The sequence below is a fragment of the Callithrix jacchus genome, chromosome 18, assembly GCF_049354715.1.
Source record: "Callithrix jacchus isolate 240 chromosome 18, calJac240_pri, whole genome shotgun sequence".
Classification (NCBI taxonomy): Eukaryota; Metazoa; Chordata; class Mammalia; order Primates; family Cebidae; genus Callithrix; species Callithrix jacchus.
The window spans coordinates 1,762,732-1,834,820 of NC_133519.1; the positions used below are offsets into that span (position 1 = coordinate 1,762,732).

General features: G+C 40.9%; 2 long non-coding RNA genes across 2 annotated transcripts; both read right to left on the minus strand.

Annotated features, from left to right (window-relative positions):
- Positions 1-18,290: 18,290 nt before the first annotated feature.
- LOC128931139 (uncharacterized) lies at positions 18,291-29,657 on the minus strand. Its single transcript, XR_013529129.1, has 3 exons — positions 29,310-29,657; positions 28,025-28,127; positions 18,291-18,403 (listed from the first exon to the last, which is right to left on the minus strand). It is a non-coding gene; the product is annotated as an uncharacterized LOC128931139 (long non-coding RNA).
- A 781-nt stretch (positions 29,658-30,438) lies between these two features.
- LOC128931138 (uncharacterized) lies at positions 30,439-36,652 on the minus strand. Its single transcript, XR_008479278.2, has 3 exons — positions 36,460-36,652; positions 33,889-33,985; positions 30,439-30,861 (listed from the first exon to the last, which is right to left on the minus strand). It is a non-coding gene; the product is annotated as an uncharacterized LOC128931138 (long non-coding RNA).
- Positions 36,653-72,089: the final 35,437 nt, after the last annotated feature.

Consider the following 72,089-nt stretch of genomic DNA (forward strand, 5'->3'; position numbering starts at 1 on the left):
AGATAGGTAGAAACTAGGCTGATAAAATAATAATCTGGAAGTTTGTGGTAAAATTGACTTTAGCTCTCCAAAATACAGCATTCTGAACAAATGTCATGGCCCTTTCATGAGCTTTGTGTTCAGTATGTCTCTCACTTTAACTAAAACTAGTCTAATGTTCTGTTATTACTGACCTAACTTAGCACTGTGCTGATATGTTGCAGATTTGGAAAATTGTAATGACACAAATTTTAAAACTTCCAAACATGCTATTATTCATTGCCTAAGGTAAGAACATCTGAAAGCAACAGCAGCATAGTGCAATGGTAACAAACTGTCACTGGAGCTAGACTTCCTGAGATTAATGCCTGCCTCTTCTATTATGACTATAGAATAACAGGTAAATTCTGCACCTTATTTCCCTCAGGCCCCAAAAAGAAATAAAAATATTTTTATCTTATCTCATAGGTTGGATATAAGTATGATGTGGTTTAATAATTACAACACTGTTTGGCACAAATTAGAATATATGTGTATTAAATACTTTTTAAAATTAATAATCTAGAAAGATTCCTGTATTCCAAGACCTTTTGTGATCTGTAAACCAAATTTATGTTCCTTGTTATGTATCAACAGGATATTAATTCTCTATTTCCCCCTTTATGACTTTTTAAAATTCTTATAGATTTTTATTGTTTATTCCTCAGTAGGGTGTGAACACCAGGATGGCAGTGATATTGCTTATTTTGATACCTATTGATTATCTTATGACTAACAAACAGTGCATAATACGTATTAACTGATAACTGAATATTTGTTAAATGAATGATTGAAAAAATGACTTATTCAAATGATCTCTGATATGTACAAGTGATTACAACAAGAGGTAGTCAGCACTCCATATTTGTGGCATTGAATCGAATAATCTCTACTCTTGATTACTCAGTCAAAATATCAGAAAACTGCAAATGCTATCATGTGGACTATAAAATATATTAGTTCTAATTGTAAATGTAATGAAAGCAATGTACAAAGCTGCAAGAAAACAAAGCTTGGGAGTTAATATAAAATGAAAATTACACCATGCCTGTTTCCTTCTTTTGCCACCTCAAAACTGCTAACAAGTAGTCACTGATTTTGGAATACGAACATCAGAAGAATAATTCTAGTAAAGTTTCTAGGTCATGGTAACTCTATGTTTGTAGAGTTCACCATTCTTCAGATTAAAACTAATATTCTGTGTGTGTAATTTTGGACTTTGTAGACAAATAGATAATCTATATATTTACATGGATTTTATGGTAAAATATACTTCCAAAATGTTATACAATATTTTAAAGAATAACATACAGTTTACTTGACTATTTTTGGTGTAAAGTTCTGTACATTTAACATACATATAAATTCACATAACCTCCACCACAATCGGTATACAGACTAATGTCATCACTACAAAGTATTCCTTCATGCTATCCATGTGTAGTCAAACCTCGCTCCATGTTTTCTGACACCACTGATGTGTAATGGTTTTGTTTTTGTGAGAATTTCATGGAAATGGAATCATACAATGTGTATCCTTTTGAGTCTGGTTTCTTTCACTTAACATGGTGCTTCTGTGATTCATAAAAGCTGTTTTATATATCAATAGTTCATTCATTCTTTGTCTCCAAAAGTATTGCATTGTATGAATTTGCCACTATTTACTTATTCTCCCATTAAAGAAAATTTGAGTTGTTTCCAGTTTTGAGTGATTATGAACAAAATTTTATAGAGCCTACTATGTACCATGTATTCTTTTAGGTGGATGAACATAGTGATGGCCAAGGTAAGGAAAAGTTCCAATTCTTATTATGCTTATTGTTTTTTGAGAAGTTAGCTATGGTTTAAAAAATTTTTTAAAAGTAATATGGTTAAATCTGTGCCTTACTGATTACTTCAGTTGTCTATGATTTTATTCCAATAAGTGAATTAATAGTACTGGGTCATTAATATTTTTCAGTCTGCATAATGATGATATCATTCTAAAGCATACAGTAGAAGTTGTATTTTAGAATCATGGATTGAGGTTGGTTGGTTGTTTGCTTTTAAGCTATTGAACATAATTCATCAGGGCTTTAAAGCAAGCCCAGAAAACATGTGTTTTGTTTAAGCCATAATAGGTGATTCTGATGAATATTTCAGGTAAACATTGACTCCTTTATGTTTTTGAAATAGAAACCTAGAGCAACACTTATTAGTATGTCACTTTAAAAAGGATGGTATAAAGTAGTGTGTGTTAACACCATTTTTTAAAAATGACATATTGATAAGTGTTGGATAACAAAGATATTATCTAATCTAACCAGAAAGTGAATAACTGGTTAACTTTGAAGAATTCACTTCAGATTCAAGTATTGACAAACTATTTTCTTGATGTCATCATTTTTATTCACTACCAAACAAGTTATTAATAATTATATTCATTATCAAGAGCATATTAAAGTTGACACCAGAAACTGTCTTCTGTTGAAATACATATAGCTGTGAATCCACATTGCCCCCATTGTAAAACAGATGGCAATGTTTTGGGGTTTTCTGTAAATGTCAAAGGAGAGAAAATAGATCAATGTGAGCACTCTTCCAATATTGCTAATTTACAATGGTCAAATATGTTTTAATGTTTAGTCTTCTATCTGAGAATTCCTTTCCCACACAATTCTGATCTTTATATCCAATTGGCTGAGAAATTGTATTTTGTACATAATCCCATGTTTTTCAATGATTTTTGGTCAAATGTGTCTCTACTGTGAATTTTTTCCTTGACTTATTGAAACAAAAAGGTATATGTACATCTCCTATTGCAGTTAAAAATTTATTGGGAAATATTATATTGGCCTATTTTCTGTTTTATAAGGTTTTATGAGTTGTGAAATTTAAATTCCATATGTTTCACAAGAAATAAGATAAGTACAGGTTTAGACTAACATACCTAACCTATCTGGTAAAGGAGCCACTGGAAAGAGGTGACAGCGTTAACCTGAGCTATTAGAATCAATTCAGAAGAGAAATAAGATAACTTGAGTTGTACATTATTTAAAGCACTGCTTCTCCCCAAAATAACAATATTTTTCTCAAATAGGACTATGGTTGAGGGATAGATGGGCATAAAATTTGTAGTTATAAAATGGTACTATTTTCATTGAGCAATATTGGTACAAAAACTATAAATATGATAAAAAACAATAAAAGACAAAACAAAGCATTTATATTGCTTTATATAAAAAACTATTTCAATTTATAAACACTTTCTTGTTGACCTGAAGTGGTTAATTCAATTAATGAGAAAAATATCTTTTTGAAATGTATGGAGTTAAGAATAATATCACAGGTTTCTCAGAAAAAAATAGCTTAATGTGTGTTCCCCTCATGTGTGCAAGTATGAATAAGTTAGCTATAATACTCTCATATTTTTAAAACCCTGAAATTTGAAGTTTAAGGATGACTTTCCATGTTTCTTGGAAAATTGGTGACATAGTTGCATATTTCTTTTTTTATTTTTTTGTGGACTGCTATGGCATGCTGGTAAAATTTCTTTTTTGAGACAGAGCTTTGCTCTGTCACCCAGCTCTGTCATCTAGGATGAGTGACCCATAGAGAGATCTCAGCTCACCACAACCTTTGTCTCCTGGGTTAAAGTGATTCTCCTGCCTCAGCCTCCCAAGTAGCTGGTATTACAGGCATGCACCACCACACCTGGCTAATTTTGTAGTTTTAGTACAGACAGGGTTTCACCATTTTAGTCAGACTGGTCTCAATGCCTGCCTTGGCTTCCCAAAATGCTGAGATTACAGGTGTGAGCCACTGCACCCAGCCTAGACTGGTAAATTCTTAATGATGATTGTGTTAACAAAAGAAACGTGTCAATTTTCTGTTGTCAAGATTAAGTGAATTTCTTTATTTCAATTCATAAGCTTCTTATATAAGCTGTTGATTCAAATTTTCTTACAAAAGATTATCTGAGCTACTGGGAATATCTGATAAAAGACTTACTTAAGCACTTTAAAAAAACCGATCATCTTTCTTGTTTATAATACAATAAAGCTTTCTTTATACCTTCTTTGTTTTCATAAATGCCAACCAGGTTAAAATAACATTTAAAAATCCCACTTGTTAATGACATTCACTATCATTTATATTTAAATTAGTGTTGGGCTCTCATAACATAACTAGTTATTTCCTTTGAACATTAACATTTCACAATGCTTTAATAAATGTCCCATTCCAACATTCAAATTTTGTTTTAAAAATTACAATGCAAATGAAGTTATGCTTTTAAAATTTTACTTTAATAAACATAACCATGAATCCCACTTTAAATGTCAAAAAGAAATGGGATAATACATGATCTTTCCATTTCATTGTAACATAATGAAACAAAAACCCTGAGGATGTGTTCCAAAATAACTTTTACAATCCTCTATCAACAAACAATTTTGATGTTTGTTCCTTCCTTCCTCATAACTATGTAGGCATCAGCCTCAGTGAGGCAGGTGTAACAACTGAGCTTCCCTGTGAGCACTACACAAGCATGACAAAGACGATTATTTTTTCTTACCATCGCTGGGACAAACTGGATGTCTAAATAAACAACCAACAAAACAAGCAAGCATCGTTGCTAGATATTCTATTTTGTATTATTATATAGTCTTTATCATATATCCTATGCAAAGTTACATAATTCCTTTTATATTTGATATTATAAAAACTAATTTTGAAAATATTTTTTATCAACTATTATAGGTAAACTTATATGAGCTAAATCAATACCAATGGCCTCTTGATTATTACTAAACGCTTATGTGTCACAAACTGTGACAGACAAACAGATACGCTTTCACAAAAGGGAAGACATACCATAATAAAACTATGACAATAAAACGAGGTGATTATCGGACACTACATTATGTTTATCTTGTTCTAGGCACTACTAACTCATTTAGTACAGTAGAGTGTGAGTGTGACTGATCTGTTTTGAGCTACCCATAGTTGAAACAATATCTTTTTTTTTTTGAGACGGAGTTTCGCTCGTTACCCAGGCTGGAGTGCAATGGCGTGATCTCGGCTCTCCGCAACCTCCACCTCCTGGGTTCAGGCAATTCTCCTGCCTCAGCCTCCTGAGTAGCTGGGATTACAGGCACGTGCCACCGTGACCAGCTAATTTTTTGTATTTTTAGTAGAGACAGGGTTTCACCATGTTGACCATCATGGTATCGATCGCTTGACCTTGTAATCTATCCTGCTCAGCCTCCCAAAGTGCTGGAATTACAGGCGTGAGCCACCACGCCCAACGCTGAAACAATATCTTATTCATCCTTTAATTCCAAGTTCCTCAAAAAGGTTATTGACTACTATATAAGCCTCAATAAATAAGTATTTTGGAAACATAAATTTAATTGTCCCAAATAAGCAGTGTACTTGATTTTTTTGCATTGGTAACTGAATATCAATGACACTCATACATTTATTAAAATTGTTATAGTTGTCTTTGGCAATTAATTTTTATCCCTGATATTTAATGCAACATATTTTTGAAATGGTGACATAGACTAAAGAATTCTATAATATTGTTACATACCCAGTATATGTTTGTGGCTTTATAAATCATTACATAAGATTATTGATCTGTATGATCTGTATGTTCAGTTAACACATAGCTAAATTATAAATGTAAAGATTGAAAGTAAATATGTCTCTTTAAAATTGCTGTAGTTTTGCCCCTATTCATGAGTGCTTTATTATGTACTTTATAAGCATGAAAATGTTACCATCTTTATTTTAAGTTTGAAGATCAATTTCTGTATTCAATTATGAGCTTGGAAATTGTGTTTAGATGTTTGAACACATAATTGATTATGCTACATTTGTTTGAGCATGGTTGAAATGTAATTTTACTGCTTGGTTGGTGATACTATTTTGGAAAGTATTAAATGGATTTGCTGCTTAGGAGTGAATCACTTTTTTTTTTTTAATTTTTTATTGGATTATAGGTTTTGGGGTACATGAGCAGAGCATGCAAGACAGTTGCGTAGGTACACACATGGCAGCGTGCTTTGCTTTTCTTCTCCCCTTCACCCACATTTGGCATTTCTCCCCAGGCTATCCCTCCCCACCTCCCCCTCCCACTGGCCCTCCCCTTTTCCCCCAATAGACCCCAGTGTTTAGTACTCCCCTTTCTGTGTCCATGTGTTCTCATTTTTTATCACCCACCTATGAGTGAGAATATGCGGTGTTTCATTTTCTGTTGTTGTGTCAGTTTGCTGAGGATGATGTTTTCCAGATTCATCCATGTCCCTACAAACGACACGAACTCATCATTTCTGATTGCTGCATAATATTCCATGGTGTATATGTGCCACATTTTTCCAATCCAGTCTATTATCAATGGGCATTTGGGTTGATTCCAGGTCTTTGCTATTGTAAACAGTGCTGCAATGAACATTCATGTACATGTGTCCTTATAGTAGAACGATTTATAGTCTTTTGGATATATACCCAGTAATGGGATTGCTGGGTCAAATGGAATTTCTATTTCTAAGGCCTTGAGGAATCGCCACACTGTCTTCCACAATGGTTGAACTAATTTACACTCCCACCAACAGTGTAAAAGTGTTCCTTTTTCTCCACATTCTCTCCAGCATCTGTTGTCTCCAGATTTTTTAATGATCGCCATTCTAACTGGCGTGAGATGGTATCTCAATGTGGTTTTGATTTGCATCTCTCTGATGACCAGTGACGATGAGCATTTTTTCATATGATTGTTGGCCTCATATATGTCTTCTTTCGTAAAGTATCTGTTCATATCCTTTGCCCACTTTTGAATGGGCTTGTTTGTTTTTTTCCTGTAAATCTGCTTGAGTTGTTTGTAAATTCTGGATATCAGCCCTTTGTCAGATGGGTAGACTGCGAACATTTTTTCCCATTCTGTTGGTTGCCGATCCACTCTAGTGACTGTTTCTTTTGCCGTGCAGAAGCTGTGGAGTTTCATTAGGTCCCATTTGTCTATTTTGGCTTTTGTTGCCAATGCTCTTGGTGTTTTGTTCATGAAGTCCTTGCCTACTCCTATGTCCTGGATAGTTTTGCCTAGATTTCCTTCTAGGGTTTTTATGGTGCCAGGTCTTATGTTTAAGTCTTTAATCCATCTGGAGTTAATTTTAGTGTAAGGTGTCAGGAAGGGGTTTAGTTTCTGCTTTCTGCACATGGCTAGCCAGTTTTCCCAACACCATTTGTTAAACATGGAATCCTTTCCCCATTGCTTGTTTTTGTCAGGTTTATCAAAGACTGTATAGTTGTATGTATGTTGTGTTGCCTCCGGTGCCTCTGTTTTGTTCCATTGGTCTATATCTCTGTTTTGGTACCAGTACCATGCTGTTTTGATTACTGTAGCCTTGTAGTATAGTTTGAAATCCGGTAGTGTGATGCCCCCCGCTGTGTTCTTTTTGCTTAGAATTGACTTGGCTATGCGGGCTCTCTTTTGGTTCCATATGAAGTTCATGGTGGTTTTTTCCAGTTCTGTGAAGAAAGTCAATGGTAGCTTGATGGGGATAGCGTTGATTCTGTAAATAACTTTGGGCAGTATAGCCATTTTCACGATATTAATTCTTCCTAACCATGAACATGGAATGTTTCTCCATCTGTTTGTGTCCTCTCTGATTTCGTTGAGCAGTGGTTTGTAGTTCTCCTTGAAGAGGTCCCTTACGTTCCTTGTGAGTTGTATTCCAAGGTATTTTACTCTTTTTGTAGCAATTGCAAATGGCAGTTCGCTCTTGATTTGGCTTTCTTTAAGTCTGTTATTGGTGTAGACGAAAGCTTGTGATTTTTGCACATTGATTTTATATCCTGAGACTTTGCTGAAGTTGTTTATCAGTTTCAGGAGTTTTTGGGCTGAGGCAATGGGGTCTTCTAGGTATACTATCATGTCGTCTGCAAATAGAGACAATTTGGCTTCCACCTTTCCTATTTGAATACCCTTTATTTCTTTTTCTTGCCTGATTGCTCTGGCTAGAACTTCCAGTACTATATTGAATAGGAGTGGTGAGAGAGGGCATCCTTGTCTAGTGCCAGATTTCAAAGGGAATGCTTCCAGTTTTTGCCCATTCAGTATGATATTGGCTGTTGGTTTGTCATAAATAGCTTTTATTACTTTGAGATACGTTCCATCGATACCGAGTTTATTGAGGGTTTTTAGCATAAAGGGCTGTTGAATTTTGTCAAATGCCTTCTCTGCGTCAATTGAGATAATCATGTGGTTTTTGGTTTTGGTTCTGTTTATGTGGTGAATTACGTTGATAGACTTGCGAATGTTGAACCAGCCTTGCATCCCTGGGATGAATCCTACTTGATCATGATGAATAAGTTTTTTGATTTGCTGTTGCTATCGGCTTGCCAATATTTTATTGAAGATTTTTGCATCTATGTTCATCATGGATATTGGCCTGAAGTTTTCTTTTCTCGTTGGGTCTCTGCCGGGTTTTGGTATCAGGATGATGTTGGTCTCATAAAATGATTTGGGAAGGATTCCCTATTTTTGGATTGTTTGAAATAGTTTTAGAAGGAATGGTACCAGCTCCTCCTTGTGTGTCTGGTAGAATTCGGCTGTGAACCCATCTGGACCTGGGCTTTTTTTGTGAGGTAGGCTCTTAATTGCTGCCTCAACTTCAGACCTTGTTATTGGTCTATTCATAGTTTCAGCTTCCTCCTGGTTTAGGCTTGGGAGGACACAGGAGTCCAGGAATTTATCCATTTCTTCCAGGTTTACTAGTTTATGTGCATAGAGTTGTTTGTAATATTCTCTGACGATGGTTTGAATTTCTGTGGAATCTGTGGTGATTTCCCCTTTATCGTTTTTTATTGCATCTATTTGGTTGTTCTCTCTTTTATTTTTAATCAATCTGGCTAGTGGTCTGTCTATTTTGTTGATCTTTTCAAAAAGCCAGCTCTTGGATTTATTGATTTTTTGAAGGGTTTTTCGTGTCTCTATCTCCTTCAGCTCAGCTCTGATCTTAGTAATTTCTTGTCTTCTGCTGGGTTTTGAGTTTTTTTGATCTTGCTCCTCTAGCTCTTTCAATTTTGACGATAGGGTGTCTATTTTGGATCTCTCCATTCTCCTCATATGGGCACTTATTGCTATATACTTTCCTCTAGAGACTGCTTTAAATGTGTCCCAGAGGTTCTGGCACGTTGTGTCTTCATTCTCATTGGTTTCCAAGAACTTCTTTATTTCTGCCTTCATTTCGTTGTTTACCCAGTCAACATTCAAGAGCCAGTTGTTCAGTTTCCATGAAGCTGTGCGGTTCTGGGTCGGTTTCTGAATTCTGAGTTCTAACTTGATTGCACTATGGTCTGAGAGGCTGTTTGTTATGATTTCAGTTGTTTTGCATTTGTTGAGCAGTGCTTTACTTCCAATTATATGGTCAATTTTAGAGTAGGTGTGATGTGGTGCTGAGAAGAATGTGTATTCTGTGGATTTGCGGTGGAGAGTTCTGTAAATGTTCACCAGGTTTGCTTGCTCCAGGTCTGAGTTCAAGCCCTGGATATCCTTGTTGATTTTCTGTCTGGTTGATCTGTCTAGTATTGACAGTGGAGTGTTAAAGTCTCCCACTATTATTGTGTGGGAGTCTATGTCCTTCTGTAAGTCATTAAGAACTTGCCTTATGTATCTGGGTGCTCCTGTGTTGGATCTATATATGTTTAGGATCGTTAGCTCTTCTTGTTGTATCGATCCTTTTACCATTATGTAATGGCCTTCTTTGTCTCTTTTGATCTTTGTTGCTTTAAAGTCTATTTTATCAGAGATGAGAATTGCAACTCCTGCTTTTTTTTGCTTTCCATTAGCTTGGTAAATCTTCTTCCATCCCTTTATTTTGAGCCTTTGTGTATCCTTGCATGTGAGATGGGTTTCCTGGATACAGCACACTGATGGGTTTTGGATTTTTATCCAATTTGCCAGTCTGTGTCTTTTGATTGGTGCATTTAGTCCATTTACATTTAGGGTTAATATTGTTATGTGTGAATTTGATACTGCCATTTTGATTCTAAGTGGCTGTTTTGCCTGTTAGTTGTTGTAGATTCTTCATTATGTTGAAGCTCTTTATCATTCAGTGTGATTTTGGAATGGCTGGTACTGATTGATCCTTTCTATGTGTAGTGCCTCTTTTAGGAGCTCTTGTAAAGCAGGCCTGGTGGTGACAAAATCTCTGAGTACTTGCTTGTTCGCAAAGGATTTTATTCTTCCTTCACTTCTGAAGCTCAGTTTGGCTGGATATGAAATTCTGGGTTGAAAGTTCTTTTCTTTAAGAATGTTGAATATTGGCCCCCACTCTCTTCTGGCTTGTAGTGTTTCTGCCGAGAGATCTGCTGTGAGTCTGATGGGCTTCCCTTTGTGGGTGACCCGACCTTTCTCTCTGGCTGCCCTTAGTATTCTCTCCTTTATTTCAACCCTGTTGAATCTGACGATTATGTGCCTTGGGGTTGCTCTTCTTGCGGAATATCTTTGTGGTGTTCTCTGTATTTCCTGCAATTGAGTGTTGGCTTGTCTTGCTAGGTGGGGGAAATTTTCCTGGATGATGTCCTGAAGAGTATTTTCCAGCTGGGATTCATTCTCTTCGTCCCCTTCTGGTACACCTATCAAACGTAGGTTAGGTCTGTTAACATAGTCCCACATTTCTTGGAGACTTTGTTCATTCCTTTTTGCGCTTTTTTCTCTGATCTTGGTTTCTCGTTTAATTTCATTGAGTTGGTCTTCGACTTCAGATATTCTTTCTTCTGCTTAGTCAATTCGGCTATTGAAACTTGCGTTTGCTTCGCGAAGTTCTCGTATTGTGTTTTTCAGCTCCTTTAATTCATTCATATTCCTCTCTAAGGTATCCATTCTTGTTATCATTTCCTCGAATCTTTTTTCAAATCTTTTTTCAAGGTTCTTAGTTTCTTTGCATTGATTTAATACATGATCTTTTAGCTCACAGAAGTTTCTCATTATCCATCTTCTGAAGTCTAATTCCGTCATTTCGTCACAGTCATTCTCCGTCCAGCTTTGTTCCCTTGCTGGTGAGGAGTTTTGGTCATTTCTAGGAGGCGATGTGTTCTGGTTTCGGGTGTTTTCCTCCTTTTTGCGCTGGTTTCTTCCCATCTTTGTGGATTTGTCCGCTGGTCGTCTGCGTAGTTGCTGACTTTTCGTTTGGGTCTCTGAGTGGACACCCAGAATGTTGATGATGAAGTATTTCTGTTACTTGGTTTTCCTTCTACCAGTCTAGCCCCTTCGCTGTATGACTGTTGAGGTCCGCTCCAGACCCTGCTTGTCTGGGGTGCACCTCTAGTAGCCGTGGCACAGCGAGGGATGCTACCAGTTTCTTTTTCTGCTCTCTTTTTCCCAGGATGATGCCTGCCTAATGACAGTATTTTGGATATAGAGGGGTCTGGGAGCTGCTTGAGGAGACAGTTTGTACTTTATAGGGGTTTAATTGCTGAGCTGTGCGCTCTGTTGTTTCTTCAGGGCTGTTAGGTTGCTATGTTTGATTCTGCTGCAACAGAGCTCATTAAAAAAACCCTTTTTTTTTTGCTCAAATGCTCTGTGTTGAGGGGTTTGGGCTTTATTTTTGCATGTTCGATGAGGTGTCCTTTTCAGCTAGAAGGCAGACTAGCCACTGTTTGGTTGCTGAGGCTCCGCCCTGGTTTTGTGTGATTCGCCCTGTTCCTGCAGGCTCTGCTGTGGTCTCCGCCACGCCCTGCGGCGGAGTCTCTTCGTTGTAGCGTGTTGCCTCAGCAACAGCAGGCTGCGTCTGCAGTGGGCGTGTATCTCAGTACGGACGGGTTGCCTCGGCAAGGGCTGGCTGCGTCAGCAGTGGGCGTGTATCTCAGTTGGGGCGGGTTGCCTCGGCAACGGCTGGCTGCCTCAGCGGTGGGCGTGTATATCAGTTGGGGTAGGTTGCCTCCGTAGTGGTGGACGCCCCTCCCCCACAGAGCGTCTCGGACCGTCTGCCCGGGATAGTTTGAAATCACGGTTTTGTTAGTCCCACTGGGTATCCCAAGCGATCTGTCCCTGCAATCCCCTGGGCTGGGCTACTGTGCAAGTCTCGTTCAGTCTCAAGTCCAGCCCTCTCAAGTCTCAGGTTGCCGGTTCAACAAGGCACCCGGACAAGCACGCCCTGTGGGGATTGCTGGGTAGGGCCGGCCGCCGCCGTCCCGGCTGCCGGCTTCACCAGGCAGACCTACTGCCTGGCGTCCCGTGTCTTTTTATAGTTGGGAGTTTCCCCGTTCTGTGGGCAACAAAGATCAGTCTGGAAATGCAGCACTGACTCACCGTTTGCGAATTCAACGCGGGCTCCAATCCTGGGTTGTTCTCACAGCGCCATCTTGAGTCCCCGCCACATGAATCACTTTTTAAAACAGGTTTTTTGGAGTCTTCCAGGAAGAAAAGCACATGTTTTGATCCTTATTATTATTATTTTTAACAGAGAATGAAAATAAATGGTTAGAAATCCAGGAAGTAATCAGAAAGCAAGACTTGAACTGAATTTAAAACATGAACTCATATTTGACATTGTAGTGTTCGCAAAAATGATTTAGCTATTGCATTAGTAAAACCAATACTCATATTTTTTTTTTTAAGGTGAAGTATTGTTCTATTAAGATAACTTTATGTAAAATTTCAGTTTGTCAAATTTTCTAAGCATGTGCCAAATGCCAATAACAATGTAAAAAAAATAGGAGTAAGAGAAATATGGTTCTTGAGAAATGTTGGATGAAATAAACAAAATAGTATTTTTAGTGTTCTTCATGGGTAATCAGGGGCCACAAGCAAAACCTATCATTCTGCCTCTGGTGACTCCCAAATCTCATGTCTTCACATTTCAAAACCAATCATGCCTTTCCAATAGTCCCTCCAAGTCTTAACTCATTTCAGCATTAACTCAAAAGTCCGCAGTCCAAGGTCTCATTTAAGATAAGGCAAGTCCCTTCTGCCTATAAGCCTGTAAAATCTAAAGCAAGATAATTACTTCCTAGGTACAATTGGGGTACAGGCATTCAGTAAATACGGGCATTCCAAATGGAAGAAATTGGCCAAAACAAAGGGGCTACAGGCCCCATACAAGTCTGAAATCCAACAGGTTAGTCAAATTGCAAAGCTCCAAAATGATCTCCTTTGACTCCGTGTGTTATATCTAGAAGAGGTGAGTTCTCATGTTCTTAAGCAGTTCTACCATTGTGGTTTTGCAGGTTACAGCCTCCTTCTCAGCTGCTTTCATGGACTGGCATTGAGTGTCTGTGGCTTTTCCAGGTGCATGGTATAAGCTGTCACTGGATCTACCATTCTGGAGTCTGGAGGACAGTGGCCCTCTTCTCACAGCTCCACTTGGCAATGCTCTAGTAGGGACTCTTGGTGGGGACTCTGACTCCACATTTCCCTACTGCACTGCCCTATCAGCGGTTCTCCATGAGAGCCCTGCCCCCACAGCAAACTTCTGCCTGGACATTCAGGTGTTTCTATCTATCCTCTGAAATCTAAACAGAGGTTCCCAAACCCCACTTCTTGACTTTGGTGCACTGGCAGGCTTAGCACCATAAAGAAGCTGCTAAGGTTTGAGGCATGCCCCCTCTGAAGTCATAGCCTGAGCTGTACATTTGCCCCTTTCAACCACAGCTGGAGTGGCTGAGATACAGGGAACCAATTCTCTAGGCTACAAAGAGCAGAGGGGCACCTGGGCCTGGTCCACAAAACTTTTTTTTCCTCCGAGGCCTCTAGGCCTGTGATGGAAAGAGCTGCTGTGAAGGCCTCTGACAGGCCCTGGGGACATTTTCCTTTTTGTCTTTGGGATTAATATTCCACTCATTACTTATGCAAATTTCTGCAGCAAGCTTGAATTTCTTCTCAGAAAAGGGGGTTTCTTTTTATCATATTGCCAAGCTGCAAATTTTTCAATCTTTTATGCTCTGCTTCCCTTATAAATCCTAATGCCTTTAATAGCACCCAAGTTATCTCTTGAATGCTTTGCTCCTTACAAATTTCTTCTACCGGATATACTAAGTCATCTCTATCAAGTTCAAACTTCCACAAATCTGTAGTGCAGGGGAAGAATGCTGCTAGTCTCTTTGCTAAAGTAAGAGTCAACTTTTCCTCAGCTACCAACAAGTTCCTCATCTCAACTTGAGATGACCTCAGCCTTGATTTTATTGTGCACATGATTATACACCCATTCAACAAGTCTCTAAAAGGTTCCACAAGATACAATTTCAACAGGTTGATCCACTAGAAGTCTGTAGTTCAAGGCCAGCCTGGCCATTATGGTGAAATCTTGTCTATACTACAATTCCAAAAATTAGCCAGGAATGGTGGCAGGTGCCTGTAATACCAGCTACTCAGGAGGCTGAGCCTGAAGGGTCACTTGAATCTGGGAGGCAAAGGTTGCAGTGAGCCAAGATCATGCCACTGCACTCCCTCCTGGGTGCCAGAGTGAGACTCCATCTCAAAAAAAAAAAAAAAACCCCAAACTCAAATTGTACAGTTTATTCCCTTCTTCCAGTTTTCGCATCACACATACATTAAAAAATAAACTGCTTAACTTCCCCCACCTCCCCAAGGCCCACAGGCCCTTCCCAATCCATCGTCCTTTCCTGCTCCCTTGCTCTCATTCCTCATTCTGCTCAAGCCACACGGACCTCCTTGCTGTTCCTCCAACACGACACACACACTCCTGCCCCAGGGCCTATGCATGGGCTGTGTCCTCTGTCCGGAAAGTGCTTACCCCCAAATACCATCCTTCTCACACAGGTTACCCCTTTCCATTAAGACATTGGCCAAGGCTGGGCATGGTGGCCAGTGTTTATAATCCCAGCAATTTCGCAGGCTGAGGTAGGAGGATCACATGAGCCCAGAAGGGTTTGCTTTTGTTTTGCTTTTCATTTTGTTTGAGACAGAATATTGCTCTGTCACCCAGGCAAGAGTGCAGTGGGTGATTTCAGCCAAGTGAAACCTCCACCTTCCAGGTTCAAGTGATTCGGCTGCCTCAGCCTTTTGAGAAGCTGTGACTACAGGTGCCTGCCACCATGCCCAGTTTTTTTTTTTGTTGTTGTTTGTTTTCTGTTTTGTTTTCAGACAGAGTTTTACTCTCATTGCCCAGGTTTGTGTTCAGTGGCAGTATCTTGGCTCACTGCAGCCTCCGCCTCCCAGGTTCAAGTGATCCTGCTGCCTCAGCCTTCCAAATTGCTGGGATTACAGACATGGGCCACCATGCCCAGCTAATTTTGTATATTTAGTAGAAACTGGATTTCTCCATCTTGGTCAGTCTGGTCTCGAACTCCCAACCTCAGGTGATCCACTTGACTCCCCCTCCCAAAGTGCTGGGATTAGAGGTGTGAGCCACCAACGCTGACCAATATCTTATAATTAAAGCATAAATTGAAAACTGAGGCAGTTTTATCCACTAGAGGTCTGTAGTTCCAGGCCAGCCTGGCCATTATGGTGAAATCCTGTCTCTACTATAATTACAGAAATTAGCCAGGCATGGTGGATGGTGCCTGGAATACCAGCTATTCAGTAGGCTGAGCCACAAGAGTCACTTGAGTCTGGGAGGCAGAGGTTGCAATGAGCTGAAATCATGTCACTGTACTCCCACCTGGGTTACAGAGTGAGACCCAGTCTCAAAAAAAAACCCAAAAACTCAAATTGGACTGTTTCTTCCCTGCTTCCTTATTTCCCATCACACTTACATTAAAAGATAAACTGCTTAACATACCCCACTTCCCCAAGGCCCGCAGGTCCTGCCCAACCCGTCCTCCTTACCTCCTCCCTCTCTCCCACTCCTTACTCTCCTCAAGCCACAGGGACCTCCTTGCTGTTCCTCCAACCTGCCAGAAATAGTCCTGCCCCAGAAACTTTACATGGTCTGTTCCCTCTGTCTGGAAAGTGATTAACCCCCAATACCTTTCTTCTCACACTGGTTACCCCTTATTATTAAGATCTTGAGCCAGGCTGGGCATGGGAGTACATGCTGATAACCCCAGCAATTTCGCAGGCTGAGGTAGGAGGATCATATGAGCCCAGAATTGTTTGCTTTTGTTTTGTTTGAGACAGAATCTTGCTCTGTCACCCAGGCAGGAGTTAAGTGAGTGACTTCAGCTAACTGAAACCTCCACCTTTCAGGTTCAAGCGATTCTACTGCCTCAGCCTTCTGAGTAGCTGGAACCACAGGTGCCTGCCACCATGCCCATTATTTTTTTTTGTTTTTTGAGACAATGTTTTACTTTTGTTGCCCAGTTTGGAGTTCAGTGGCATGATCTTGGCTGACTGCAAACTTTGCTTCCCAGGTTCAACTGATTACCGTGCCTCACCTTCCCAAATGGCTAAGATTACAGGCATACACCACCATGCCCAGCTAATTTTGTATATTTAATAGTAACGGGATTTCTCCATCTTGGTCAGGCTGGTCTGGAACTCACAACCTCAGGAGATCCACCTGCCTCAGCCTACCAAAGTGCTGGGATTAAAGCCATGAGCCACCAACCCCGACCAATATCTTTTCATTAAAACCTAAATTGGAGGCAGAGACAGGTAGATCCACTTGAGGTCAGTAGTTCCAGACCTGCCTGGCCATTATGGTGAAACCTTTTCTCTATTACAATTACAAAAGTTAGCTGGGCATGGTGGTGGGTGCCAATAATACCAGCTACTCAGGAGGCTGAGCCACAAGAATCACTTGAATCTGGGAGGCGGAGGTTGCAGTGAGCTGAGATCACACCTGTGCACTCCCACCTGAGTGACAGAATGAGACTCCTCAAAAAAAAAAACACCAAAAATTAAATTGGATTGTTTCTCCCCTGCTTCCTTATTTCCCAGCACAGTTACATTAAAAGATAAACTGCTCAACTTCCCTCACCTCCCCAAGGCCTGCAGGCCCTGCCCAACAGGCCTTACTTCCCTCCTCCCTCCCCTCCTCCCTCTCTCTCCCCCCCACCCTGCTCCAGCCACAGGGACCTCTTTGCTGTTCCTCCAACAACTGAACATTCCACGGCTCCATGAAGTCACTGCCCCACTTCAACCTGGGCCACCCACCAAGGGGCTCTGCCTTGGTCTGGAAGCCCAGGGACCCCTGCAGACGCACACAGATACACACACACACACACACACACACACACACACACACACACACACATGCGCTCGCGCAGTCATCCAACAGTTGCAAGCAGCTCCTGAGGCTGAGGAGTTCTGCTCTCTCCTGGGAAGCTTCTCCGGGAGAGAGCAGCCCCAGGGCACACAGGCTGGCGGTACCTGGAAATCCCAGCAGGGACAGCTTTTAAGGAGACGCACCCCCCACAGTGTCTGAGCAGGCCTGAAGCACCGTGGGGATCCTTGGGGATCGCCCTGCGCATCCCTGAAGCTCCGCTGCAGCTTTTCTCAGCCTGGTCCCGCCCTGCTGGACTCCTGAAATCGCGAGACCCTGGCGACGATCTCGGGGAGAGGGGGGCCATCGCCTAAGGTCCAGGCACTTCCACTGAAGGCCGCTGTTCTGTCAAGCCCCTGAGACGGCCGTTCCCCAGGCCACAGGGACTGTCACTGTGATGCGAGCCGCGGATGGACGCTAGCGCTTGTGATGCGCCACTTGCACATGCACATTGGCGTGCCTGGCTGGCCAGCGGCAACGTGGGCACTCTGTGGCAGGGGAGCCTCAGTGGCACCAGAAAATGCTGGTGGCGGTGTCCCAGGCGGACCCAGGGAAGGAGGCTGCCTGCCACAAGCTGAGCAGGAGCCCGACCGTCCTGACCTCAGTGGCTCCCTGAGCCGACTTTCCTGTTTGGGTCAGCTGGATGGGAAGGTGCTTGATACCGTGAGGTGGGCACTAGGGTCTGCTCTTCCCACTGGATTCCGGATCGGATGGCGTGGGCAGCGATTGGGTCCCGCGGGGCTGGAGATTCAGTCTGGTGATGTGTGGCGGGGGTCGGTGGACCTCAGAAAGATGCCTGAGACCCTCCGGGAGGGTGTCAGCAGAACGTTGCCCGGCTCCATGAGCTCACTGCCCGCTTCGACCTGGTCCACCCACCAAGGGGCCCTGCCTTGGTCTCCAAACCCTGCTTCTCAGCGCTGCTGGCCGGAAAAGATGTGAACAAAGACAAAGCGGCCTGCCCAGCCAGCCGCAGAGGTGGCCACACCCGCAACTGGCCTCCCCCGGGGGTGGATCTGATGGAGAGAGTATCTCAGAAACTTTCTGGTGCAAAGCCCAATCCCGAGACGGATGTCCAGTTATGCCGCTGAGGACCTTCACGGAAGCCAAGCACAACATGCTAACGGATCTTAGTCACTTTATTGTTTTCACGGAAAACATCATCATCTTGCTACAATGTGTTTTCCTCAAATTTCTTTGACTGCCTGTACAGGGAGACCAGTTGTCACCTTGTCCTGTGGAGAGAAAAACAATTCCGGGTGCTAAAAATGCAGATTCTCACTCTTATGTGCTGTGCCCTCTGTCTAGAAAGTGCTTAGCCCACAATACCTTACTTCTCACACTGGTTACCACTTTCTATTAACATCTTGGCCCAGGTTGGGCATGCTGGCACTTGCTTATAATTCCAGCAATTTCGCAGGCTGAGGTAGGAGGATTACATGAGCCCAGAAGTGTTTGCTTTTGTTTTGCTTTTTGTTTTGTTTGAGACATAATCTTGCTCTGCACCAAGACAGGAGTGCAGTGGGTGATTTCAGCCCACTGACACCTCCACTTTCCAGGTTCAAGAGATTCTCATGCCTCAGCTTTCTGAGTAGCTGAGACTACAGGTTCCTGCCATCATGCCTAGGTTTTTTTTTTTTTTCAGACAGGGTTTTACTCTAGTTGCCAAAGTTGGTGTTCAGTGGCAGGGTCTAGTCTCACTGCAACCACCGCTTCCCATGTTCAAGCAATTCTACTGCCTCAGCCTAACAAATGACGGTGATTACAGGCATGCAACATCATGCCCAGATAATTTTGTATATTTAGTAGAAATGGGATTTCTCCATCTTAGGTTGGTCTCAAACTCCCAACCTCAGGTGATTCACCTGCCTCAGCCACCCAAAGTGCTAAAATTACAGATGTGAGCCACCAACCCTGAACAATATTTTTTTATTAAAATGTAAATTGGAGGCTGGGACAGGTTGATCAACTAGAGGTCAGAAATTCTCGAACAGACTGGTCATCATGATGCAATTCTGTCTCTACGACAATTACAAAAATAGGCCGGGAATGGTGGCAGGTGCCTGTAATACCAGCTACTCAGGAGGCTGATCCTCAAGGGTCACTTGAATCTGGAAGGCAAAAGTTGCAGTGAGCCGAGATCACGCCACTGCACTCCCTCCTGGGTGCCAGAGTGAGACTCGATCTCAAAAAAAAAAAAAAAAAAGCAACTCAAATTGGGCAGTTTATTCCCTGCTTCCTGATTTTCTATCACACCTACATTAAAAGATAAACTTCTCAAAAAAACCGACTCAAGATGGCGCTGTGAGAACAACCCAGGATTGGAGCTCGCGTTGAATCCACAAACGGTGAGTTAACGCTGCATTTCCAGACTGATCTTTGTTGCCCACAGAACGGGGAAACTCCCAAGTATAAAAAGACACGGGACGCCAGGCAGTAAGTCTGCGGCGGCCGGCCCTACCCAGCAATCCCCACAGGGCGTGCTTGTCCGGGTGCCTTGTTGAATCCGCAACCTGAGACTTAAGAGGGCTGCACTTGAGACTGAACGAGACTTGGACAGTAGCCCAGCCCAGGGGATTGCAGGGACAGATCATTTGGGATACCCAGTGTGACGAACAAAACCGCGATTTCAAACTATCCCGAGCAGACGGTCCGAGTGCTCTGTGGGGGAGGGGCGTCCACCACTACCGAGGCAACCCGCCCCAACTGAGATACACGCCCACCGCTGACGCAGCCAGCTGTTGCCGAGGCAACCCGCCCCAACTGAGATACACGCCCACTGCTGACGCAGCCAGCCATTGCCGAGGCAACCCGTCCCTACTGAGATACACGCCCACTGCTGACACAGCCTGCCATTGCTGAGGCAACACGCTACAACGAAGAGACTCCACCGCAGGGCGTGGCGGAGACCACAGCAGAGCCTGCAGGAACAGGGCGAATCACACAACACCAGGGCGGAGCCTCAGCAACCAAACAGTGGCTAGTCTGCCTTCTAGCTGAACAGGACACCTCATCGAACATGCAAAAATAAAGCCCAAACCCCTCAACACAGAGCATTTGAGCAAAAAAAAAAGGGTTTTTTTAATGAGCTCTGTTGCAGCAGAATCAAACATAGCAACCTAACAGCCCTGAAGAAACAACAGAGCGCACAGCTCAGCAATTAAACCCCTATAAAGTACAAACTGTCTCCTCAAGCAGCTCCCAGACCCCTCTATATCCAAAATACTGACATTAGGCAGGCATCATCCTGGGACAAAGATAGCAGAAAAAGAAACTGGTAGCATCCCTCGCTGTGCCACAGCTGCTAGAGGTGCACCCCAGACAAGCAGGGTCTGGAGCGGACCTCAGCAGTCATACAGAGAAGGGGCTAGACTGGTAGAAGGAAAACCAAGCAACAGAAATACTTCATCATCAACATTCTGGGTGTCCACTCAGAGACCCAATCGAACAGTCAGCAACTACGCAGACGACCAGCGGACAAATCCGCAAAGATGGGAAGAAACCAGCGCAAAAAGGAGGAAAACACCCGAAACCAGAACACCTCGCCTCCTAGAAAGGACCAAAACTCCTCACCAGCAAGGGAACAAAGCTGGACGGAGAATGACTGTGACGAAATGACGGAATTAGACTTCAGAAGATGGATAATGAGAAACTTTTGTGAGCTAAAAGATCATGGATTAAATCAATGCAAAGAAACTAAGAACCTTGAAAAAAGATTTGAAAAAAGATTCGAGGAAATGATAAGAAGAATGGATAACTTAGAGAGGAATATGAATGAATTAAAGGAGCTGAAAAACACAATACGAGAACTTCGCGAAGCAAACACAAGTTTCAATAGCCGAATTGACCAAGCAGAAGAAAGAATATCTGAAGTCGAAGACCAACTCAATGAAATAGAATGAGAAACCAAGATCAGAGAAAAAAGCGCAAAAAGGAATGAACAAAGTCTCCAAGAAATGTGGGACTATGCAAAAAGACCTAACCTACGTTTGATAGGTGTACCAGAAGGGGACGAAGAGAATGAATCCAAGCTGGAAAATACTCTTCAGGACATCATCCAGGAAAATTTTTCCCACCTAGCAAGACAGGGCAATACTCAATTGCAGGAAATACAGAGAACACCACAAAGATATTCCGCAAGAGCAACCCCAAGGCACATAATCGTCAGATTCAACAGGGTTGAAATAAAAAAGAGAATACTAAGGGCAGCCAGAGAGAAAGGTCGGGTCACCGACAACGGGAAGCCCATCAGACTCACAGCAGATCTCTCCGCAGAAACACTACAAGCCAGAAGAGAGTGGGGGCCAATATTCAACATCCTTAAAGAAAAGAACTTTCAACCCAGAATTTCATATCCAGCCAAACTGAGCTTCAGAAGTGAAGGAAAAATAAAATCCTTTGCAAACAAGCAAGTACTCAGAGATTTTGTCACCACCAGGCCTGCTTTACAAGAGCTCCTGAAAGAGGCACTACACATAGAAAGGATCAACCAGTACCAGCCATTCCAAAATCACACTGAATGCTAAAGAGCTTCAACATAATGAAGAATCTACAACAACTAACAGGCAAAACAGCCACTTAGCATCAAAATGGCAGTATCAAATTCACACATAACAATATTAACCCTAAATGTAAATGGACTAAATGCACCAATCAAAAGACACAGACTGGCAAATTGGATAAAAATCCAAAACCCATCAGTGTGCTGTATCCAGGAAACCCATCTCACCTGCAAGGATACGCAAAGGCTCAAAATAAAGGGATGGAGGAAGATTTACCAAGCTAATGGAAAGAAAAAAAATGCAGGAGTTGCAATTCTCATCTCTGATAAAATAGACTTTAAAGCAACAAAGATCAAAAGAGACAAAGAAGGACATTACATAATGGTAAAAGGATCGATACAACAAGAAGAGCTAACGATCCTAAACATATATGGACCCAATGCAGGAGCACCCAGTTACATAAGGCAAGTTCTTAATGACTTACAAAAGGACTTAGACTCCCACACAATAATAGTGGGAGACTTTAACACTCCACTGTCAATACTAGACAGATCAACCAGACAGAAAATCAACAAGGATATCCAGGGCTTGAACTCAGACCTGGAGCAAGCAAACCTGATAGACATTTACAGAACTCTCCACCCCAAATCCACAGAATACACATTCTTCTCAGCACCACATCACACCTACTCTAAAATTGACCACATAATTGGAAGTAAAGCACTGCTCAACAAATGCAAAACAACTGAAATCATAACAAACAGCCTCTCAGACCATAGTGCAATCAAGTTAGAACTCAGAATTCAGAAACCGACCCAGAACCGCACAGCTTCATGGAAACTGAACAACTGGCTCTTGAATGTTGACTGGGTAAACAACGAAATGAAGGCAGAAATAAAGAAGTTCTTCAAAACCAATGAGAACGAAGACACAACGTACCAGAACCTCTGGGACACATTTAAAGCAGTCTCTAGAGGAAAGTATATAGCAATAAGTGCCCATATGAGGAGAATGGAGAGATCCAAAATTGACACCCTATCGTCAAATTTGAAAGAGCTAGAGGAGCAAGATCAGCAAAACTCAAAACCCAGCAGAAGACAAGAAATAACTAAGATCAGAGCTGAGCTGAAGGAGATTGAGACACGAAAAACCCTTCAAAAAATCAATAAATCCAAGAGCTGGTTCTTTGAAAAGATCAACAAAATAGACAGACCACTAGCCAGATTGATTAAAAATAAAAGAGAGAACAACCAAATAGATGCAATAAAAAATGATAAAGGGGAAACCACCACAGATTCCACAGAAATTCAAACCATCATCAGAGAATATTACAAACAACTCTATGCACATAAACTAGTAAACCTGGAAGAAATGGATAAATTCCTGGACTCCTGCGTTCTCCCAAGCCTAAACCAGGAGGAAGCTGAAACTATGAATAGACCAATAACAAGGTCTGAAGTTGAGGCAGCAATTAAGAGCCTACCACACAAAAAAAGCCCAGGTCCAGACGGGTTCACAGCCGAATTCTACCAGACACACAAGGAGGAGCTGGTACCATTTCTTCTAAAACTATTTCAAACAGTCCAAAAAGAGGGAATCCTTCCCAAATCATTTTATGAGACCAACATCATCCTGATACCAAAACCCGGCAGAGACCCAATGAGAAAAGAAAACTTCAGGCCAATATCCATGATGAACATAGATGCAAAAATCTTCAATAAAATATTGGCAAGCCGATTGCAACAGCAAATCAAAAAACTTATTCATCATGATCAAGTAGGATTCATCCCAGGGATGCAAGGCTGGTTCAACATTCGCAAGTCTATCAACGTAATTCACCACATAAACAGAACCAAAACCAAAAACCACATGATTATCTCAATTGACGCAGAGAAGGCATTTGACAAAATTCAACAGCCCTTTATGCTAAAAATTCTCAATAAACTCGGTATCGATGGAACGTATCTCAAAGTAATAAAAGCTATTTATGACAAACCAACAGCCAATATCATACTGAATGAGCAAAAACTGGAAGCATTCCCTTTGAAATCTGGCACTAGACAAGGATGCCCTCTCTCGCTACTCCTATTCAATATAGTACTGGAAGTTCTAGCCAGAGCAATCAGGCAAGAAAAAGAAATAAAGGGTATTCAAATTGGAAATGTGGAAGCCAAATTGTCTCTATTTGCAGACGACATGATAGTATACCTAGAAGACCCCATCGCCTCAGCCCAAAAACTCCTGAAACTGGTAAGCAACTTCATCAAAGTCTCAGGATATAAAATTAATGTGCAAAAATCACAAGCATTCGTCTACACCAACAACAGACTTAAAGAAAGCCAAATCAAGAGCGAACTGCCATTCGCGATTGCTAAAAAAGAATAAAATACCTTGGAATACAACTCACAAGGAACGTAAGAGACCTCTTCAAGGAGAACTACAAATCACTGCTCAAAGAAATCAGAGAGGACACAAACAGATGGAGAAACATTCTATGTTCATGGTTAGGAAGAATTAATATCGTGAAAATGGCTATACTGCCCAAGGTAATTTACAGAATCAACACTATCCCCATCAAGCTACCACTGACTTTCTTCACAGAACTGGAAAAAACCACCATGAACTTCATATGGAACCAAAAGAGAGCCCGCATAGCCAAGTCAATTCTAAGCAAAAAGAACACAGTGTGGGGCATCACACTACCGGATTTCAAACGATACTATAAGTCTACAGTAATCGAAACAGCATGGTACTGGTACCAAAACAGAGATATAGACCAATGGAACAAAACAGAGGCACCGGAGGCAACACAACATACATACAACTATACAATCTTTGATAAACCTGACAAAAACAAGCAATGGGGAAAGGATTCCATGTTTAACAAATGGTGTTGGGAAAACTGGCTAGCCATGTGCAGAAAGCAGAAACTGGACCTTTTCCTGACACCTTACACTAAAATTAACTCCAGATGGATTAAAGACTTAAACATAAGACCTGGCACCATAAAAACCCTAGAAGGAAATCTAGGCAAAACTATCCAGGACATAGGAGTAGGCAAGGACTTCATGAACAAAACACCGAAAGCATTGGCAAGAAAAGCCAAAATAGACAAATGGGACCTAATGAAACTCCACAGCTTCTGCACGGCAAAAGAAACAGTCACTAGAGTGGATCAGCAACCAACAGAATGGGAAAAAATGTTCGCAGTCTACCCATCTGACAAAGGGCTGATATCCAGAATCTACAAAGAACTCAAACAGATTTACAGGAAAAAAACAAACAAGCCCATTCAAAAGTGGGCAAAGGATATGAACAGACACTGTACGAAAGAAGAGATATATGAGGCCAACAATCATATGAAAAAATGCTCATCGTCACTGGTCATCAGAGAGATGCAAATCAAAACCACATTGAGATACCATCTCACGCCAGTTAGAATGGCGATCATTAAAAAATCTGGAGACAACAGATGCTGGAGAGGATGTGGAGAAAAAGGAACACTTCTACACTGTTGGTGGGAGTGTAAATTAGTTCAACCATTGTGGAAGACAGTGTGGCGATTCCTCAAGGCCTTAGAAATAGAAATTCCATTTGACCCAGCAATCCCATTACTGGGTATATATCCAAAAGACTATAAATCGTTCTACTATAAGGACACATGTACATGAATGTTCATTGCAGCACTGTTTACAATAGCAAAGACCTGGAATCAACCCAAATGCCCACTGATAATAGACTGGATTGGAAAAATGTGGCACATATACACCATGGAATATTATGCAGCAATCAGAAATGATGAGTTTGTGTCGTTTGTAGGGGCATGGATGAATCTGGAAAACATCATCCTCAGCAAACTGACACAAGAACAGAAAATGAAACACCGCATATTCTCACTCATAGGTGGGTGATGAAAAATGAGAACACATGGACACAGAAAGGGGAGTACTAAACACTGGGGTCTATTGGGGGAAAAGGGGAGGGCCAGTGGGAGGGGGAGGTGGGGAGGGATAGCCTGGGGAGAAATGCCAAATGTGGGTGAAGGGGAGAAGAAAAGCAAAGCACACTGCCATGTGTGTACCTACGCAACTGTCTTGCATGCTCTGCTCATGTACCCCAAAACCTAAAATCCAATAAAAAATTAAAAAAAAAAAAAAAGATAAACTTCTAAGCTTCCTCCACTTCCCCAAGGCCCACAGGCTCTGCTCAACCCATTCTTCTTCCCTGCTCCCTTTTGTTCACTCCTCACTCTGCTCAAGCCACACGAACCTCCTTGCTGTTCCTCCAATATGCCACACGCTCCTGTTCCAGGGCCTTTGCATGGGCTGTGTCCTCTGTCCGGAAAGAGCTTACCCCCAAATACCTTCCTTCTCACACTAGTTACCCCTTTCCATTAAGATGTTGGCCCAGGCTGGGCATGGTGGCTCATGTTTATAATCCCAGCAATTTCACAGGCTAAGGTAGGAGGATCACATGAGCCCAGAAGTGTTTGCTTTTGTTTTGCTTTTCATTTTGTTTGAGACAAAATATTGCTGTCTCCCAGGCAGGAGAGCAGTGGGTGATTTCACCTAACTGAAACCTTCACCTTCCAGGTTCAAGTGATTCGGCTGCCTCAGTCTTCTGAGTAACTGGGACCACAGGTGCCTGTCACCATGCCCAGGTATTTTTTTGTTTGTTTGTTTTTGTTATATTTCTTTGTTTTCAGACAGAGTTTTACTCTCATTGCCCAGGTTCAAGTTCAGTGGCAGGATCTTGGCTCACTGCAGCCTCTGCCTCCTAGGTTCAAGCGATCTTGCTGCCTAAGCCTTCCAAATTGCTGGGATTTCAGGCATGGGCCACCACACCCAGCTAATTTTGTGTATTTAGTAGAAACAGGATTTCTCCAGTTTGGTGCAATCTGGTCTCAAACTCCCAACCTCAGGTGATCCACTTGCCTCGGCCTCCCAAAGTGCTGGAATTACAGGTGTGAGCCACAAACCCCAACCAATATCTTTTTATTAAAATGTGAATTAGAGGATGAGGCAGGTTGATCCACTAGAGGTCTGTAGTTCCAGGCCAGCCTGGCCATTATGGTGAAATCCTGTCTCTACTATAATTACAAAAATTAGCCAGGCATTGTGGCTGGTGCCTGGAATACCAGCTACTCAGTAGGCTGAGCCACAAGAGTCACTTGAGTCTGGGAGGTAGAGGTTGCAGTGAGCTGAGATCATGCCACTGCACTCCCACCTGGGTTGCAGAGTGAAACCCCATCTCAAAAACCCAAAAACTCAAATTGGACTGTTTATTTCCTGCTTCTTGATTTCCAATAACACTTATATTAAAAGATATATTGCTTAACATCTCCCACCTTCTCAACGCTCGCAGGCCCTGCCCAACCTGTTCTCCTCACCTCCTCCCTCTCTCCCACTCCTTATTCTCCTCAAGCCACAGGGACCTCCTTGCTTTTCCTGCAATCCACCAGAAGCAGTCCTGCCCCAGGGACTTTGCATGGGCTGTGGCCTCTGTCTGAAAAGTGCTTACTTCCCAATACCTTCCTTCTCACACTGGTTACCTCTCCCCCCTTCTTTTGAGATAGAGTTTCGCTCTTGTTGCCCAGGCTGGAGTGCAATGGCATGATCTCGGCTCACCACAACCTCCACCTCTTGGGTTCAGGCAATTCTTCTACCTCAGCCTCCTGAGTAGCTGGGATTACAGGCACGCACCACCATGCCCAGCTAATATTTTGTATTTTAAGTAGAGACGGGGTTGCACCATGTTGACAAGGATTGACTTGATCTATTGACCTTGTGGTCCACCCACCTCGGCCTCCTAAAGTGCTGGGATTACAGGCATGAGCCACCGTGCCCGGTTACACTGGTATTTTTCCTAATCGTTGCTTAACACTTTCTCCCATGCAGCACATTTTCCTACTTCACTGTTCATTCTTTCATCAATTACATTTTTATTCATTTCTTTTTCCTTTTTTTACATTATTACTTTGTTACATTATTACATTTTTAATATGGTTTACTGTCATTAGTCTTTTATTTTACTATAATTTGTTTATCTTACATAGGTGTGATCTCATTAGACTAACTTTTAAAAGTAGAACTGTATATTACTGACTTTTTGCATCTTTTGTGTCTAACGTGATTTATAGAACTGTCCTTTTTTTTCATTAAAAGATACTTAATCATGTTCTGGCCTCGCGTGGTGGCTCATGCCTGTAATTCTAGCATTTTGAGAGGCCAAAGCAGGTAGAGTACTTGAGGTGAGGAGATCAAGCCCAGCCTGGCCAAAATGGTGAAGCCCTGTCTCTCCCAAAAATATAAAACTTAGCTGGGCGTGGTTGTGTGTGCCTGTAATTCCAGTTACCTGAGAGGCTGAGGCAGGAGAATCGCTGGAACCCAGGAGCTGGAGGTTGCAGTGAGCCGAGATTGTACCACTGCACTTTAAGTTTGGGTGATACAGCAAGACTCTGTCTCAATAAATAAATAAATAAATAAATAAATAAATAAATAAATAAGACAGTCACCTTTCTACTCTGTTTCTATAGGATCAGCTTTTTAGATTCCACTTATGAGTTAGATCTTATAGTATTTGTCTTTCTGTGCCTGGCTTATTTCAATTGGCATAACATTCTTCAAGAATCTAAAAAAGTCAATCTCATAGAAACAGAGAGTAAAAAGGAGGTTACCAGAGGTGGGGTGGGGAGGGTAGCTCAAGTGGACAGTGATAGGAAAAAGCTAGATCTTGATCAAAGTGTACAATTTTAGTAAAATTAAAGGAATAAGTCTTAGGAATCTATCACCTTGGATGGTGAGTACAGTTAATAATAATGTATTATATATTTCAAAATGACTAGTAGATTTTTAATGTTCTCACCACAGAAAAGTGGTAAGTTAGTAAGGTGATGGATATTTGATTGAGTTTTTCTATGATGTATATACATAGATCAAAATGTTACACTAGACCCTATAAATATGTTTAATTATTATTTGCCAATTAAAAATGAAGAAAATGCTAGGATAAAAAACTCATTAGTTTTATATAGGTAATTTTTAAAAATCATAAAGGCATAGCTCCCAACCTTGGCTATACCTTTGGGATCAGATGGAAAATTTTAAACCCATAGCAATGCCTTGGTCCCATTCTCAGAGTAATTACATCAGAATCTTTGAGTATGGGGCATCAGTGGTTCTTTAAAACTCCCCAAATGATTCCAATATACAGCCAGAGTTGCAATCTACTGATACATGTAGTCTAGGCAAACTACAGGCTGTAGATGACTACCTCTTTTTGTAAATAAATGTTTATTGGAATATTGCCATAGCCATTCCTTTACATACATATGGCTGCCTTCAGTCTACAAAGACAGAGCTGAGAAGTTGAAACAGAGACCATATAGCCTGGAAAGTCAAAATATTTACTACTTAGTGCTTTACATAGTCTATTGTTTTCTGAAAAATAAGGCAAAGTCCTGTTACATATCAAAAATATGAGTAAGAAAATAGAGACTGCTGATAACATTAATAAGAAGTAAAACTGTTTTTAAATAGCAAAATGTACATTGTAAATATATTCTCACCAAGGCTATCATTTAAAAAATAATTTCTGTATCTTCAGTTACTTACTTGAAAGAATAAATTGTTTCTCATACCTTAGAGAGTTTTCATGATGAAAATCTGGTCCTACAATTCTATATAGCAGAGGTGGCATGTTGTAAATTAGCATCCTTTCACCATCTTTTATTGTGTTTTCTTAATAAATCACAATATCTCTATCAGTTCAGTTCCTCACATTTCTATAGCAAAAACTAATGAGATAATAGACTATGTGTACCAGACTATCTAGGTAATAACTTCTTCATTTAGGGAGATCTGACCAATGTCTACAAAATGCTTAAGATTTTAATAAATAATCATATAAGATTTTTGCAAATTAACACATATTTAAGAAAACAATCAACAATTGATACCTTTATCTGAATATTCTCTAAGTAATTAAGCTGAGTGCATTAGCTGAGAAATTTAGAATACACAGAAATTCAGGTTCAGAATAAAGCTACTATAAACCAAAAACAGTATTTAAACTGAAGCAATGTAATCTATAATTCTTAAAAATGAAAATGAATAAAATCATGTTCATATCTAAAAACAATTATTTAATACTTTAATTTTAATGGTTCAAAATATTTAAGATGTCAAGATATCAGTACTAATTAGAAAAAGCCCTTTTAAGATTGCAGAAATTGGCAAAATTTGAATACTGATTATAAGTTAGATATTAGTATTGTATCAATTTTAAATTTCCTGATTTTGGTAATTGTACTCAGATTATGTAATAGAATACTCTTCTTATTAGAAAATATACACTGAAATACTAGTGAAGTGTTTAGGCTTAAAGGGGTATGTATGATGGCTGCTACTTTCCCTTACTGGATCACAGGGAATATATATACATACGTGTGTATGTATGGTGTGTGTATGGGGGTGTGTGTGTGTGTGCGTGTGTGTGTATAGATATGTATATATGTGAAGAGAGAGATACAATGATAAAGCAAAAGTAAATGTTAGTAATTGTTGAATATGGATAACGGGTATATGAGAGATCTCTCTACCATTCTTTTAACGTTTATCTAAGTTTGAAATTATTTCAATACAAAAGTTAACGGAAGTCCTTTTGAGATAGAAACTAGTAGTAAATGCAAAATATATTCATTGTTAAGTTAGTATTAGGTGACCAAAAGTAAAAGAAAACAAAATAAGTACAACCCAAGTGGAGCTCATTCTTCAATCAACAATAAATATCTCAGATAATTTTTTTTAATAATGAAATAATAAACAGGTATATTTATTAGGTTATGTGATTGCTTGAAAATTCTATGAACAAATAAATTTAAAGCTTCGTTAGGTTCTAACAGTTTCAGTAATTTTTATGGTCTTATTTCTAATATGGTATATTGCAAATTTATATAAATAAAATAGCCATAAGACAACAAATTTATTGAATACTTAACTCATTGTAGAAATTAGTTTGATCTGTGGATCCATGGGGACAGGCTGTATTCTAAATGGATAATTCTTTTTAACAGAATAATCTTGAAGTAGAAAAACTAAACCAACTCGCAAAATTTTAAACCACTCAGGACACGGGGCATTCCACATAATCACCGACACCATGCCTGAACTGTCAGCAACCTCCAAACAGGTCTAGAAAAAAAGAGTAAAAGCATATACATATCTGTCACTTTTATGTATACAGATGGTATATAACATATTATCTGTGATCATTTAGGGTGATAGAAAATAACATTTAATTTTTAATTATTAATAATGATTCAGTTGTCAAATCTGCTAATATTGGTGATCTAAAGAAGAGACAGCCACCAGATCCATGGGAGTACTAAATGTGCTACTAAATTACTGTGTGAAGGAAGTTCTGAGGACACAGGCCAAATCTTATTTATATTTGATTCTTCCATAGTATTTAGCATGGTGCCTTAAAGAGTGATCCCACAACACATTTGTCAAATCAATGAGACAAATCGCATGTTACAAGTTTTACCTTAAAATTTTGACATCATTCTTGGTTATCTGAACTGTTAAATGGCTTTGATATTCATATTTGAGAACTTTAGATAAACATATAATTGAGTGGGCACAATGCCATCAATACCCTGGTTACATTAATTTATTTATAACAATACACAAGGCTGGTACATAAGACATGGAAATAATTTCTGAGACACTATTTGAGAAATAATGCTATCAGAAAGGGGAATGTTAGAACAAATGTGCATTATTGCTGACTCTGAGTATAGTTAAAATACAGAAATCTGTTGAGGTAGAAAGTATCTGATGGAGTTTTTCTCGGTATTAAAATACAGTGACAACTTCAGCTCTGCCTAAAAGGCAATCATTAATGTGGTTTCTAATTCTTAATTTCTTCTTAAATAATGATGTTATTTTCTCAGACCCTTTCTCTTAATGATGAATATACATTTTGGGCAATTCATTTTTTTATTCATTAAACATTTACTGGTTCTCTACTCCAGACATTATGTTAGGCACTGGAATGAAGAGATGAATCAAACGTCATTCCTAATAATAATGACTAAAATATATATAGGACTTATGTGCCTGGAACATAGGTAAATTCTTTACTTATATTAACTACTTCAATCCTCACATCAACCCTGTAAGGTAAGTACAATTAGTATCCATATTTTATAGATGAGTAAACTGAGGCTTTAAAAGGATAAATTTCCCTATATCATAAAGCTAAGAAATGGTAAACAGAGCCAAAACCTGAATTCAGTTCATATGACTAGAGGAAGTGCACTCTTAAGCACTATAAAATACTTCTTCCCTACAGTCAGAGAGCTCACAGTAGAGTAAGGTTAGCAAATCTATTAACAGATATGTATAACTGGGTTATACATGCTCTATAATGGGGTCCTGAGTAGCATGTAGTTGATTCTCCTTAGTGACTAGGCATATGGGTATACATGGAAAGATTTAAATCAGAGGTAGGCACTGAACTGAATCTTAAAGATGGCTTTGCCAATCTGATGATAATTGAAAGGAAGAGCATTCTAGGCAGAAGAAGTAACATAAGTAGAGGTATGAAAAGTAGAAAACAATTGATTACCATTAGAAAATTCCAGGTAGGGCACTTTGGTTATTATGGGGCATAGAAAGCTCAGGAAGAGATGAAACTGGAGAGGCAAGCAGGGACAAAATGATGAAGACACAAAGAGACAGGAAGACAACAAGTAAGTGGAGTTTAAAAATTAGGGAAGAAAGTATTGCAACAGTGAGAAGGCAAAAAAATATCAAGGAATGACTGAATAATTTATGATATCATTTGCTAAAACTTTATAACTGTAAAGTTATGAATGATGAATTTTTAGTGATAAGAGCAAATATTTAAGAAAATGTAAAATAATACAAAACTGTATTCAGAATATAGTTCCCATTTTTTAAGAGAACATCATTCTCAGCAAACTGACACAATAACAGAAAATGAAATACTGCATGTTCTCACTCATGGGTGGGTGTTGAACAATGAGAACACATGGACACAGGGAGGGGAGCACTACACACTGGGGCCTGTTGGCTGGAATAGGGGAGAAACAGTGGGGGATAGGGAGTTGGGGAGAGATAGCATGGGGAGAAATGCCAGATATAGGTAAAGGGGAGGAAGGCAGAAAATCACACTGCCACGTGTGTACCTATGCAACTATCTTGCATGTTCTTCACATGTATCCCAAAACCTAAAATGTAATTTAAAAAAATAAATAATAAAATAAAAAAAGAAAAATTACTGTAATATATAACATATATAGTTACATAAAATATATGATACCTGTACCTATGTACATATATGTTATATTTATGATATAAATATAATAGATATGTATATGTAAATCTAGTTTATGCTTATATATGTGTATATAAGTGATGTACACACACACAAGAAAGGGAATAAAACACACCATGTTAACAGTGGCTCTCTCTGAGTAGTAAGATCTTCAAATAGCTTTCTACATTTTCCAAATTCCCTATAAGAAGCATGTATACTTTTGTAATGAAAGTTTAATGAAATATGTAAAATAGTTCTTGATATCATGGGAAAATACAGTATAATATTAAGAAAGAAAAAACAGAACACAAACATATCAAGGAAGTAGAGCTCACGAGCATTATGCAGTGTGGAGTCAAAACAATAGAAAAGTATCACACAGATTATTTGTGTTGAGAAATGGGTGGTAAGAAAGTAAAAACACCTAGTGTAGACTACTTCTTCAAGAAGCTTATCTGAAGAGAAAGAGATTGGGAATAAAAGAGTCATAAGACCAAGGCAGATTATTTTACTTTCTCTTTTAAATGGGAGGCTAGAGTATGTTTATATGGTGGTGCATAAAGCATAGCTGAGAAGAAAAAGTTTTAGGAAAATAAAAAGGTGGGAAGAAGACCACCTAGATCAGGAAAATAAAGGGCACCAATACAGAAATAATTTTGTATGTACAATAAATTATGCAGAAAAATACAACATATATTTCTGTACATTTTAAAATTACATTGAAGTGACTTACGCTATTTAAACGAACAGGTTATCATACTATTAAGTGTGTAAGTTATAATTTATAACCTTAAATTCACATAGGATATCTTATCATTACTTGTACTTGATATGGTTCAGTCATCTTTTTATCAGGTTTCCCATAGTCTCACCATTTTGATTTATGTATGATCCTCATAAGCAATGCAGGAAAATTTCTTCTGTTAGCTCAGGTCATTTCAAGGTGAGAAAGGGAAATTATTTTGGTATCTAGAATGTAAAAAAGAGAAAAGAAATTCTGTTTTACTTGTAATGATAACTTCAAAGATCTATTTTAATAGTTAAAAATAGTAGCCAAATTATACCTAAAGCGAATCCTTCTTGCCAGCTAAACCCTGCCAGCTAAGTCTATATACATTTCTCACATAAACTACATTTGATCCCTAATATTAACAGCTGAAATATGTATAAGGCTTACCATGTGCCTGGAACATAGGTAAACCTATATTAACTAACACATTGTTCCATCTAGAATGCCTTCCATCTTACCAAATCATTTAATAATTTCCTGGAAAACCTGGATCTAAACTCACCTCCCATAAGATATTTTGTGAAAAAACAGACCTCAATGTCATGGAATGTTATTCCCATTACTAAGCACTTATATATTTAATTTATAGAATTAAGCCAAGCACGATGGCTTACGCCTATAATTTCAGCACTTTGGGAGGCTGAGACCGGTGGCTTGCTTGAGCTCAGAAGTTCAAGATCAGTCTGGGCAACATGATGAAACCCCCTGTTTCTCCAAAAAGAGAAAAGTAGCTGGGTGTGGTGCATGTGCCTATAGCTCCAGCTACTCTAGAGGCTGAAGTGGGGTGATCACCTGAGTCCAGGCATCTGAGCTCACTGCAGCAAGGCTGAAGTGAACTGTGCTCATTCCACTTCAGCCAGGCTGCAACGAGCCATGATCACACCACTGCATTTCAACCTGAGCGATTGAGAGCCTGTCTCAAAATCTATATCTGTATATATTTGTTTTATTACACTTTTTTGTATTGCCTCCACCTCAGTTTCATATGTATAAATTCCAACTCCCCAAAATATACCAGACATGAGCCTGTATCAGGACCTTTACACTTGTTGTCTTCCCCTTAGATATGCAAGTGACTTTCTCACTCCCCTCCAAGTTTTGCTCAAAGGTCACCTTCTCAGTGATATTATCCCTAACTATCCTATTAAAAACTGACCCCTTTACTTATCCTCCATTCCACTTTATTTTTCTAGATAGCACTTACTATTTTCTCATATGCCATATGATCTACTGAGAAACATTTTAATCTGCAAGCTCACTGACAAGTTGAAAAACTTCTTTAAACGTATTTATCAATTTAAATAATTAATTTGTAATCCTGATGTAGTCTTCCTTGGATTAAGAGACGATCCATCTGCAACTGTCTCCACATTTTTCTTTCTCACAGCCCACAGTCTCAACTATTAAGACTTGAATTTGCATTATTACCAATATTTATTTTGCTAAGGCTCCCTTCATTTCTATCTTTCTTAACATAATGTTTTACCTAGTCAACGCTTTTGACAAGAAAATCACACTTGTAATTTCTTTTTAATAAGGATTTAAGTGGTATTATATAATTATGCCCATAACACAAAAAACACACACAATTTTTCTCTGTAACTTTTCTTTCAGATTTTCCCAATAAATTACTAGCCCAGAATCACAGATCCTAACATTCTATCTGATATAGTTTAGTGATTTTATTTTAATGTCAGATGAATCTCAGATGAGCTTTGAATTGTCTTGATCAATGGAGTACTCTTGATAAACGAAGGCACGTACAGCTCCTTTATTGTCTGAAGTAAATTCAAGAGCTACATAGTTTGTAAAACTAGAGTTCTAAGAGCCTCTGTTTCTGTTATAATAAGGTGCAGAGAGTTAGGTGTAATCAGATGTCTTTCTGGTTAACATTTTTCCCAGTTTAGGTTTTTAACTTACAAACTTCAGAGAATACATATTTTATCTCTCAAATCCAAAAAAGAATTAGAGGCTGTCTGTAGACAAAAAAGAATTTGTTTAAATTTATAAAAATAAGCATGTTCATTATCAAAAAAGAAATAATGAAAATAAATAAACTGGATATTCAATATGCAATAGAACAGTGATTCTCAAAACGTTTCGGTCTCAGAATCCCTATACATTCTTTAAAATTATTAAAGATCTTCAATAGTTTTTTTCTTTTGTTGAGTTGGAGTATCAATCTGTTTCTCAGGTGGAAGTGCAGTGGTGTGATCTTGACTCACTGCAACCTCCACTTCCTGGATTCAAGCAATTCAGTCTCCCAAGTAGCTGAGACTACAGACGTGCACCACTATGCTAGGCTAATTTTTGTATTTTTTAGTAGAGATGGGGTTTTACCATGGTGGCCAGGTTGGTCTCCAACTCCTGACCTCAAGTGATCTGCCTGCCTCAGTCTTTCAAAGTGTTGAGATTACAGGTGTGAGCCACTGCTCCCAGCCTGAAGAGCATTTTACTGCACTATAAAGCAAACTAAGAACTTTTTAAAATTATCAGTTCATTAAAAATAGCAATAATAAACTAATACGTATAATTACAAGTAACATTTTTTTTGGTAAAAATGTAAAAATGACAGTATTTTCCAAAATTAAAAAATAATGTAGTGAGAAGTGTGGTATTGTTTTACATTTTTGCAAACTTTGTTAGTACCTACCTTAATAGATGAAATTGGATTCCATCCAATTTTGCAGGTGGATACTCATATCTTCTTTGATATTTAGTTGGCTTCGGTGTCACATGTCATTTAGTCTCTGGAAAACTACACAGTACACTTGTGAGAGAATAAGGGTGAAAAAAGGTGAGTAAAGCCTTAGTATTGTGAAAATAGCTTTGACCTCATGGATCTTTTGAAAATGTCTTGGGGCACCACTAGAGTTCCCTGGACCATACTTAAAAATTATAGCAGAAGAGTAAATTTTAAAAATGAAGAAGGAATGAATATTAAAGCTAAAAATAATGAATCAGAAAACACTCTACCACAATTAAAAAAAACCCAACAGCACTGATAAATTCAATTCTCTGGAAAAATTAATGAAAAGTTAAATCTTTCACAAGTCTAATCATAAAAAAGAAAACAAAAATGTAATACTCAGAATGTAAACAACTATACACACAAATAAAAATTATTTAAAAATTATTATATATGATTTTATATCAGTAAATTTTAAATATCAGTGACATAGTTAATCTCTTAGAAAAATGTGAATTACCAGTATTGCCATAAGAAGCAAAAGAAAACTAAACTATGTTTTCACTCATGGAAGAAAATGAAAAAAGTTCACTAGGAGAGGCCTCAAGATGGCGCTGTGAGAACCACCCAGGATTGGAGCTCTCGTTGAATCCGCAAACAGGTGAGTCGGAGTTGCATTTCCAGACTGATCTTTGTTGCCCACAGAACGGAGAAACTCCCAAGTATAAAAAAGACATGGGACGCCAGGCAGTAAGTCTGCCTGGAGAAGCCGGCAGCCAGGGCGGTGGCGGCCAGTGCTACCCAGCAATCCCCACAGGGCGCGATTGTCTGGGTGCCCTGTTGAACCGGCAACCTGAGACTTGAGAGGGCTGGACTTGAGACTGAACGAGACTTGGACAGTAGGCCAGCCCAGGGGATTGCAGGGACAGAGCGTTTGGGGTACCCAGTAGGACGAACAAAACCGCGATTTCAAACTATCCCGAGCAGATGGTCCGAGACTCTCTGTGGGGGAGGGGCGTCCACCACTACCGAGGCAACCCACCCCAACTGAGATACACGCCCACTGCTGACGCAGCCAGCCGTTGCCGAGGCAACCCGTCCCTACTGAGATACACGCCCACTGCAGACGCAGCCTCCCATTACCGAGGCAACCCGTCCCTACTGAGATACATGCCCACTGCTGACGCAGCCTGCCACTGCCGAGGCAACACTCTAGAAAGAAGAGACTCCACCGCAGGGCGTGGCGAAGACCACTGCAGAGCCTGCAGGAACAGGGCGAATCACACAACAGCAGGGCGGAGACTAGGCAGGCAAACAGTGGCTAATCTGCCTCCTAGCTGGGCAGGACACCTCAACGGACATCGAAAAATAAAGCCGAACCCCCAACACAGAGCATTTGAGAAAAAAAAGGGTTTTTTAAATGAGCTCTGTTGCAGCAGAATCAAACATAGCAGCCTAACAGCCCTGAATGAACAACAGAGCTCACAGCTCAGAAATAGAGCTCCTAAAAAGAACAGACTGTCTCCTCAAGCAGCTCCCTGACGCCTCTATATCCAAAAGACTGACATTAGGCAGGCATCATCCTGGGACAAAGATAGCAGAAAAAGAAACGGGTAGCATCCCTCACTGTGCCACAGCTGCTAGAGGTGCACCCCAGACAAGCAGGGCCTGGAGTGGACCTCAGCAGTCGTACTGTGAAGGGGCTAGGCTGGTAGAAGGAAAACCAAGTAACAGAAATACTTCATCATCAACAATCTGGGTGTCCACTCAGAGACCCAATCGAAAAGTCAGCAACTACGCAGATGACAAGCGGATAAACCCACAGAGATGGGAAGAAACCAGCGAGAAAAGGAGGAAAACACCCAAAACCAGAACACCTCGCCTCCTAGAAAGGACCAAAATTCCTCACCAGCAAGGGAACAAAGCTGGACAGAGAATGACTGTGACGAAATGACGGAATTAGACTTCAGAAGGTGGATAATGAGAAATTTTGTGAGCAAAAAGAACACATATTAAATCAATGCAAAGAAACTAAGGAACTTAAAAAAAGATATGAGAAAATGATAACAAGAATGGATAACTTAGAGAGGAATATGAATGAATTAAAGGAGCTGAAAAACGCAATAGGAGAACTTCGCGAAGCATGCACAAGTTTCAATAGCCGAATTGACTAAGCAGAAGAAAGAATATCTGATGTCGAAGACCAACTCAATGAAATTAAACGAGAAACCAAGATTAGAGAAAACAGCGCAAAAAGGAATGAACAAAGTCTCCAAGAAATGTGGGACTATGTTAACAGACCTAACCTACGTTTGATAGGTGTACCAGAAGGGGACGAAGAGAATGAATCCAAGCTGGAAAATACTCTTCAGGACATCATCCAGGAAAACTTCCCCCTCCTAGCAAGACAGGCCAACACTCAAATGCAGGAAATACAGAGAACACCACAAAGATATTCTGCAAGAAGAGCAACGCCAAGGCACATAATCGTCAGATTCAACAAGGTTGAAATAAAGGAGAAAACACTAAGGGCAGCCAGAGAGAAAGGTCGAGTTACCCACAAAGGGAAGCCCATCAGACTCACAGCAGATCTCTCGGCAGAAACACTACAAGCCAGAAGAGAGTGGGGGCCAATATTCAACATTCTTAAAGAAAAGAACTTTCAACCCAGAATTTCATATCCAGCCAAACTGAGCTTCAGAAGTGAAGGAAGAATAAAATCCTTTGCGAACAAGCAAGTACTCAGAGATTTTGTCACCACCAGGCCTGCTTTACAAGAGCTCCTGAAAGAGGCACTACACATAGAAAGGAACAACCAGTACCAGCCATTCAAAAATCACACTAAATGCTAAAGAGCATCAACATAATGAAGAATCTACAACAACTAACAGGCAAAACAGCCACTTAGCATCAAAATGGCAGTATCAAATTCACACATAACAATATTAACCTTACATGTAAATGGACTAAATGCACCAATGAAAAGACACAGACTGGCAAATTGGATAAAAATCCAAAACCCATCAGTGTGCTGTATCAAGGAAACCCATCTCACATGCAAGGATACACAAAGGCTCAAAATAAAGGGATGGAGGAAGATTTACCAAGAAAATGGAGAGCAAAAAAACAGCAGGAGTTGCAATTCTCATCTCTGATAAAATAGACTTTAAAGCAACAAAGATCAAAAGAGACAAAGAAGGACATTACATAATGGTAAAAGTATTGATAAAACAAGAAGAGCTAACGATCCTAAACATATATAGACCCAATGCAGGAGCACCCAGATACATAAGGCAAGTTCTTAATGACTTACAAAGAGACTTAGACTCCCACACAATAATAGTGGGAGACTTTAACACTCCATTGTCAATATTAGACAGATCAACCAGACAGAAAATCAACAAGGATATCCAGGGCTTGAACTCAGACCTGGAGCAAGCAAACCTGATAGACATTTACAGAACTCTCCACCCCAAATCCACAGAATACACATTCTTCTCAGCACCACATAACACCTACTCTAAAATTGACCACATAATTTGAAGTAAAGCACTGCTCAACAACTGCAAAACAACTGAAATCATAACAAACAGCCTCTCAGACCATAGTGCAATCAAGTTAGAACTCAGAATACAGAAACCGACTCAGAACCGCACAGCTTCATGGAAACTGAACAACTGGCTCTTGAATGTTTGATGGGTAAACGATGAAATGAAGTCAGAAATAAAGAAGTTCTTTGAAACCAATGAGAATGAAGACACAACGTGCCAGAACCTCTGGGACACATTTAAAGCAGTCTCTAGAGGAAAGTATATAGCAATAAGAGCCCATATGAGGAGAATGGAGAGTTCCAAAATTGACACCCTATCCTCAAAATTGAAAGAGCTAGAGGAGCAAGATCAAAAAATCTCAAAACCCAGCAGAAGACGAGAAATAACTAAGATCAGAGCTGAACTGAAGGAGATTGAGACACGAAAAATTCTTCAAAAAATCAATAAATCCAAGAGCTGGTTCTTTGAAAAGATCAACAAAATAGACAGACCACTAGCCAGATTGATTAAAAATAAAAGAGAGAACAACCAAATAGATGCAATAAAAAATGATAAAGGGGAAATCACCACAGATTCCACAGAAATTCAAACCATCATCAGAGAATATTACAAACCACTCTATGCACATAAACTAGTAAACCTGGAATAAATGGATAAATTCCTGGACTCCTGCATCCTCCCAAGCCTAAACCAGGAGGAAGCTGAAACTATGAATAGACCAATACCAAGGGCAGAAGTCGAGGCAGCAATTAAGAGCCAACCACACAAAAAAAGCCCAGGTCCAGACGGGTTGACAGCCGAATTCTACCAGACACACAAAGAGGAGCTGGTACCATTCCTTTTAAAACTATTTCAAACAATCCAAAAAGAGGGAATCCTTCCCAAATCATTTTATGAGACCAACATCATCCTGATACCAAAACCCGGCAGAGACCCAACAAGAAAAGAAAACTTCAGGCCAATATCCATGATGAACATAGATGCAAAAATCTTCAATAAAATATTGGCAAGCCGAATGCAACAGCAAATCAAAAAACTTATTCACCATGATCAAGTAGGATTCATCCCGGGGATGCAAGGCTGGTTCAGCATACACAAGTCTATCAACGTAATTCACCACATAAACAGAACCAAAAACAAAAACCACATGATTATCTCAATTGACGCAGAGAAGGCATTTGACAAAATTCAACAGCCCTTTATGCTAAAAACCCTCAATAAACTCGGTATCGATGGAACGTATCTCAAAGTAATAAAAGCTATTTATGACAAACCAACAGCCAATATCATACTGAATGGGCAACAACTGGAAGCATTCCCTTTGAAATCTGGCACTAGACAAGGATGCCCTCTTTCACCACTCCTATTCAATATAGTTCTGGAAGTTTTAGCCAGAGCAATCAGGCAAGAAAAAGAAATAAAGGGTATTCAAATAGGAAAGGAGGAAGCCAAATTGTCTCTATTTGCAGACGACATGATAGTATACCTACAAGACCCCATCACCTCAGCCCAAAAACTCCTGAAACTGATAAGCAACTTCAGCAAAGTCTCAGGATATAAAATCAATGTGCAAAAATCACAAGCATTCGTCTACACCAATAACAGACTTAAAGAAAGCCAAATCAAGAACGAACTGCTATTCACAATTGCTACAAAAAGAATAAAATACCTTGGAATACAACTCACAAGGAACGTAAGGGACCTATTCAAGGAGAACTACAAACCACTGCTCAACGAAATCAGAGAGGACACAAACAGATGGAGAAACATTCCATGTTCATGGTTAGGAAGAATTAATATCGTGAAAATGGCTATACTGCCCAAAGTAATTTACAGAATTAACGCTATCCCCATCAAGCTACCATCGACTTTCTTCACAGAACTGGAAAAAACCACCATGAACTTCATATGGAAGCAAAAGAGAGCCCGCATAGCCAAGTCAATTCTAAGCAAAAAGAACACAGCGGGGGGCATCACACTACCAGATTTCAAACGATACTACAAGGCTACAGTAATCAAAACAGCATGGTACTGGTACCAAAACAGAGATATAGACCAATGGAACAAAACAGAGGCACCGGAGGCAACACAACATATCTACAACTATACAATCTTTGATAAACCTGACAAAAACAAGCAAGGGGGAAAGGATTCCCTGTTTAACAAATGGTGTTGGGAAAACTGGCTAGCCATGTGCAGAAAGCAGAAACTGGACCCCTTCCTGACACCTTACACTAAAATTAACTCCAGATGGATTAAAGACTTAAACATAAGACCTGGCACCGTAAAAACCCTAGAAGGAAATCTAGGCAAAACTATCCAGGACATAGGAGTAGGCAAGGACTTCATGAACAAAACACCAAAAGCATTGGCAACAAAAACCAAAATAGACAAATGGGACCTAATGAAACTCCACAGCTTCTGCACGGCAAAAGAAACAGTCACTAGAGTGGATCGGCAACCAACAGAATGGGAAAAAATTTTTGCAGTTTACCCATCTGACAAAGGGCTGATATCCAGAGTTTACCAAGAACTCAAACAGATTTACAGGAAAAAACAAACAAGCCCATTCAAAAGTGGGCAAAGGATATGAACAGACACTTTACGAAAGAAGACACATATGAGGCCAACAATCATATGAAAAAATGCTCATCGTCACTGGTCATCAGAGAGATGCAAATCAAAACCACATTGAGATACCATCTCACGCCAGTTAGAATGGCGATCATTAAAAAATCTGGAGACAACAGATGCTGGAGAGGATGTGGAGAAAAAGGAACACTTCTACACTGTTGGTGGGAGTGTAAATTAGTTCAACCATTGTGGAAGACAGTGTGGCAATTCCTCAAGGCCTTAGAAATAGAAATTCCATTTGACCCAGCAATCCCATTACTGGGTATATATCCAAAAGACTATAAATCGTTCTACTATAAGGACACATGTACACGAATGTTCATTGCAGCACTGTTTACAATAGCAAAGACCTGGAATCAACCCAAATGCCCATTGATAATAGACTGGATTGGAAAAATGTGGCACATATACACCATGGAATATTATGCAGCAATCAGAAATGATGAGTTCGTGTCGTTTGTAGGGACATGGATGAGTCTGGAGAACGTCATCCTCAGCAAACTTACACAAGAATAGAAAATGAAACACCGCATATTCTCACTCATAGGCGGGTGATGAAAAATGAGAACACATGGACACAGAAAGGGGAGTACTAAACACTGGCGTCTATTGGGGGGAAAAGGGAGGGCCAGTGGGAGGGGGAGGTAGGGGGGATAGCCTGGGGAGAAATGCCAAATGTGGGTGAAGGGGAGAAGGAAAGAAAAGCACACTGCCATGTGTGTTCCTACGCAACTGTCTTGCATGCTCTGCTCATGTACCCCAAAACCTAAAATCCAATAAAAAATTAAAATAAATAAATAAATAAATAAAAAGAAACCACAGTGTAATACTTTGTAAAATGTGTTTACTTTTTTATCATTGGAAAATTAATTACGTACTATGTACAAATTTCTAAAATACTTCACTGCAGTAAATAGTATATAGTATGAATTACTGTTTTCTTTAACATGTAATAAACATGGGTAAAACTATTTATATGAATTCAGATCTTTTGGCTTCAATTGCCTTTCTACTTTATTAGCACTTCCCTAACTCCATAAAATGTATAATTTGAATTTTTGTTTAATCCAGAATTTATTGAAAATGTTTTTTTTAATGTGATAATGTTACTATTGCAGTTGAGGACATTTTCAATAAATATCTTAAACTTGAGGTCCTAAGTATTTCTTCTGTACTAGATATCAGATTTCTCTGGCACAACTCCATTACTTGTGATAACATTTATGGAATCTGCAAATGTCAGGACACCATTTCAACACTGTACCCAGTTGTTCATATCAAATATCTTGTTAGCTATGAAACAAACCAAATATAAATGTTGAATATATAGCACAAATAAACAGAATCTTCACCGAAAACAACAATAACTAATTTTCTACAGTATGTCACCTATTCATTAGTTCTTCAGTAATACCATTTATGCTATTTCAAGTACAAGAGGTTCTTTAACTAGGTTCTAAAAGCCATAAACAATGATGCATAAAGTCAGATTTATTTTTAGAAACTTTTGATGCTTCTTTTGCTGTGCATCTTACTGTGAATATAGGGAGATGAAGACAAATGTACATTTAAGTCAATAGTGGGCACATGAGTTTTGCTCATATGGTTTTTTGCTTATATGGATGTTGTAAATAACAAGATACAATCATGAAGTTTGATAAACTCATCTGTACCTTGTGAACTTTAGTCCACTTAGTTTAAAACTTGATTCAGTCACTATTTATTGGTTTAAAAAATGATTTTAAAAGCTGCAAACAAAACTTTATTACACATTTCTGAATCAGGGAGTGGTAAACTGTGATAGTTTCCCTTTACCACAGACTGTTTTGTGAAGGAAATTCTGCATAATATAAAGTAAATAAGAGTTTCCAAACTGTTTTTTAAAAAGCTTGAAATTTTTTCTACAATTAACCTTCTCTCTAGAGTCGCCTTTAATCAGGGCTTGGTCCCTGTGTCATCTTTTTAAGGTTTAGTTTCTGGAAAATTTTCAGCAAACATCTCCCATGCTTTGTCCAAGTTTGTTTTTGCTTTGAAGAAGGCAAACATCTTCAGCTGAAGTTGGATGCCTGTCCCCAAGCTGTGCCTCTTGAAGCTAAAGCTGATTGAAGTTCCCATCCTTCCCCAGGCCATCTTTTTTCCAAACAATCTACTTCAACATTTTCTGACCTTTGTTGCTGTCAGTAATTTCAGAATAAACAGATGCAGGAGAGTCATCTCTTGGGAACGTTTCTTCACTTCTGATCTACTCCCTACGTTTTCCAGCTCCATCTGTATATTTTAGATGGTTCAATGTCTATTCATCCATCTCAAAATATGTATTTTGAGAACCATATTTTACTTGTACTTTCTTTAATTATTTTCTTATTTCCAACTCTTTTTTCTCCTTACTTTGTGTTGAACCAATAAGCAATTTGTTTTTCTTATCAAAACAAAGGTGAGCTCTAACCTGCTGCAGTTCACAGCCATCACAGCTATCACTGCCAGGGCGAATGTGAAAGGGTAACACAGGCTCTCCAAGTTTTACTTCCTGTCTATGCTCAAGGACACAAAGGTTGGACTTAATTTTGAGCTAAACAATTTCCATTAACAATTGTTCAATTTTGACTGCCGTGATCTACAAGGACATAACATGTAAGTCATGGTTAAAGTAAATTTCTGAATAAAACTTACTGACACCAACTTCAGGGATTCAAAGAGTATGCTTCAGATTATTTTCTCATCTAATTATATCACAGATTTTACAACGGCAATGATAAAAAGTGATCCTGTCTGCAAACAGGTGATCTAGTGGCAATTACTCTAATACACAGAGGCCAATTTTTTTTTCATTTACCTCCTCAGTATCTTCTGCAGTGACATAGCCTTTACTGATAATGTGAAGAGGGACGATGCTATGGCCATAAAGGATGCCTGTGGAGCCAGAACGATGGGAGTGCATGCGGTGAAAGGCAGTCTTGCCCAGGCTGGCTACTGTGGTCCTCTTCAGGATGCCCTGGCACATATTTTATGGAGCCAAACGGGGCTGTGGACAATGATCAAGGGGACACCTTATGTCCTATCTGTGTGACCTGAAAACTGAAAAAAATCCTTGGAAGGATTACATCTTCCCCAGCTACAGGAACAGTGGGAGGAGCGTCAGAGTAGTCAAGGGGCCTGAAGCACTCTGCTGTTCTTAGGTTAAGCCAGAAACAGTGGCCAAGAGGGTTGTAAATAAAGCTTACCTGTGGCTGGATATTACGTACTGATTACTCTTATTTTTATTCCATATTTATTGAGCTATGATTTGCATATTGAAAGTGTATATATTTAGGGTGTACAATAGAGTGCTTAGATGTGTATACATCTTTAAATTATCTCAATAAAGCTAGTAAACATATCTATGCCTTCACACAGTTGCTTTATACTTTTCTATGTGTGTGGTGAGAGAACATAAGATCAATTTTTGTAACAAGTCTGAAGTACAATTATTATTAACTATAGTCACTATTCTGCACATTACACCTCCAGCAGTTTTTTAATTATATAACTGAAGATGTGCACCCTTTGATGAATATCTCCCCAGGTTTCCCCACGCCCTAGCCCATGGAAACTACCTTTGTAGTCTATCTCTTTTCTTTCTTTTTTTTTAGGATTCCACACACAAATGAGATTGTGCAGTATTTTTCTTTCTTCATTTCACTTATTTCACTTAGCATAATCTCTTCAAGGTTTATAAATATTGTTGTAAATAAGACTTTCAATATTAAAGGTGAAATTATCTTTCTCACATGGTTTATTAATTTATTTGTATTAGAGGAGTGCAGATGCCCTTACCGATACTAATTTCATGTCCTTTGGCTATATATTCTGAATTGAGATTAGTGGTACTTACAGTTTAAAAATGTTAATGAAACTCTATACTGTTTTTTTAATTATGGCTGCACCAGTGGACATGCTCAGCAACAGTGTAAAAATATTCTCTTTCCTCTGCACCCTAACACTTTTTATCTTTGTATGTTTTGATAATAATTCTCCTTAACCCCACAATAAGGTGACATCTCAAGCTGACTTTGATTTCAATTACTCTGATGGTTCGTGATGTTGGGCATCTTTTTATATATCTATGGGCCATTTGTATGTCTTTGGAAAAATGACTATTTAGATGTTCTGCCCAATTAATACGGAAATAGGTTTTTGTTTTGTTCTACTGTGTGTTTTGTATTGATTCATATTACATATATTTTGGATAGTAACATATTATTCTATGTATGGTTTACAAATATGTTATTCCATCCAATATATTGCCTTTATATTTTGCTGATTTTTTTCTTTAGTGTGCAGAAACTTTTTACTTTGATATAGTTTCACTTTTTTATTTTTGCTTTTGTTGCTTGTGTTCTATGTGTAGAATCCAAAAAACCATTGCCATGTCCAGTGTTGAACAGCTTTTTCCCTATTTAATTTTTAGGGGATTCATGATTTCAATTCTTATGTTTAAGTCTTCATTTTAAAGTCATTTTTGTGATGATATGAGAAAGGTTTGCTTTTTGTATGTGCATATCTAGTTTTTTCTACACTATTTCTTGATGTGTCTATCTTTTCCTAATTTTGTGAAATCAGGTGACTGTGTATGTGTGAGTTTATTTCTGGGTTCTCTGTTCTGTTCCGTTTGTTTTTATATAGGTTCTATACTATTTTGATGACTATCACTTTGTAATACAGTTTGAAAGCAGAAAGTTTGAGGCTTTCAGTCTTTTTGTTCTTCTTATTATTTGGCTATTTGGGGTCTTTTTGTGACTCCATACTAATTTTACAATTGTTCTACATTATCTTAGCAGTATTCAAATTTTGATTAAAAATATTTAATCTGTAGATTACTTTGTGTAGTAGATATTTTAACAATATTAATTTTTAGAATCAATGAACACAGGATATATTTCCAATTTTCCAATATTTATTTTTTTCATCAACATTTGGTAGTTTTCAGCATGCAAATCTTTAATATTCTTGGTTAAGCTTATTCTATTTAATAAATTAAGTATTTTATTCTACTTGATAACATTGTAAATGAAATTGTTTTCTTAATCCCTTTTCAGATTTTGTGTTGTTATTGTATTAAAATCCCACTGATTTTCCTGTTAAGGTATCTTGCAACTTTACTGAATTAGCTTGTTAGCTATAACAGAGTTTAGTTGTTGGTGGTGATGGTAAAATGGTGGGTATTCTTAACCCTAGTTATACTTTAAGTTGATGATGGCTATTATTATTTTATAATTTTAAAAAATGTAACCAGATAGGTTTCTGCTGTCAGAAATTCAGTGTAATTTAAATTTTTTTTTCTTTTTTTGAGATTGAGTCTAGCACTGTCACCTGGGCTGGAGTGTAATGGTGCAATTTTGGCTCATTGCAACCTCCACCTCCCAGATTCAAGCAATTCTGTCTCAGCCTCCTGAGTAGTTGGAATAACAGTCAATCGTCATCATGCCTGGTTAATTTTTTTGTATTTTCAGTAGAGATGGTGTTTTCTCATAACTGTGAGCTGGACCCAATTACATGTGACAATCTCTCCTGTGGGCAGGAACCAGTAGGGAGAGTCACATAAACTAGGTACTGGGCCAGTGATATGTCAGTATTTTTTCTGTGGGCAGGACCCCGGCAATAAAATTTACATCTCCTGGGTGCTAGGTAAAGCAATATGTCAACAATCTAGTCTGTAAACATGTTCCAGGCAGAAGACAGTCACATCACCTAGGTGGTGAGCCCCATAACATGTCACTATTTTTCCTGTAAACTACTCCAGGACACACACACACACACAAATGGTCACATCACATAGGTAATGGCCCAAAGATATCTCACAGTAATCTCTCTGGACTGGCTTAAAAAGGAAGGGAGAGTCATATCACTTAGGTGACTGGCCCAGATATATGTCACAATATCCACTGAGGGCAGACAGAGCCCAGGCAGAAATGTCACATAATCTAGGCCCTCAACCCAGGTATAGTTCACAATCTAATGTGTAGCCTGGACCTCAGCAAAAAAGTAAAACCAATCAGGGTTTGAGTAAAGGAATATGTTACAACTACACCTGTGTAAAAGTCAAGAGATAAAATTTACAATCCTACACCTTTCCCAGCTCCAGGTTCAGAGTCAATACTTACTGGGAGTTTTGTCCAAAAGGCAAGTAACAACCTCAACAATGAACTGGATCCATACATGACACCCCACTTGCAGACACTGTAAAAGAGTCAAAAGATCACAGGAGTGCCAAATCTTGGCCCAAGAGTCACCATCCTATCTTTGTACAGAGTTCACACATGATAGTAACAATGCCAGCTTTTGACTGTCTTTGGATGTGAAATTCCTAGAACCACAAGAGTAGACAGTGTTCATTTCTAGAGGTGAAAATATGGTTGGCTGGTTGTGCATACATAAGTAACTATCTCACCTGTGCTTTGAGCCCTGTTATGACACTCTTTGTACCAACTGAAGGCATTGTAAGGTATGTGTAAAAGTCACAATACTCTCTGAGACCCACATGCTTACATGGACCCACAATTTTATTTATTTCACTAAGCCCAGAAAGAGATAACATCTCCTTTATTGGCTGTGTCCAGGTATAAAATTCATCACTGTCCTTGTGAACGGGGTCCAGAAATTAGTTATCACCTTGCTTGTGAGTAAATTCATATACAACAGTCCAAATTTCAACTGTGGACTGCATTCATGACAGACTCAGGGCCTCAGCAGTGGGCATTGTCCATATGTGAGGGTGACAAACTTAACTTTTGAGCAGACCTGCATGTGAGTCACAATTTAAATTGTGTGGTGAGCCTTATTTTGAGATATTCTGTACCACCTAAGAGAAATATACCATATGCTAGCGTTTCATAGTCCTCTGATATTTCTAGGCAGAAAACCCAGGACAATATCCATTGCCCCAAGCCTAGCCATAGTCAACATTTTCTTTTGGCTTGGTCTAGGTACAACAGTCAACACCATGCTTGTGACCTGGTTCCAGATATTAGTCACCATTCAGCCTGCTGTCAGTCACAGTTCCAACTGTGGACTGCACTCATATGTGAAGGTGACAATCCTAGGCAAAAAGGAACAGTCAAGAAAGGACAGCCACATCTAATAGGTGCTGGGCCCAGTAATATGTCACAATCCCCCAGGTAAGCAGGTCCAAGGCAAGAGAGATGGATCATATTAGCTATGTGATGGGACAATAAATATGTCACAATCCCCCTTGTGGGCTAAACCCAGGCAGGAGAGGAATGTCACATCACAGAGGTGATTTCTGTGTAAATATTTTAAAATTCCCTCTGAGAGAATGACCCAGGCAGAAAAGTCATATCACTGAAGTGCTTGGCCTAGGTAAGTGTCACAATCCAAATACCTTACTAGACCCAGGAAGAAGAGTAAAATTAATCAGGTACTGGGCAAAGGCATATGTCAAAATTACACCCACCGAAAGATCCAGAGATCAGATTCACAAAAGTGCGATTGGGCTGGCTCCAAATACAACAGTCAACACCTCTTATGAGTTCTGTCCATGTACCCGAGTCATAATCTCAACTGGATCTGTGCAAGAAAGCCTCATCCTCATGTGCCAACAGTGTTTTAATAGGAAAACACAGCTTCACAGGGGTGTTTAATCTTGATACAAAAGTCATCATCTTACCTATGGTCTGAAATCCATATGAGAGTCACAGTTTCAACTTTCATTTTTTTCCAGGTGTTATATTCAGAACCTCAAAAATGAGCTGTGTTTATGTAGGAGGTCATGAGTGTGCAGACAAGAGTCACAATTTTATCTGTGTGATAGACCCTGTTTCAAAACTTTCTTTGCCACCTGAAGGCATTATACAATATGCTTGAGTGTTGTAGGACTCTGCAACCTTTGTACAAGTAAGAAACCCAGGACATTACCTGTCACCCTAAGCCTAGCTACTAAAGTCAACATCTCTTCTATTAGATAGGTCCAGGTATTAGAGTCACAATTGTGCCTGTGAACTAAGTCCAGAATTGAGTCACCATTCTATCTGTGACCAGATTTACATATGGTAGCCACAATTGCAACTGTGGACTTAATCTGCATGTGAGATTCATGAGCTCACTAGTGGGCTCCATTTATGTATAATGGTGACAATCCTAACTTTCTACAGGTTATGCTTATGAGAGTCACAATAGCACCTGTGTTCTGATTTGTATTATGATACTCTCTGTACAACCCAAGGGCTTCACAATGTATGTGTGTTTGTCAGAGCCTTCTGTAACCTTTCTAAAAGTAGCTGACCAGAATTCTACCTTCTGCCCTAAACCTACCTATGAGAGTCAAAATCTCTCCAATTGGGTGACTCCACATCTGAGAGACATTATCATGCCTGTGTGCTGGGCCTAGGTATAAGTTACAATTCTACCTGTGCATGGAGAGACAAGAGGGTCACATTATCTGGGTGCTGGGCCAGAGTTTTTTCACAAACGTCTGTGTTGGGAGGTCCCCAAACATGTTACATCACCTGGATGTTAGACTCAGTGATATATCAGAATGCCCAGTGTAGGCAGGACACAGGCCGGAGAATTACATTACCTGGGTGCTGGGCCCAGTATTATTTCAAAGTTTTTATGGAAGCAGGGCACAGCCAGCCAAAAAGAGTCACCCTATTTAGGTGCTGGGATCAGTAATATGTCACATTTTTTTCTGTTAACAAGAACCAGTAAATCAAGGAGAGTCATATTCCAAAGTAGTGGGCCCAATGATATGTCAAAATCCACAGTGCAGGCAGAGCATAGGAAGGAAAGTGAGTCACATTACTTATGTTGATGGGCCAAGAGACATGTCACAAAATCCACTGTGGGAAAAGTGTAGGCAGGAGGGTCACATCACCCAGGGGCTTGGCCCAGGTATATGTCAGAAGCTTAACTCACAGTTGATGGCTAGGCTTCCACAAGAGAGTAAAGTCAATCAGATGCTTGGCAAAAGTACATTGTACTATTACACCTGCAGGTATGTCTAGGAATGAGATTCACAATCCTGCAAATTTCCAGGCTTCAGATAGGAGTGCAAATGTCTTTTGTGAGTTGTGCCCAAGTATGTAAGATGGAATCTCAGTGGTGGAGTTGATCCAGCCTCAACTCCAGCTGAAAACAGTGTCCCAGTGTGGTAGCCATATTCTCACAGTTGTGTTGAATCTTGGTTTGAAAGTCACTATTCTACCTGTGGATCAGATCAACATATGAGAGTCACAATTCCACTTTCAACTTCCTTCAGATGTGACATTGAAAACCTCAGCAGTGGGGCATGTTGATGTGAGAGGGTGACAATTCTTTCTGTTTGCTGAGTGTACATACAAGGGTAACAATCTCACCTGTGTGCTAGGCCATGTTAACACACTCTCTGTACCAGAAAGTTTGAGAGTTTCAGAGTTTCAATATGCTCTGAGACTTTTGTGGTGGTATAATCCCATGGTACTATTCATTGCCTTAAAGGCAGGCATGAGAGTCTGTATTTCCTTTTTGACTGGTTCAGGTATGAAAGTCATTACCATGCCTGTGAGCTGAGTTCAGAAATATTATTTGTCACCATCATATTTGTGGCTGGATGCACATATGGCAGGCATAATTCCGGCTGTAGACTGTGCCTACAGGTAAGATTCAGGGTCTGAACAGTGGGCTCTGTCCATGTGTGAGGGTGACAATCCCATCAGCTGGGTGTATGTAGGAGTGTAACATTCTTATCCTGTGTTGGGTCCTGTTATGACACTCACTGTACAACCTAAGTGCTTTATATAACATCTGTGGGTGTCATAATTTTCTGTGAACTTTGTACAAGTAGAAGACCCTGGATGAGTAAAAATCTCTCACATTGTCTTGGTCCAGTCATGAGAGTCATTACTGTACCTGTGTTTTAGGCTTAGAGACATGTCACAATTTTAACTCTGAGCAGAGACCAGGAAGAAGAGCCATGTCATCTAGGTGCTGAGTCCAGCAATATGTTAAAATCCTCCCTCAGAGCAGGGCCCTGTTCTAGCAGAAGACTTACATCACCTAAGTGCTTGGCCCATGTATGTGTAACAATTCAGTCTGCATGCATCCGGGGCCTACAAATGTGAGTCAAATCACTCAGATGTAAGGCAAAGGTATATGTCACAGTTACACCTTTAGGAAAATCCAAAAATAAGATTTATAATTTGGGACTTGTCTCATCTTCAGGTATAAGTCAATATCTCCAGCGAGTTGGGTCTCAATACATGCATCACAATCTTAATGGTTGACTTCATTCATGTAGGGGATCTCCAATCACACCTGCAAATTGTGTCTTGGTAGAAAAACCACAGCCTAACAGGTGTGCTTAATTCTGGTCTGAAAGTGCAGCCAATCTGTGGACTGCATTTACACATTAGAGTCACAATTCTAACTTCTGTCTTCAGTTTTGAGATTCATGACCTGTGTGCTGGACCCTATTGTGACACTCTGGGCCCCTGGAGGACTTTATACAATATGCATGAGAGCTGAAGTTCACTCGGAGACCTTTATTCTGGTACAGAACCACAATCTTATTTGATTCCCTGTTTTGCGGGATAAGTGTCAACATCTTTCTCGTTGGCTAGGTCCAGATATAAAATGTGTCATCATGCCTGTGAGCTGGATCCAAACATAGGTCACAATCCTGCTTGTGAACAGTGACAAGGCAGAAGAGTCACATCACCTGGGTGCTTGTCTAGAAATACATAATTTTATCTCCTGTGGGAAAGGGTCAGGTAGAAGAGTCATATCCCTTTGGTGCTGAGCCAGGTGAAAATGTTACAATACCCTCTGTAAGTGGGACCCGGGCAGAAGAGGAGAATCACCTCACTTTGCAGCTGGTACCATGGATATGTCACAACTTCCCATGTGATGACGATCAGGCAGGATAGGAGTCACATTACCTAGGTGCTGAGTTCAGCAGTATGTAAAAATATCCCCTCAGGGCAGGGCTCAGGCAAAAGTGTCACATCACTCCGGTGCATCATCCAGGCATATGTTACAGTCCCACCTAAGGGCAGCACTTGGGCACAAGAGGAGAGTTACACAAACTAAGATATAAAATCAGAAATATGGTACAATGCCTCCTGTGGGCAGGGCCCAGGCAGGAGTGTCACATCATGTGGAAGCGGGATCCAGCAATATGTACAATCCCCACTGGGGCAGTGCCCAGGGAAAAGAAATGGGCCACATCACAAAGTGATGGGCCCAGCTAGATATCACAATTTCCTTTGAGGTCAGCACAAAAGAGGAAGTGTTACATCTCCTAGGTGCTTGTGTTAGGTGTATGTCACAATTCTATATGTGAGATTAGCTCAGGCAAAAGAGGCAAATTATTCAGGTGCTAGGTAAAGGTATATGTCAAGATCACACCTGTGGGTGTGGACTGAAAAACATGTTGCATCACCTGGGTGCTGAACCAAGAGTAAGTCAAAATTCTTTCAGAACTTAGGCAGAAGAATAACATCACCTGGGTGCTCAGTGCAGTAAAATGTCACAATTGCCCTTGTGGGCTGGGCCTAGGTAAGAAGGAGACTAACAAGACATAGGTACTGGGTGAATGAATATGTCACAATTCTCCTAGTAGGCAAGACTCAGTCAAAAGTGTCATAGCATTTGTGTGTTAGACTTAGAAATATGTCACCATGCCCTCTGTTGGCAGATCCCAGAAAACAGACCACATCTCAGGTCAGGCTGGAGACTCGAAAATGACTCACTGTGATGGAGGGCTCCTGCTTCCACAAGTCTCAGGAACCCATCCCTCAGGGCAACAGTGGGGGTCGCTAAGAGGAGAACTGGCTTGCGCCTGAACATTGGCTAGTACTACTCACACTCCACTCCTGAAAGTCAGGATACAACCTTTTTTAAAAATGGCAGTGGTGGCCTGGCATGGTGGATCACACTTGTAATCCCAGCACTTTGTGAGGATGAGGTGGGTGGATCATGAGGTCAGGAGATTGAGACCATCCTCCCATCCTGGTGAAACCCTGCCTCCACTAAAAATGCAAAATATTAGCTGGGTGTGGTGGTGTGTACCTGTAATCCCAGCTACTTGGGGAGACTGAGGCATGAAAGTCACTTAAACCCAGGAGATGAGGTTACAGAGAGCTAAGGTCACACCACAGCACTCCAGCATGGTGACACTGTGAGAAATATGATGGCCCAAGTGGGGATGGGGTGATAAGGGAAGGTAGGGGAAAAAAGACTGTGCAAGACCCAGGGCTGGACAACTAAGAGTCCTGTGCTAAGGACCTCCTTGAGCCATCTGCCGGTTTGGTTTCTGGTGGAGAAGGAGCTTCAAGGTGCTGGCTGGGATCTGCAGACTCCTCTAAGGATCCAATTTTGGATTCCACTGGGTCAAAAGGGATGGTGTTACAATATGGTGAGGTGGGGAGGACCTCACTGGAGAACAGAAAGATTCCACGTAACTCAAGACATGGTGTCAGCTGAAAATTCACTGATCCATGAGCCCACTTCTTCCTTCCTCCTCCCATGGCAGAGAAATGGCCTGCCCCAGTCTCCAAAGCCCAGGTGCTCCCGCATCTCAACACTCCTTCCCGAGACGCATGCAAACAGGCATAAGGGTGAGTCTGAGGTAAAGCAAATGTGATCACACGTGGCACTGGCTTCCCACAAGAAAAGATGGAGATAGTGAGGTCAATAATGTCCAGGCATGTGCCCAGGGGGCAGTGGAGACCCCACCAAAGAAAGCCAAGGAAAACTGAAGCACACCTGGGAATGAGGAGAGGGCCTGTGCCAGAGTTAAAGCCACATTCAGCGACACCTGCCAGAGGAGCAGAGAGGTTTGTGCAAAGTACACCCCACCCCAGCAATGCAACAACTATGTAGCCCTGAGGTAACCTCCCCTGCACCCCACTAGAACAGTCTCTTTGGCTCCCTGACATCTTTGGCACCCAAAAGATTAAATAGTGGGGGGCAGTCCCACCCAGGAGCAGAGGAAGCACATGTGCTTCAAGAATGAGACAGAAAATCTCCTGTGGGCAGGGCCCAGGCAGGAGAGTCACATCATTTGGGAGCAGGGTCCAGGAGTATGTGCAATCCCCACTGGCAACACCCCCTTTCCAAGAAGGCAAAGGCCCACCATGGTCATCTACTGCACACCCTAAATAAAACCGGCAACCATCAGGTGGGACATGGAGACCAAAGGAGCTTCCATATCTGAGACACTTATGAAGACCAGAGCTCCAGGATCATCATGGCTACCCAATCTATAGAAATAGGTTTGGAGAAAAAAACAGTCATTAAACAGATCTTTAAAAAGTTTCAACCTGATGAACTCAAAAGTGTTATTTCTTGAAGACATTGAGTTAGACCAAGGAGGATCTAGACCCCTCAGATACATGGCAGACAGCAAGAGGGAGGACCAAACAGAGGCCAGATCCCAGGCAGGATACAGCACAATGCCACTGCCATGGCATTCAGGAAGAAGGACTGCCCAAAGGGTGACTGGCCTGAAAGGCCAGCATTTGAGTAACAGAGATGCTTGCCACGTCCTGTTCCTGACTTCTTCTCCAAGCCTGTGTCACCGTGGGGCAACATTTCTCAATGAGAGAAAAGGGTTGGAGGAGTAAGAACCATCTAGAACCACCTCCTTTGACCTCAGTCTGCATCCCTCCTGCAAGAGGACAATGAGCTCTTGAGAGGCTTTTGTCCCTAGGTGTGGTGTGCCAGTTTGATCTTAAAAAAGAGGTTGCTCACAAGGGGGAGGAGATTTCAACCCCTGCGTGTCTGAGGCAGCTCCCCAGGTGGCCCAAGCTTTCACAAACCCAAATTTGAACAGCCAGAAAAATGACAACCAGCCAAATGACCCAGGAAGAGATGGCGCGGGGAGAGAGAGAGAGAAACAGGAATAGAGAGAGAGGAGAGAAAGAGAGACGTACACACACAGACATACAGCAGTGGCACAGAAACACCCACCCCCATGCATCCCCGGAGGCTGCCGGGTTCCAGGCTGTGCTCTCCGGGAGAATGACCCTCAGGTCAGCGAGCACCAATGGGCACAGGCAGGCCTCTCCTCAAGATCACAGGGGTAATGACTTTTGGGGAGACTCACCCACACACCGTCTGGGCCTGCCTGAGGCTGAGATCCCGCTCTCTGAAACTCCACCTGAGGTTTCTTCATCCCTGTCACTTTCCGCCACCCCTGGCATTTTCCTGGCATCCAGGAAACCTCCTGTCGACCCTCTGGAGAGGTCAGGTGGGAGCCTCGACACCGACCCACTGTTGCCTCCTGCTTCACCTGCTTTACCAAGCCTCAGTGTCCCATCTCCCAGGAGACGGTGGGGGTCACTGTGACGCGCGAATCCGCGTGTCCCTCGCGCATGTGCATTGGCTAGGCCAACTGGTGCTTTAATTCTGGAAGTCAGACTGTGGCCCCTTTCAAAAATGCCGCAGTGCTGAGGCAGCGGAGTATACAGCAGGCAAGGAAGCGGTGAATGAGGACTGGGGAGGGCAGGGTGAGGCGTGAAAGAAGGGGCTATGCTAGATCCAGGCCCAGACCCCTGGGCCTCCTGTCTTCAGGACCTCCTTGAGCCGCCTTCTGGTTTGGTTTCAGTGGAGGAGGAGCTTCAGCGCGCTGGCTGGGATCTCCAGACTCCTCTACCGATCTGATGGAGGATCCCACTGGGTCAGCAGTAATGGGGTGAAAATCTGATGAGGTGGGGAGGGACTCACTGGGGCACAAAGAGATTCCACGGGCCTCAATGAGAGATGTCAGCTGAAAATTTACTGACCCAAGAACTCACTTCCTCCATCCTCCTCCTCGCTGGGTGGAGCAATGGCCAGCCCAATCTGCAAAGCCCAGGGGCTTCTGTATTCCCCACACTGCTGTCTAGGACCTGTGCAAACAGGAACAGAGGCATGTCCAAGGTAGAGAAAATGTGACCACACATGGAACTGGTGTCCCTCAAGAGAAGATGGAGTCAGCCTCTGATGGCGAGATTGTCAATGATGTCTAGGCATGCACCCAGAGGGCACTGGAGACTCCCCAAGAAAAAGCAAGCACACCTGGGAACCAGGAGAGAACCTGTGCTGCAGTCTAAGCCACATTCAGGGATGCCTGCTGGAGGAGAAGAGAAGTTTCTGCAAAGTACACCCCACTCCCACTGCTCCACTGACTAGGTAGCCCTGAGGCAACTGCCCCTGCACCCAGCCAAAACCCAATCCCTTTGGCTTCCTGACATCTGTGGCAGCCACAAGATTCAGGGCTGACAGGCAATCCCACCAAGGAGCAGAGGAAACAGATGTTCATCAAGAATGAGACAGAAAGTACAGATGAAATGCAACACCACCTCTCCTAGAAAGCAAAGGCCACCATGTTCTCCTGCTGCTCAACCTAGATGAAACAAGCAGGTCCCCATGGTACCCAGGTCTTCACAAATTCCAAATTAAACTGGGGAAAATTACTGACAACCAGCCAAATTACCCAGGCAGAGATGCCAAAGAAAAAGCTTACCAAAGAGAGGTCATCATGCAAGCATCCACCCTCTAGCTAACAGGTCACATTTCTTCCAACACACACACAGACATCGGCAGACACAAACACACAGGCACATGCACACACAGACAGAGAAAGACAGATAGGGTGAGAGGAGACAGAGTGACATACGCACCCAGACATGCAACAGTGGCACAGAAGCACCCACTTCCAGGCAGCCCCTGAGGCTGTGGGGTTCTGCTCTCTGTGGCAATGATCCTCAGCTCAGACAGCAGCCTATGGACCCACAGGCAGGCCTATCCTCAATATCACAGGGGTCATGACTTTGGGGGAAACTCACCTGCACACGGTCCTGGCAGGCCTAAGGCTGTGATCCCCTGCTTGTTCTCCAGGACTCTGCCTGAACTTTCTTTATCTTGGTCAGTCCTCTGCAAATCCTGGCATTTGGAGACCACCCTGTCGACCTCCTTGAGAGATCAGACTGGAGCTACCATACAAACACATTGTTGCAGAGGGCTTCACCCAGCCTCAGGGATCCATCCCCTGGCGACGTTGTGGTCACTGTGATGAGAGAAGCTTATTGCACTTACTGCATACTCATTGTCTAGGCTGACCTCTCTATATTCCTGGACATCAAGCTGTGCCCTCTTTAAAAACTAACGGTAATCCCAGCACTTTGGGAGGCTGAGGTGGGCAGATTACCTTAGGTCACTATTTCCAGACCAGCTTGACCAATTTGATGAAACCACGTCTCTACTAAAAATACAAAAATTAGCCTGGTGTGGTGGCATGCACCTGTACTCCCAACTACTCGGGAGGCTAAGACAAGAGAATCGCTTGAACCTGGGAGGCAGAGGTTGCAGTGATTCAAGATCATGACACTGCATTCCAGACTGGGCAACAAGAGCAAAACTCTGTCTCAAAAAAAAAAAAATAATGGCTGTTCTGTGGCAGGGTCATGGCGGATGAAGCTGGGAGGGTGCATAGGGTAGTCATGAGATAGGGGCCTATGTAAGATCCATAGCAGGACATTTGGCCTTTTGTCCTCAGTACCATTTTGAGCCAGCTTCTGTATCAGTTCTGATGTAGCAGGAGCTTCACTGTGCCAATTGGTTTCTCTTGGCATCCTCCTATGTGCTGGGGACAGCAATATGTCACAATTCCTACTGTTAGCAAGGCCCTTGTAGAAGAAAAAAGTATATCACCTAGGTTCTGGGTTCTGTGTGATGGTACTATCTGAGAGCAGGGCCCATTCAAAGAAGTCATATGTACTAAATTCTTGGCCCAGGTATGTGTCACAATTTTATTTGTAAGCTGGACCCAATCTGGAGTCAATTGTCAAATCACTCACATGTTGGACAAATGTATATTTCACAATAACATTTGTAAAAAGTTTCATTGATAATTTCCCATCCCATACCTGTCTTGGCTTCAGGTATAAGTGTCACCATTGGCCAGTCATAGTGGCCTACACTTGTAATTCCAGCACTTTGGAAGGCCCAGGTAGGTGGGACAGTTGAGGTCAGGAGTTCAAGACTAGTCTGCCCAACATTGCAAAACCCTGTCTCTAGGAAAAAGAAAACAGAACAAAACAAAACAAAAAAACATGTTGTGTGCTTGAAATACCATCTACTCAGGAGGCTGGGGCCTGAAAATCACTTGAACCCTAGGAGGTGGAGGGTATGGTGACCTGAGATCATGCCACTCCACTCCAGCCTGGGCAACGAAGTGACACTGTGTCTCAAAATAGTAACAATAATAAAGTCATCATTGTGCCTGTGATTTGGCCCCAGATCCCATGACACAATACCAACTCTGGACAGAGAGACAGCAGGAAAGGCACATCAACTGTGTGCTGGTCCAGGGATATGTAAAATCCTTATTGTGTGCAGAACTCTGGCAGAAGGTACTGGGTCCAGTGTTATCAAAATCTTTCCTGTAGACAGAGTTTAGGTAAGAGAGGACACTCACTTCACCTAGATGATTGGCCTAGATATATGTCACAATGACCTTCATGAGCAGAGCCAAGGCAGGAGAGTGACATCACCTTGGTTCTTGGCTCAGTGATAGGTCACAATCACTTCAGTGTGCAGAGGACAGGTGAGAGAGCAGAATCACATCACCTACGTATTGTGCTAAGTGATGTGCTATAATGCTTCCAGTAGAAAGAACCCAGGCAGGAGTGTCTCATTACCTGGGTTCAGTAGCTAGCTGTATGTCACAATGCACTCTAAGTGCAGGACCAATGCAGTAGAAGGAAGTCACATTACCTTTGTGATGGACCCAGAGATAAGTAACAATGCCCTTTGTAGTCAGAGTCTAGGCAGAGGAGTCACATAACCTGGGTGAATTCTGGTCTCACTGATATGAATAAAAATGCCCTTTATAGGCAGGGCCCAGGGAAAAGTTTCACATTACTTAGGTGATTAATCCAGGTTTATGTCACAACTTTATCTGTGGGCTGGGTCTCAGAAAGAGTCAAATCACTCAGGTTCCAGGCAAAGGTATATGTTTGAATCACACTCATGAATGTACAGAAATGAGTTTCACAGTCCCACACAAGTCCTAGCTTCAGGTGAGAGAGGCAACTCCTCCTGTGAGTTGGGTTGAAGTAAAGAAGTCACAGTCTCAACAATGGATAAGAACTGTGCATAAAAGCCCCAATCCCACCTGCAGATTTTGTGTTCTAGTCACGGAGTCACAGCCTCACAGGTCTGCTGACTGATGGTTCAGGAGTCACCAAGCCACCTGTGACCAGATCCACATATAGGAGTAACAATTCCAACTTGCAACTGTTTTCTGTGTGTAAGATTAAGTAATTAGTAGGCTCTATTCATGTGTGAGTATTAAGATTGTGTCAGCTGGGTCTGCATATGAAAGTCACAATCTTACCTGTTAGCTGAGCCCTGTTATAAAACTCTCTGTATCAGTCTAGAGCTTTATACAATAGGCCTGAGTGTTGTAATTCTCTATGAAGTCTATACAAGTAAGAGGCATGACATTGCCTGTGGCCTGAAGTCTGGCTATGAGAGTCAAAATACCTCCTATTGGCTGTGTCCATGTATAAGAGTCATCATTATGCCTGAAATATGGGCCCAGGTATATGTCCTAATTTCACCTGTGGGCAGGGACAAGACAGAAGAGTCAGTCACATCACATTGGTGCTAGGCCCAGTGATATTTCACAATCCCCTATGTGATGTGACCTTACCTGTAATTCTCAACGGAGGTCAGGATCAGGCAGGAAAATAAAGGGCACAGGCAGGAGAGTCACATTATCTGAGTTCTTGGTTTAGTTGTATGTCACAATTTCTTCTGTAAGTAGGGTCCAGGCAGCAATAAGAGTCACATTACCTCGATGCTGAGCCTAGTGATATGTCACAATGCTTTCTGTTAGCAAGGCCCAGGCAAGAAAAAATCTTGATTTTTTCAATCAGAGATTTTGTCTCACACAGAGATTTGTCACAATCATCACTGATGACAGGGCATAGGAAGAAAAAGTGAATCACATTTACTAGGTGATGGGCCCAGCCATATGACACAGTCTTTCTTGTAAGCAGAAACCAGACAAGTTAGAAGAGTTACATGAGTAACCTACAGTATGGGCCTGGTGTTATGTCACAATTTCTACTGGGACCAGGACCCTGGAAAAAGAGAAAGTCACATCACTGTGATGTTCTTAGAGATATGTCACAATGACCCCTTTGAACTGGCCCAGGCAGGACATGGGGTAATGTCATTATTTTTCCTGAAATAGACCAGAGTTGTGTCATAAATTTTCCTGAGGGCAGGGCTAAGGCAAGAGAGTCCCATCACTGAGGTTCTTGGCCTAAAAATGTGTCACAATCCCTTCTAAATGCAGGTACAAGCAGCAAAGAAGAGTCACATAACCTAGGTACTGTGCCCAGCAATATGTCACAATTCTCATTCTCAGTGGAGGCCAGAATCAGGCAGGAAATTAGAGTCACATCACTTAGGTTACAAGCCAAAGATATGTCACAATGCATTCTGTGGGGAAGGTCCAGGTGGGAGAGTTACATCATGTAAGTATTTGACCAAGGTGTATGTCACAATTCCAACTATTGGCTGGATCCAAGCAAAATAGTAAAATAAATTAAGCGCTCAGTGAAAGTATATGCCACAATGATACCTGCAGGAAGTTCCAGGAATAAGATTCAGTGTCCCACATATTTTTTAGCTGTAGGTATGAGAGTCAACACTTCTGATGAGTTGCATTCAAGTACATAAGACACAGTCTTTTTTTTTTTTTTTTTTTTAAATTTTTTATTGGATTATAGGTTTTGGGGTACATGAGCAGAGCATGCAAGACAGTTGCGTAGGTACACACATGGCAGTGTGCTTTGCTTTTCTTCTCCCCTTCACCCACATTTGGCATTTCTCCCCAGGCTATCCCTCCCCACCTCCCCCTCCCACTGGCCCTCCCCTTTTCCCCCCAATAGACCCCAGTGTTTAGTACTCCCCTTTCTGTGTCCATGTGTTCTCATTTTTCATCACCCACCTATGAGTGAGAATATGCGGTGTTTCATTTCATAAGACACAGTCTTAACACTGAAGAGGATCTGTGCATGAGAGCTCCATTCCCACCTGCAAACAGTGTTCCTGTGAAATAGGCACAGACTTACCATGCTGCTAATTCTTGGTCTTAAAGAGCCACTCTTCTACCTGTTGACAAGATGCATGTATGCATGTCAAAATTTCTTTCCTTTGCCTCTGGGTGTGAGATTCAGAACCTCAAGAGTGATCTGTGTCCATATGGCTGTGTATACATATAAGCATCACAATTTTCTCTGTAATTTTGGCCCTGTTATGACACTGTGTGTGCCATATGAGAGCTGTGCACAATATGCTTGAAATTGGAATCCTACACTGAGAACTTCGTGTGATTATGATATCAATCATTATCCTAAGCCCAGGAATGAGAGTCAACATCTTATTTATTGGCTGCTCCAGGTGGGAGTCATCATCATGCCTGCAATCTCGGTCCAGAAATGAGTCACAATCCTACTTGTGGTCACACCCACATGTGACAGTCACAACTTCAACTGTGCACTATGTTCACAAGTCAAAGTTAGAACCTCACCAGTGGGATCTGTCCATGTGTGAGGGTGACAATTCTGTCAGCTGGTTGTGCATATGCAAATAACAACCTCGGTTTCTTATGAAATTGAGCTGTGTTATGACACTCCCTTTTTCCCCCTAGGGCATTATATAGTATGCATAATTGTTGCAGTTCTCTGTGACCTCTGTGCAAGTGGAAAACCCAGAACCACACCCATTGCCCTAAGCCTAACAGGGAGAGCCGACATCTTTTCTATTAGATAGATTCAGGTAGAAGAAATAACACTGTGCCTGTGAGTTGTGTCATAAAATGACTTACAGTTTAACCTGTGACCAAATCTACATCTGACAGTCACAACTCCAACCCTGGTATTCATTTACATGTAAGATGTATAACCTCATCAGTGGGCTGTGCCTATGTTTGAAGGTAAAGGTGACAATCCCAATTTTTTGCTGAATTTACCTGTGAGAGTCACAATGTCCACTGTAGACAGGATCCAGGCAGGACAGTCACATCATTTGGGTGCAGGGTCCAGTGATATATCACATTTCCTACTGGAAGTAAGGCCCAGGCAGAAGGGAAGAGTCATGTAATCTAAATGATAGGCTATATTATGCGTCCACAAGTTTTCCTGTGGACATGACCCAGGTAGAAAAAGATGGTAATGTCACCTAGGTGATAGGCCCAGAGATATGTCAAAATTTTCCCTAATAGGACCAAGAGAGAAGAGTCACATTCCCAACTTATATGGGTGAAATGTATGTCACTGTCCCATTTGTAAGCTTTATTTAGGCAAAATAGTCAAATATCAGGAGCTGGACTAAAGGTCTATGTCACAATCACACCTGCAGGAATGTCCAGAGATTAGATTCACAATTCCACACTGGTTCCAACACCAGATATGAGAGTGAACAGCTGTGAGTTAGGAACAAGTATGCAAGTCAGAATCTCAATGGTGAATTGGACTCATGTGTGAGAGCCCCAAGACCACCTGCAGACTTTATCTTGGTAGGAGAGTAACAGCCTCACATGTGTGCTGAATATTTGTCTGATAGTCATCATCTTTATTTGTGAAAGAGATTTACATATGAGAGTCACAGTTCCAACTTTTGACTGCCTCTGACTGTGAGATTCAGAACCTCAATAGTGAGTGGGCTATGTCCACGTGAAAAATTAATAATTCTTACCATTAGCTGTGTGTGCCTATAAGAGTCACAATCCCACCTTTTTGCTGGGCCCTGTTATAACACTCTCCATGCCACTCAGGGACTTTATAAAATATGTATGAGTGTTGAAATCAGTGACCTTTCCACAAGACAAAAGACCCAGTAAATTGCCCATTTCCTTAAGCCTAGGTGGAAGAGTCAATATTTTCTATTGCCTTGGTCCAGGTAAAAGAACAAGCATTATGCCTATGAGTTGGGCCTTGGTATATGGCACAGTCTCACATATGGGGAGGGACCATGCAGAAGTTTACATCACCTGAATGTGAGGAAACAAATGTTAATATTTTCCTTGTGGGCAGGACCCAGGGAGAGAGTTACATCACCTGGCTGCTTGGCCCAGTGATATGTTACAATGCCCAGGCAGAAAAGAGGAGTCACATCACTTAGATGCTGGGTACAGCAAAATGTCATAATGCCCCCTTTAATTATGGTTTAACTCAGAAAGGAGAGTCATATCACCTAGTTGATGGGTGCAGTAATATATAACAATCATCAATGGGCAAACCCCTGCCAAGAGTGTAGAGTCACATATCCTAGGTGATGGGCCCAGAGATATGTCAGAATGCTTTCTGTAAATGAGCCTAGAAAGAAGAGTCACATCACCAGGTGATTGGCCCAGAGATATTTAACACTTTCTCATGAAGGCAGGCCCAGGCAGGAATGTTATATCACCCATGCACTCAGCCCATGTATATGTCACAGTCCCAACTGTAGGCTTGGCCCAAGCAGACTGCTGAGGCAAGAGTAGGCAGACTGCTGAAAGAGTAATTTCCCAGGTATTGAAAATTGTATATGTTACAAACACCTTTGAGGGGGTCCAGGGATGATATTCACAACACCATATACCCTCCAGCTCCAGGTGTCAGAGTTCACTATTTCTGTGAGTTGGGTCCAAGTATGTGATCACAGTCTTAATGCTGGACTATATTTGTGCATGAGAGCTTCAAATCTACCTGTGTCCTGGTAGGGGAGTCACAGCCTCATAACTGTGTCTCACCTGTGTTCTGTGCCCTGTTATGACCCTCCATATGTATCACACAAGAACTTAATAGGATATGCACTTTATGGAGTGTCATAGTTCTCTGTGACCTTTCTACAAGGAGGGGACCTGAGACTATACAGGTGGCTCTAAGTCTGTCTATGAACATTAAAATCTCTCTCATTGGCTAGGTCCATGTGTAAGAATTACTATCATGCCTGTGAGCTAAACATAAGCATATTTCATAATTTAAACTGTAGGCATAAACTAGGCATGAGAATCACATAACTAAATACTGGACCAGGAATACGTCAATATGCCTCCTGTGTCTAGGGCCTACAGGTTTGTCACATCAGCTGAGTTTTGAGCTCAGCAATATGTCACAATGCCTCCTCTGGGCAAGGCCCAGACAGAGTCACTTACTGTGACTCATCTGAGTGTCACTGTGGGCTGACTGTGCATATGAGTGTGAGTTGGACCCAAGTACACCAGTAATAATCTCAACAATAATCTTACTCCATGCATAAGAGCCACATTTCCACCTGTGACTGTGTTCTGGTACAGGAGTCACATCCTACAGATGTGCTGAAACCTGGTCTTAGACATCACCTGGGTGATAGGCCAAGTAATGTGTCCAATACACATTTTTTACAGGATCTAGGCAGGAGAGGGAGTCACAACCCCTAGGTGATGGGCCATACATATGTCACAATGCCTCTTCTTGGCATTGCTCAGGTAGGAGAGTTGTGTCATTTGGGTGCAGGCCCCAGCAATATGCCACAATTCTCACTTGGTTCAGGGATCCAGGACAAAGAGGAGAGTCTCTTCACCTAGGTGATGGGCCCTGTGATATGTGACAACTCCCCTGTGGGCAGAAGAAGATAGTCACATCACCTAGGTGATGGGCCCAGAGATATGCCAAAATTCTCCATGAGGACAAGGCCTATGCAAGAGAATCACATTACCCAGGTCCTTGGCTCAGTTGTATTTTACTCTGCAGTTTGTAAGCTGTACCCAGGCAAGATAGTCAAATCAGTTAGTATATGTAACAAGCACACCTGTGGAACATCCAAGGATGAGATTCATAATCCCAAACGTGTCCCTCCTCAAGAGTCAATTCCTCCTGTGAGTTGGGCCCAACTATGCCAGTAACAATCTCAACAGAGGTCTGAATCTGAGCATGAGAGTCACAATCCCACCTGTGACTGTGTCCTGGTACAGGAGTCACATCCTACAAATGTGCTGAAACCTGTGTGGGAGTCACAATCTGTTCTGAGACTTTCATGCTGACATGGACCATACATCTTATCAGTTGCCCTTAGCCTAGGTATGCGAGTCAATGTATCTTCTGCTGGCTAAGTACAGGTGTCAGAGTCATTAGGGTTCCTTTAAGTTTTATCTAGAAATAAGTCAGTATGTCATCTGTGCCTGGATCTTCATATGACAGTAACAGTTCCAACTGTTGTCTATGTGTGTGAGATTCAGGACCTCATGTGGAAGATTTGTTTATGTGTGAGGATGAAAATTCCAGCCATCATCTGGGTGTGCCTATGAGAGTCATCATCTTACATGTGTGCTAGGTCCTGTGATGACACTCTATGTGTCATGAAAGTGCTTTATAGAATATACATGAGTGTCATAATTCTCTGATCTTTCTACAACTAAAAGACCCATGACCTTACTTGTTGCCCTAAGCCTAGTTGAAAACATAAAAATTTCTCTCTATTGGCTGTGCCTATGTATAAGAGTAATCATCAAGCTGTGAACTTTGGTGATTATGTCACAATTCCACCTGTTTGCAGGGACAAGGCAGGAGAGTCACATCACCTGAGTGCTGGGCCCAGTGATATGTCATAATGTCCATTATGGGCAGGGCACTAGTAATAGAGTCTGATCATCTTGAATCTTAGCCCAGGAGTATATTACAATCCCTCCTGTGGACAGAGACCATGCAGGAAAAACAGTCATGTCTTCCAGGTCCTCTGCTCAGTGATATGTCACAATCCTGGTTTAAGTAGGGCACAGGCAACAGAGAAAAGTCACATCATATAGGTGTTGGTCCCAATAAAATGCCACAATATCCACCAAGATCAGGGTCCTGGCAAGAGAGGAAAGTTAAATCACCTAGGTTACATTCTAGGTTCTGAAATATGTCACAATGCATTTTTTTGTTCTTGGCTCAGGCAGGAGTGAATTACATTACCTAGGTGACTAGCTGAGACATACATCAAAGTTGCCCCTGAGGGCAGGTCCCAGGCAGAAGAGTCATAACACATAAATGTGTGACCCACATATCTGTAGCTTAGGCACAGCAAAACAAATCAGGTGCTAGGCAAAAGTATAAACCACAATTACCCCTGAGAGAAGGTCCAGGGATAAAACTTACAATCTTGCAAATGTCCAAAATTCAGATATGAGAGTCAACTCTTGCTGTTAGTGCCCTAACTTCATCTGCAAATATTGGCCTGGTAAGGTAGTCATAGCATCACTGGGGTGCTCAATCTTGGTCCAAGAGTCACTATATTACCTGTGGATTATATGTACATGAGAGAGTCAAAATTCCCAATTTCAACTACATTTGGGTGTGACACTCAGAACCTCAACAGTAGGCTGTGTATATTTAGGGGTTTGAGATGAAATTCCTTATCATTTATTTGCTAAGTCTGCATATGAGGGTGACTATCTCACCTCTGTGCTGGGCTTTCTCATGACACACTCTTTTTACCTGAGGGCTTCACATGTTATGCTTGGGCATGTAAATCTTCTCTGAGACCTTCAGGCTATTATGGACCCTCTATCTGACCAATCTCCCTAAGCTCAGGCATGAGTGTCAACATTTTTTTATTGGCTGGGTTTAGGAATGACAATCATCACCGTGACTGTGAACTAAGTCCAGAAATGAGTCACCATCCCATCTGTGACTGGATCCACATATGACGATCTCAATTTCAACTGTGGACTTCATCTGTATTTGTTAAACAGAGGAATGAAAGGTATTACTTTCATAGAATAGTGCTAAAACTTGTTCTGAAATATTATGTGAATGTTTATTCTTTGGCGGTAGATGTGACTTGGATATGAACCTGGAGAAAAAATACAGCTTCGGGTAGCAGGGAGGTGGGGAGTGAGGTGGAGAAATTGAGGAGTGATGTGAGACTAGGAGCTGAAGGGTGGGGGATAAGAATCTGGAAGGGGAATAAAAATTTTTCAAATGACTCATCCTTTTTTTCCTTTTGTTCATCAAGAGCTTCATTTCTTCCCACTGACCTTTAAAATAAAATTATTGAAAAGAAATAGAAGGAAAACAACCTTTATTTACCTATTAGGGAATTAAGTAAATGGAGGAATGTGCACTCCTATTTGTGACTGCCTGAATTTATTCAAAAAATCCAATTTCAAGCTTTGGCATGTTTAAAAAGTTTCAATTGTGTATCTAGCACATGTTAGTGGGGAAGGGAAGGAAGCAATATTTAGGGAGTGCCTTCTATATGCGAAGGATGTTTACACATTATTGCATTCAGTCTTCTCAGAAAATCTGAGAAGTAAGAACTAACGAGGGGGAGACCAACCATTCCACTATGGACCATATGATTGCTGTGTCCACTTTCTCAGGTCTAAATATTAGAGAGGATGAATTCTCTGAGGAAATGAGAAAATGACATATAGCTAATGTAAACAAATTCTAAATTCTCTGGAAAAGTGAGACTATTTCTATGTTTATTTAGGTATCTTTTGGATGATTATTTTAGAAAGTGGAAAATAAAAACACTCATTTGTAGAAATATAACCATTTAAAAACTTAGCCTTAACACAACAAAATCTTTTACCAACACCTACAGGAGATACATAAACAGTTAAAAGTCCAGGTGTGGTTTCTCACACCTGTAATCCCAGCATTTTGGAGGCCAAGGCAAGAGAATTGCTGAGTCCAGGGGTTTGAGACCAGACTGGGCAACAGAGCAGAACACCTTCATCTCTCTGAAAAAAAGAAAAAATAAATAAAAATTAGTCTGGCATGGCTGTGCATGTTTATAGTCCCAGCTACTCACCCGAGGTGGGAACATCCTTTGAGCTATGATTATTCCACTTCAGTCCGCCTGGACGACAGAATGAGATTCTTTCTAAACAACAAGAACAAAAATAAATAAATAATTAAAGTTGGCCAGGTGCAATGGGTCATGCCTGTAATCCCAGCACGTTGGGAGGCTCAGAAAGGTGGATCCCTTAAGGTCAGGAGTTTGAGACCTTTCTGGCCAACATGGAGAATCCCTGTTTCTACTAATACAAAAATTAGCCAGGTTTGGTTGTGTGCAGAAGTAATTCCAACTATTTGGGAGGCTGAGGCTGGACAACCAGTTGAACCCAGGAGGCAGATACTACAGGGAGCTGAGATTTCAACATTGCACTCCAGCCTGAGTGCCACAGTGAGTCTTTATCTCCAAAGGGAAAACTAATTTAAAAAGATTTTAGGCCAAAAATATTTTATAAGTTTACATTTACAAAGCATACATTCAAAGGCAGTTTATTACATGGCCTGTCATGTTTTAAATTTAGTAGGAGTGTCATTCTTACGTTAACTTTATTTTAATTGGAAATGTATGAAGCTAATAGGAGTTATAAATTTTTGATTTTATTGTTTTTCAACTTAGTAAGTGCTTTTATTTATTAATTATTAAATTTCAGGCTGGAACCAAGCATGTGTTCATGTGTTTGCATTTTCCTTCGTTAGGAAATTGCCAGCTGACATCAGAGAAATATTCAGGCTGTTTATGCATACAGGCCTTAACAAAAATATATTTTTCTTTTTGTTAGTATTCATAATCTATACATTATGCAAACCCTACAGGGGTTTATTTATACACCGACTGTGGGTACACAGTCGGTATATAAATGATGAGTTGGATGAGATATATTGATACAAGCATGCAATGCACAATAATTACATCAGGGTTAATGGGGTATCTATCACCTCCAGCATTTATCCTTTATTTGTGTTACAAACAATCCAGTTATTCTCTTTTAGTTATTTTAAAATGTACAATAAATTATTGTTGACTGTAGTCACTTTGTTGTGCTGTTAAATACTAAATCTTATTCATTGTATATAACTATATTTTTGTACCCACTAACCTTACCCATTCCTTACTAATCTCCTAATTCCCTTTCCAGCCTCTGGTAACTATTCTTCTACTTTCTATGTCCACGAGTTCAATTCTTTTAAATTTTCTCTCCCACAAAACAAGTGAGATCATGGAAGGTTATTTTGTGATTTTTGTTTTGTTTTGTTTTTAACTTGTCTATTTTGCTTTGGCTGCTTGTGCTTTAGGGGTACTACTCAAGAAATATTTTCTTAGACCAATGTCCTGGAGAGTTTTCCCAATGATTTTTTAGTAGTCTCATAATTTGCAATTTTAGATTTAAGCTCCTAATTTATTTGGATATGATTTTTCTATATGATAAGTGTTAGGGGCAGGAGAATCACTTGAACTCAGGAGGCAGAGGTTGTATGGAGCCAAGATCGTGCCACTGCACTGCAGCCTGGGTGACAGAGGGAGACTCTATCTCAAACCACATACATATATGTTTGACTGACCAAAATCCCAGAGGTTAAATATGGAAACTTTTTAATTGTGGAAATGTACATGTGCATATGGACAAGAACAGAAAAAAATTAAAAACTAAAAATAGCTTCTTTACAATGGTAAGACATAACTTTAAAATATATTTCGAGGTGGGTGGATCACCTGAGGTTAAGAGTTCAAGACCAGCCTGGCCAACATGATGAAACCTCATCTCTTCTAATAATGAAAAAAAAAAAAAATAGCTGGGCGTTGTGGCATGGGACTATAGTCCCAGCTACTCAGGGAGGCTGAGATCATTTCACTTGTATGACAGTCTCTCAGTGTGTAGTGAACCTTGCAGCAGCCTCTGTTTAAGACCTGTGGTCTCTCAGCAAAAGTGACGGCTCAAGCATGTGCAAACCTTTTTCATTTCATACTTTCCTTGTATACTTCCCCACAACCGTACAGAAAGAGATCTGAATGACTATTTTGCCGCTGCAACTACTGCTACTCCTACTAAAAAGTTCTATGTTCTCTGTTATGTATTTTACCACCTAATGACACCTTCACAGGGTCTTACACCCAGCATCTAATTACTGATTCTAGTTGGTATTATTTTTGTGTATTGTCCATTTTAATATATTTAAGGTTTTATTTTGTAACAAATCTTGGTTCATGAACATTCAAATAAAATCAAAAGTGTCCATATGCATGGAAAGGGTGTTCTAGGTTGCAAACATAGTAATAAATTGCAGACCTCATAAAATTAGAGCTCAAGTAAGAATACCGCTTCCATTTATGGAAGCATGTAGAACTCCAGTTTCCTTTCCTGTCATTAAATTTAGGTCATGTGGTCTGTCAATTGTTTCTCCCATTTCAATGAATTTTATGTTGTCTGCATATTCTTTTGTCCTCCATCCCAAAAGGGTAAAATATTTTCTTTTGAAAACACTGTTTTCTACATGTTTTCTCTTGAAAACACTGACATTTTCTATTATGTATTTTATTTTATTTGTGATAGAGACATTTAACATAAGATATACTCTCTTAGCAAAGTTTTAAGGACACAATTCAGTACCATTAACTATAGAAACTATTCTG